This window comes from Bos indicus, chromosome 20 (genome assembly GCF_029378745.1).
Source record: "Bos indicus isolate NIAB-ARS_2022 breed Sahiwal x Tharparkar chromosome 20, NIAB-ARS_B.indTharparkar_mat_pri_1.0, whole genome shotgun sequence".
Taxonomy (NCBI): domain Eukaryota; kingdom Metazoa; phylum Chordata; class Mammalia; order Artiodactyla; family Bovidae; genus Bos; species Bos indicus.
The window spans coordinates 51,516,331-51,588,419 of NC_091779.1; the positions used below are offsets into that span (position 1 = coordinate 51,516,331).

General features: G+C 37.1%; 1 non-coding gene across 1 annotated transcript; it reads left to right on the forward strand.

The window, feature by feature from the left end:
- The first annotated feature begins 19,749 nt into the window (after positions 1-19,749).
- On the forward strand, positions 19,750-19,821 carry TRNAC-GCA (transfer RNA cysteine (anticodon GCA)). Its single transcript has one exon. It is a non-coding gene; the product is annotated as a tRNA-Cys (tRNA).
- The last annotated feature ends 52,268 nt before the right edge of the window (positions 19,822-72,089 follow it).

The window sequence follows — 72,089 nt, forward strand, 5'->3', positions numbered from 1 at the left end:
CATCTAGGTTTGTCATAGATTTTCTTCCAAGGAGCAAATGTATTTTAATTTCATGGCTGCAGTCACCATTCACAGTGATCTTGGAGCCCAAGCAAATGAAGTCCATTACTGTTTCCATTGTTTTCCCATCTATTTACCATGAAGTGATGGGGCCAGATGCCTTAGCTTTTTGAATGTTGAGATTTAAGCCAGATTTTCACTCTCCTCCTTCATCTTCATCAAGAGGCTCTTTAGTTCCTCTTTGCTTTCTGCCATAAGGGTGGTGTCATCTGAATACCTGAGATTATTGATATTTCTCTCTGCAACCTTGATTCCAGCTGGCTTCAAATCTTCACTCTGATCTTAATGATGGTTAGATAGTATAACTGACTTAATGGACTTGAGTTTGAGCAAACTTTGGGAGATAGGGAGATAGTGATGGATGCAAGAGCCTAGAGTACTACAGTCCATGTGACTGCAAAGAGTTGAACATGACTGATTGAAAAACAACTGATCATAATTATGGCATTGAGCAGGTTTTTAACTTCGTATATTTCCTTTGCACAATGATGATGATAACACTGCTTACCTTGTGAATCTATTATGACAAATTTAATCAAATTATAAAATCAAGGTGATTAAACAGTCTGACACATATTAATTACTATTAATTATCATAGGCATTTCATGGAGCACCTTAGGTGAGATTTGCTAGTGAAAATGTTGAACTCCTAGGCTAAAGGATTTGATACTTCATCAAAAGTGCCTATAAAATGAAATTTGGGGTTTCAAATAAATGCCTTAAATGGGACAAATTTTTTGCTAACCTAAACAAGGAAGTAAACTGAGTCAAGCACAAATGACCAGAAATTGAGTTTTTTCAGGAATAGCAGCAGAATTTAAATTCTCACAGCACATAGTGTTGCCAGGTACACTCGAATCTGTTGATGTTTTGGGGCAGTCCGGATTTATGGACAAGGAGGGAAAGATACAGAAATTCAACCAGAGCCCAAGCAGTAAGTTGATTGGCTTGAGGATGAGGAAGGACTATCAGCAGATGCTCTTTGTCCAATAGATGAATCTCAGTCTTCTGTAAATTAGACATTATAGAAAATCAGTCTCTCAGCTCTTAAGTTCCAGTCTCATGAAAGTATATGCATGAAATTTTCCATTTCATGTCCCATGGTCCCATTTTAGACTGACATCCTTTTCCAAGTTGAAAAACTCAGACTTTCAAAAGCTAGATTTGTATGCACAAACAATGGTGATATAACATTGACGGGATAACGGGGATGCTGATTCTGTAGTTTTTGTCCAAGACTATTAATGCAGGTTTTTTGGACACTCTTTTGGTGATTCTCACCCACCATGAGAATGGAAACCACTGTGTCCTGTGAAGAGGGAATCCTCTCGACTTAAACTCCCTGTAATTCCACTCTGGGTTGACTGTTTCAGGAAAAATACCATCTTCCTCAAACTATATATTGTGAGAATTACCAACGTATGAGACAGGGACATGAAGTGAGGAGATGCTGTTGGAGAAATGGCACCAATAGACTTAGTACATTCAGGGTTGCCACAAACCTTCAATTTGTAAAAAGCACACTATCTGTAAAGTGCAATAAAGCAAAGCAGGATAAAAAGAAGTATGCTTGTATAGACCTTATATGTTGACTAACTCTAGTTTTAAAAATAATAGTATTGCTGATTGCATTTCATATATAACTCAGTATCTGGCACATGATGGATACTTAAACCACATATGTTGTTACACGGAGAAGTGTAAAAATTATGTGTTATTAGCTGAAAAGTATCTGGCACAAACTTGTAAATCAAACACATATGTAACCAAAGTAAACTTTTAAAAAGCACACTTTCTAATTTATGTTTCATGAAAATGTTTATACATGTAGGCAAAAATAGAATATTAAAAAAATTAGCTAAACTTGTCTAAGTGCTGTGTAATCTACCTTTAATTCTACAATTCAAAGAAATTTAATTATATTCACCCTTATATAATATTAACAAAATGTTATTTAATAAGTAAGTCAAGGCAAAAAATCTTTGTGGAGTTTGTATCATATGAAGGAATAAATAAAGTGTCGTTTCTATGTTCAAGGCCCTTAGGCCATAGATGGTATTCAAAATTTTATAACACATCAAAGATAAATAGAGACACAAATTATACACATATAGATTGTTTATATACTCATATAAATAAATGTATTTATTGGATTATCAAATCATATATACCATCATTCATTTCTTAATCTATCATCATACATGAAAGTGAAAGTCAAAGTTGCTCAGTCCTGTCCGACTCTTTGCGATCCCATGGACTATACAGTCCATGGAATTCTCTAGGTCATGCTACTGGCTTGGGTAGCCTTTCAGTTCTCCATGGGATCTTCCCAACCCAGGGATCAAACCCAGGCCTCCCACATTGCAAGCGGATTCTTTACCAGCTGAGCCAGAGGGGAAACCCATTATCATACATGGCATAATAGAATTTAATATTCCATGTTTGGTATTTTCCTATCAGCTCTTAGATTTGCTACTCTATAGGAAATAACCACTTCTGTTTTGCTTCTAATTGACACACTTCATAACTATTCACAAGGAGAAACATTTGGGTTATAAAATTATATTGAATTCATTATCATCATTATTCTGTAATTTTAAGCAATCTTTGCTTCAACATTGCTAAAACCATTTTTAGAATTATGCTTTATGACAGAAGTCTTCAATGTTTTGAAAATTCCCTACTGGCTGAAAACAACTGAATCAACCTAAAAACATTTATATTACCTCGGGGCCTCTCCTCTCAGCCTCAATTCTAACCACCTAGAGGTTTATGATTTTGAAATGACACTTCATTCAATTCAGATACTCTGATCTGTTTTTGTCTTTTCTTATTGACTGTTTAAAGATGTGTTTGTTTAGTGCCTTGCAACTGCTGTTTTGGTAGGTAATTGTGAGAGAAAACATTCATACAACATAAAGATAATATTCTGACTTTGTACAGATTATATTATTAATATATTTTCAGAAAAACTTCGCATATTTTAATGTCTTTTCTTGTAAAAAGGATGCTTTTGCAGCAAAATTTCAACACCTACATTAAGTGTGCATGCGTGCATGCACTCAGTTGTGTCCAAATCTTTGCGACCCCATGGACTGTAGCCCAGGAGGCTCCTTAATCCATGGGATTCTCCAGGCAAGAATATTGCAGTGGGTTGCTATTTCCTATACCAAGGGATCTTACCAACCCAGGGATTGAACCGATGTCTCCTGCATTACAAGCAGATTTTTTTTACTGCTGAGCCATCGGGGAAGCCCCAGGCAGATTCTTCACTGCCGAGCAACTGGGGAAGCCCCTTTTAATGAATAAACAGAATAAAATTTAAAACTTGTGTCTCTGAAGTATCGGGTTGGCAAAAAAGTTCTTTTGAGTTTTTCGGTAACATTGCATGAGAACCTGAAGGAACATTTTTGCCAATCCAGTGCTTTTTTGGAGAAGGAAATGGCAACCCACTCCAGTCTTCTTGCCTGGAGAATCCCATGGACAGAGGAGCCTGGGGGACTACAATTCATGGGACTCGGACTCGGACAATTCAAAGACTCGGACATGACTGAGCCACTGAACCACCACCACCACCACTACCAATGCTTTCTTGGTCATTCAGTGGACCTGGCTACACACAGATGGAATCTCAGTTTGGACAGTGCCATCATCTTGTGACAGAATAATTTATTTAAGAACCATTTTCCCCAGTATGGCCTGTTTCTCATAGGTTTTGTATATCCTAAGGATGCTCCCAGTTTCCACTCCTCCATGTGTCAACAGTTCTTGAACAAATATTTTACATGATATTTCATTTTACTGAGATTGTGTTGGAATAAAGATGGAGAAGGGCCAGCCAATTATAAGATACTTGTGATTATCCAGGGGCTTTCCGGGTGGTTCAGTGATAAAGAATCTGCCTGCCAATGCAAGAGACACAGAAGATGCAGGTTTGATCCCTGGGTTAGGAAGAGCCCATGGAGAAGGAAAAGGAAACCAACTCCAGTATTCTTGCCTGGAAAATCCCATGGACAGAGGAGACTGGTGGGCACAGTCCATGGCAGTCACAAAGAGTCAGACGTGACTGAGCACAGTACAATGATTATCCAGATAAGATATGGTTTTAAAAAAACAAAACTGTTTTAAAACACTAGATTTGTATTTAGTAGAACTTATTGATGACCTCTGTGCTGAGCACAGTTCTCGGTTTTAGGGATGTTCGTGTTAAATACAAACAGGAAAAAAAAAATGGCATTGCCAGAGTGTTTGGTTTCCAGTAGATATTTATATACAAAACATGAATCAAGTGAGTTGTACAACATATTAGGAGATGATGAGCACTAGAGGGTAGAGAAGTGAGGAGAAGCTTGTAATGTTCACAACTGTGATCAAGGAGAGTGACATTAGGAAGAAGTAAGAGGTGAGAACAAGATAGACTCATTTGGAAAGAAAGCTGGCTGAAATGGCTGATGGACTCAGAGGACAGGTGGTGAGAGATTAGTTCAGGGAATTGGGAGTGGAGAGTCAGATTATTCTGAGCTCTGTGTCCTCTAATTCAAAGGATTTTAAATTAAACCTGAGTGAGAATCACTGAAGTCTTGTCTGAGGACTTGAAAGGCTGGCATTTATATGGTTAATTGTATGTTTAAAAAAATGACAAAAAATACAAAAAAATTGACAAGGTTTTGGAAATCATTGAAGAGTGACCCTGAAAACCTATGTAGGCAAGATATCTTATTAACAGTGTAAAGAAAAAAAAGCTTAGACTTCTTGTTTAATGCTTTATGAAATAGCAAAATGCAAAATATCTTGTTTCATCAAGAAAGTACTTGATCTTCCTCCTATGGTGAAAAGCAAAAATATCTGAAAACTATATGGCAATAAAGCAAAATGCAATTCTTTCTCAGCAAATACCACTTTAAAAGTAATTGAAAATATTGCTGCAACTTTAAAGGGAAGAGCATTAGAACAAAATAGACTGTGTGGGAAGTTTGCTACATAGCAGATAAGAGAACAGATATTTCTAAGATGACTCAGCCTAAGTTAGTTACTGGATTCTCCTTCAATAATAAAACAAAATGAAGGGCCACTTTTTCTATGAGGCACTAAAAGAAAGATATATCATATGTGTATGTATATATATATATATATATATATAAGCTCTACAGTAAATGACTCTTCAATAAAACTGTATTTTAGAAGAAAATTGTATACAGTGAACCACTGATGAAATGCCTACATGGTATGAATGTTTAAAAGGAAAGATACATTAAACACATATTGCATGGGATAAAAAATTATGACTTTCCTACTTAGTGCCAGAGACTGTCTATATATTTTGAGTTGATATAAACACATATAAATGGCTTTTTATTTAACAAGAGTCATGCTTTGGATAATCTCCTTTAAGCAGACACTAAATCCAAGTTTAACAAAGAACTACTTTTATGTTAACTGATGGATTTTACTTATTAGGCCATGCTTTATAACATGTAAAAATAATAGGTCTCTTGCCATGCCCTGAGGGTCAGTAATTATGACTCCATAGGACAAATTGAGGGATAGTATAATACAGCTAAGGCTACCTTATGGAGCATTCTACATTCTCTGCGACACAACTAAAAACAGTAAAGATTTTGTGCTAAAAATGTAAAGGTATGTTTAAGACATGTAGTCAAAGATAATGTGTGACTACTTTTGAATGTTTTTAAAATAAATTTCATATCATGAAGAGGCTAAGAGGATCTAGTTCCTTTGCTAACTTTCAAACATAATAAAGTTAATACCCACACACATGTAAATAAATACACATTGGAAGTGAAGTGAAGTTGCTTAGTCGTGTCCAACTCTTTGCGACCCCACAGACTGTAGGCTACCAGGCTCCTTAGTCCATGGAATTTTCCAGGCAAGAATACTGGAGTGGGCTGCCATTTCCTTTTCCAGAGGATCTTCCCAACCCAGGGATTGAATCCGGGTCTCCCGCATTGTGGACAGACGCTTTACCGTCTGAGCCACCAGGGAAGTCACACACTGGAATGGTCATTCAAAATCCCCCTTTCAAGATAGTATTACATGAGCTATCCCAATATCTTATCTTTAACATTTTATCAGCAAACATGATTTTTTAAACTGTTATAATCTGAGCTTGACTTGCTTCCTTTGTTTCTTCCTCCTCCCTTTTTACTTTCCTTCCCATTCTGTTGCCTTTGTTCATTCCCTATCTGTCTTCTGGGTTTGTTGGTGTATCATCCAGAATTTTAAAAAAAAAAAAAAAATCTAAAAAGATCTAATGGAAGGGACACACAGTTTTCCAGGGCAGGAGCCCACAGTGTCCGCCTTTACCTGGCAAAGCAATAAAGCTATTTTTTTTTTTTTTTCTACTTCACCCATATAAATAAATTAAAAAATTAAAGATTCAATGGAAATTGTAGCAAAGAGTGGTAGGCTGAATTAAACTTACCTTTTCTCTTGCTCCAAAAAAGAAAACATGTGTGCCTGCTCAGTCATCTCCAACTCTTTGCGACCCCATGGGCTAAAGCCCTAGAGGCTCCACTATCCATGGAATTTTCCAGGCAAGAATACTGGAGTGGGTTGCCATTTCCTCCTCGAGGAGATCTTCCCAACCCAAGGATCAAACCTGTGCCTCCTGTACTGGGGGACAGATTCTTTACCACTGAACCACTGGGGAAGCCTGCAAAAGAAAACCACCACCCCTGAAACCACTTAATATGTTTACTTTAGATGCTAAAAGGGACTTGGAAGATGTGATGAAGATAGGGATCATGAGTTAGGTGGTTATCCTGCATGATCACCGTTGTCCCAATGCAGTCACAAGAGTTTGTGGAAGAGGCATGTAAGAGGATCAAATCAGAGAGAAGGAGACCTGATTACAGAAGAGCTTAGTTAGATTAAGGAGGGAAGACACAGGACACAGAAGGCAGATGGTCTCTGGAAGCTGGAAAAGGCAAGGAAACATTCTCTCCTAAACCCTCCATTAGAAGCTCAGTACTCCAAAACCTTAATTTTAGGACATCTGACCTCCAGAAGGATTGCATGACGCACGTGTATTGTTTTAAGCTATAAATTTGTGGTAATATTATAGCAGTAACTAAAAATGAATGCCCCATCACCTCACGGTAAATAGATGGGGAAGCAATGGAAATAGTGACAGACTTTATTTTTGGTTGGCCAAAATCACTGCAGATGGTGACTGCAGCCACAAAATTAAAAGACAGTTGCTCCTTGGAAGAAAAGCTATGACCAACCTAGACAGCATATTAAAACATAGAGACATTAGTTTCCTGACAAAGGTCCGTCTAGTCTAGTCAAAACTGTGGTTTTTCCAGTAGTCATGTATGGATGTGAGAGTTGGACTATAATGAAAGCTGAGCACCAAAGAACTGATGCTTTTGAACTGTGGTGTTAGAGAAGACTCCTGAGAGTCCCTTGGACTGCAAGAAGATCCAACCAGTCCATCCTAAAGGAAATCAATCCTGAATATTCATTGGAAAGACTGATGCTGAAGCTGAAACTTCAATACTTTGGACATCTGACGTGAAGTACTGACTCATTGGAAAAGACCCTGATGCTGGGAAAGATTGAAGGCAGGGGGAGAAGGGGAAGACAGAGGATTAGATAGGCTGGATGGCATCACAGCCTCGATGGACATGAGTTTGAGTAAGCTCTGGGATGGACATGAGTTTGAATAAGCTCTGGGAGTTGGTGATGGACAGGGAAGCCTGGTGTGCTGCAGTTCATAGCATCCCAAAAAGGTGGACAGGACTGAGCCATTGAACTGAACTGAAAAACAAATGCAGAAAGTGACTTTTGCAAATGTATGAAAGTTTGAGAATTTAGTAGTAGCAAGACATGTTGAGAAATTCAGTAGAGCTAGAGCATTTGATACATGCAGAAAAATAACAAGTAATTAGGTGTAATTTGTACCTTTCTTTTTGGATTTGGCTAAGCACCTCTGCTTTGGGCTCACTTACACAATTTTCACAACTTATTTTATTTAACTGTGTACTTTTCTGTCTCTGATTTTCTGTAAACACAGTGTGGATGCAGATCAGTGCTGTTTTGCTCACTGTTTTATCCCCAGCATCTGGCACAAGGCATCAATTAAGATCACTTTAATGACAGAGATGACTTGTAATTAATTTGATGTTGGAGTGCAGTCAAAATATTTACAATTTATGTCAGAGGCACAAAGATGTGTGTTCTTTCCTATAACAGATATCTTTCCTCAGTGATAGTGAATACATTAGATCTTGCAATGAAAAGTTTCTTTGAGATTTATTGTTCTTGTTGTTCAGTCTTTTAGTCGTATCTGATTCTTTGCAGCCCCATAGACTGAAGCATGCTAGACTCCCCTGTCTTTTACTGTCTCCCAGAATTTGCTCAGATTCATGTCCATTGAGTTGGTGAAAGAAAGTGAAAGTGTTAGTCATTCAGTCATGTCTAAATCTTTGCAACCCCATGGACTGCAGCCCACCAGTCTCCTCTGTCTATGGGATTCTTCAGGCAAGAACACTGGAGTAGGTTGCCATTTCCAGGAGATCTTCAGGAGGTCTTCCTGATCCAGAGATCAAACCCAGATCTCCTGTACTGCAGGTAGATTCTTTACCATCTGAGCCTCCAGGGAAGCCCTGGTGAGTAGGTAATGCTATCTAACCATTTCATCCTTTATCATCCCTTTCTCTTCCTGCCCTCAGTCTTTCCTAGCATCAGGGTTTTTCCAATGAGTTGGCTGGCCATCAGGTGGCCAAAGTATTGGAGCTTCAGCTTCAGTATCAGTCCTTCCAATGTCTTCAGTGACTGTGAATACATTCAGTTCATTTCAGTCACTCAGTTGTGTCTGACTCTTTGCGACCTCATGAATTACAGCACACCAGGCCTCCCTGTCCTTGACCAACTCCTGGAATTCACCCAAACTCATGTGAATCGAGTCAGTGATGCCATCCAGCCATCTCATTCTCTGTCATCCCCTTCTCCTCCTGCCCCCAATCCCTCCCAGCATCAGAGTCTTTTCCAATGAGTCAACTCTTCCCATGAGGTGGCCAAAGGATTGGAATTTCAGCCTCAGCATCAGTCCTTCCAATGAATATCCAGGACTGGTCTCCTTTAAGATGGACTTGTTGGATCTCTTTGCACTCCAAGGGACTCACAGGAGTCTTCTCCAGCACTACAGTTCAAAAGCATCAATTTTTCGGCACTCAGCCTTCTTCACAGTCTAACTCTCACATCCACATGTGACCATTGGAAAACCATAGCCTTGACTAGACGGACCTTAGTTGGCAAAGTATTATCTCTGCTTTTTAATATGCAATGAAAATTTCTTCAATATACTTAGTTTTAAAAAGTCAAAGTTACAGTGCTGTACAACAAAGTGAATTAGTTATGTGTATACCTATATCCCCTTCCTCTTGGCCAACTATACACTAATAAAAATAAAATGAAATGAAAAAATAAAATGAATAAACATACTGTTTATGTGAAACATTTTACTAAAGTGAAAAGTCTACAGTATGGTGTCTGCTAAGATTTTCCTTAACACGTCATTATTTTTTCTTCAAAAAAATAAAAAGACAAAATTATAAATTACCCAACATTTTATGGTTTCTTACTTCTCAGGAGTCCTTCTCTTGTGATCCACCTTCCAAAATGGCACTGGAGATTCTGGATTTTCTCATAGCACTAAAATGTCACACTGTTTCACATTGTCCCAAGGCTCCTCTGTGATCACAGCAGAAGAGTTTGGCTCAGACAATAGGGAGTTTGTTTTCTCCTCCCACCTAAGGTCTAATGGTTTCCTTGTGGTGACTCTCCGGCTGCCGTGAGTATGACTCTGCTCCTATGTGCTGTGCTGTGCTAAGTTGCTTCAGTCATGTCTGACTCTTTGTGACCCTAGGGGCTGTAGCCCACTGGCTTCCTTGGTCCATGGGATTTTCCAGGCAAGAGTATTGGAGTAGGTAGCCATTTCCTACTCCACTGCTTCTATACCCACCTTGTTTGTCCACACAGCTATTACTCATTCTTCTCCTTCCATTCAGCAGCCTCCACTGGATCATTTTTGCCTCCTGGGGGAACACTGGAAAGAACTATTGTGTATAGTCTGAGGAGAAGCAGGGGAACTACCTCAGACCCCACTATGTAGGTACTTTCCTCAGCAGCTGCATTCTTACACTCAGGTATCACGTTAGACTTAATATTAGGGCAATGGCAGGATTCTCCGAGACACACAGAGCCTTGCAGCACTGCAGGGACAAAAAAGAAACATAAGACTCCTAGTCTCACAGCCAAGTACCTTTCAATCTAACGCTTGTCTAGATCCAAGACAGGATTCATATTTAAGCACTTGTCATTTCTTTTTTTTCTAATTCGCCTCTCATCTTTTACAAAAAAGCATGATGCCCATTTACCTCTTCTCTCCCAATGTAACATTCTGTAATGCTCTATAATTTTCTAGTTGCCTTATAGACTTTTTTCAGCAATGACAAAACAAAAGAAATATCAACATCAAAATTCATTGATTTAAGACAACCAGGTTTGAATCTTAAGATATAAAAATTCCTTTCTTGCATCTTCTCAATCCTTGTCTCCAGGCTATTTATCTGTGATTCCATTTTAATTTCAAGATTTTGGATCAATTTCACTATCATTATTCGGAATTCTTTATCAGGTAGATTCCCTATCTCTTCCTCTTTTGTTTGGTTTGGTGGGCATTTATCCTGTTCCTTTATCTGCTGGGTATTCCTCTGTCTCTTCATCTTGTTTAAATTGCTGATTTTGGGGTGTCCTTTCTATATGGAATTTAGAAAGATGATAACAATAACCCTGTGTACGAGATAGCAAAAGAGACACTGATGTATGGAACAGTCTTATGGACTCTGTGGGAGAGGGAGAGGGTGGGAAGATTTGGGAGAATGGCATTGAAACATGTAAAATATCATGTATGAAACGAGATGCCAGTCCAGGTTCAATGCATGATACTGGATGCTTGGGGCTAGTGCACTGGGACGACCCAGAGGGATGGTATGGGGAGGGAGTAGGGAGAAGGGTTCAGGATGGGGAGCACATGTATACCTGTGATGGATTCATTTTGATATTTGGCAAAACTAATACAATTATGTAAAGTTTAAAAATAAAATTAAAAAAAAAAGATATAAAAACTCCACATTCAGAATTATGATAAATCTGTTTCCTCTCTCCTCCAAGCAAAATGATCATAAAGAGCATTTATTTTTAGCTTGTTTCTCACCTGGGATTTTATTACAGAAATATCTTGATATTCATAGAAAAGAAAGCCTCATTATCAGTCAGTTCTACCCTCTTTCTAAACCAGGGAGCACCTTTAACTTTATGGCTAAAGAAGCCTTAAATCAGGTAGGATCTAGAAATCATCTGGAACAACAACAACAAAAAGTCTTGATTGAAAATCTTCTACTATATACACTTTATTTTGAGTGTGGTTGAAAGTCATTGAAGGCTATTGAGCCAGGGAGTGATGCAGTCACAACTGCTGGTTTGAAAGTCACTATCAGTGGTTTGCTTTATTGACTATGCCAAAGCCTTTGACTGTGTGGATCACAACTGTGGAAAATTCTTCAAGAGATGGGAATACCAGACCACGTGACCTGCCTCTTGAGAAATCTGTATGCAGGTCAGGAAGTAACAGTTAGAACTGGACATGGAACAACAGCTGCTGCTGCTGCTGCTAAGTCTCTTCAGTTGTATTCGATTCTGTGGGACCCCATGGACAGCAGCCCACCAGGCTCCTCTGTCCATGGAATTCTCCAGGCAAGAGTAGTAGAGTGGGTTGCCATTGTCTTCTCCAAACAGACTGATTCCAAATAGGAAAAGGAGTATGTCAAGGCTGTATATTGCCACTCTGTTTATTTAACTTATATGCAGAGGACATCATGAGAAATGCTGGGCTGGAGGAAGCACAAGCTGGAATCAAGATTGCCGGGAGAAATATCAATAACCTCAGATATGCAGATGGCGTCACCCTTATGGCAGAAAGTGAAGAATTAAAGAGCCTCTTGATGAGAGTGAAAGAGGGGAGTGAAAAAGTTGGCTTAAAGCTCAAATTCAGAAAACTAAGATCATGGCATCTGGTCTCATCACTTCATGGAAATAGATGGGAAAACAGTGGAAACAGTGGCTGACTTTATTTTTCTGGGCTCCCAAATTACTGCAAATGGTGATTGCAGCCATGAAATTAAAAGACGCTTACTCCTTGGAAGGAAAGTTATGATCAACCTCGACAACATATTGAAAAGCAGAGATATTACTTTGCCGACAAAGGTCCATGTAGTCAAAGCTGTGGTTTCTCCATAGTCATGTATGGATTTGAAAGTTGGACTATAAAGAAAACTGAGTGCCAAAGAACTGATGCTTTTGAACTGTGGTATTTGAGAAGACTCTTGAGAGTCCCTTGAACCTCAACGAGATCCAACCAGTCCATCCTAAAGGAGATCAGTCCTGGGTGTTCATTGGAAGGACTGATGTTGAAGCTGAATCTCCAATACTTTGGCCACCTGATGTGAAGAGTTGAGTCATTGGAAAGACCCTGATGCTGGGAAAGATTGAGAGCAGGAGGAGAAGGGGACAACAGAGGATGAGATGGTTGAATGACATCACTGAGACAATGGACATGGGTTTGGGTGAACTCTGGGAGTTGTTGATGGACAGGGAGGCCTGGCGTGCTGCGGTTCATGGGGTCGCAAAGAGTCGAATATGACTGAGCGACTGAACTGAACTGAACTGTGACTTCTTGAATGTGGCAAGAAACAGAAGTGTCCTGGGCTTTATGTCATTTCTTGAAATAGAAAGTGGAGAAGGAAGAGCATATTCTAAGAAAGCTATTATCATCCAGTAGTCTTTCGAGATGCAGATTACCAATGTGGGTATGGAAATCCTGATGTAGATTCAGAAAATGAATTTCAAGTAGGTGATAAGAATCCTTAGAAAAGGTAAACAAATGGAGAAAACAATTTAAATTTCAGGGAAAAATCCATAGGACAAACTGAGCTTTTATCAATTCTCTCTCTCTCTTTTTTTTTAATAGCATAAACACTAGTTCCTAAGTGGAAGAAGTCAGTGACATAGACATGCTAGACACAAATTCTCTGCATATTGTAAAATACATTATCATTTTATATGTGCCCAGGTCATTATGGGAACACTTATTTGTTCTTTGTATATATTTATTTTCCTTTGGATAATTATCATAGCTTTTCTATTCTCCACTGCATGTTTCTCCCTTCACTTTTCTCTTAAAAGTCCTAAGGGTCTATAATACAGGCTAGAGTAATTGTCATGTTAAAAAGTATTACAATTAAAAAGTATTATCCCCTCCCCCACCCCTTACTACCTTTACACTCATATACATTTCAGATTTGCTGACAAGGCTAGAAGTTATAAACTATAAGGAAATTTGTGTGAAGGTTTTTTGTCTTGTTTTCTCACTTTTTGTGTATGTAACCTGGACTTTATGTAATTACACTGGCTATAAATCCAACATAAGAGACAATTTAAGGCCTTTTTGGAGAAGCACGTCTAAAAGTCTTGAAAAATGGACAAGTTTATTATAAGTATTTGTACTTATCAATTACTGAACATTCATTAAGATGAATATATATGAAAGCAAGTGAGTGCAGTCAGTCAGTCATGTCTGATTCTTTGCGACCCCATGGACTGTAGCCTACCAGACTCCTCCATCTATGGGATTTTCCAGGCAAGAATACTAGACTGGGTTGCCATTTCCTTCTCCAGGAGATCTTCCTGATCCAGGGATTGAACCCTGGTCTCCCTCATTGTAGGCAGACGCTTTAGCGTCTGAGCCACCAGGGAAGTCCCACATTTTAGATATAGAGAAATTTGGCACAGGATTACTTCTTAATTTGATTCATACATTGAAAGCCAAAAAGGGGATAGAAGGTAACTTCTTAGTTTTTAATATTTGTGGCATTAACTTTAACGCTGAGCATGTTTGATCATTGTATACTGTAATTAATTTTAGTGTTAGTCAGTCAGTCGTGTCTGATCCTTTGTGACCCCATGAACTGTAGCCCATCAGGCTCCTCTGTCCATGGAATTCTCCAGGCAAGATTACTGGAGTGGTTTGCCATTTTCTTCTCTAGGGCTCTTCCTGACCCTGAGATTGAACCCAGATCTCCTGCTTTATAGGCAGATTCTTTACTGTTTGAGCCACCAGGAAGCTATATTGTAATTGGAAAAAGGAATATTATTACTCATTTCTCTGTAATACAATCGGTACAATTTCTGATAATACTTTAAATGAATAATTTATAATAAGAATCAATGGGGGAAAAAAAAAACCAAAACAAGAAGCAGATCACATACACCTTACTAATGAAAAAAATGGAAGGACATTTTATAGTTTAGCTTTAGAGGAAGCATAATTTGATGACATTTGTATGCTCCTTCTATTTAGGACTTTGTCATGAAAATTGACCTAATTTCCTTTGCACATTAAATGTTCTTTCAGAAAAAGAAACAAACAAACAAAAAAAAACGTAAAATATTCCTGGAAAAGGAAAATAAATCCTTTCTGCCTTGTAATTTGTACATCTTTCTCTCACATGGTGTTATTTATATTATTGATGCATCCATTCATTTTCAGTTGTAGGTTTCCTGTCTTTGTAAATTCTTTAGATGATCCTCTTTGTAATTATCCTTATGCTGAGCACTTTCATTGTTACTTGAAGAAAGTTGTATAAATTACATTATGCATACACAACAGCCTCGTGTTGTGTGTCTGCTCTGTGTCTGAGGCCTCATCTGAATGTTGAAAAGATCAATAAATGACCAGCAGCCAATTTATCTCCATATCTGTTCTCTCTGAAGGTGATATCAGAGAATCTTTTCTATCATGTTTAATAACCTCCCTGGAACAACTTCATTGCTTAGGGGCACATTCATCCCTGTCTAATTTGCCTTAAATATTGTGAATTAATCACCCAAAATAGTACGCGGATATCATTGACATTTGCAGATCCACCATATCTGGAATAATGAGCTTCATGTGTGTATTATCCTCTCCGTTTAGCAGAGATTTTGTTGTTCTATAACTTTTATAATCCGTTGAAATGCTCCCAGTTTAAAAAATCACAGGACTTGCAATTTATTGACCAATCTCACATATTTATTTAATGTCTATTACATTTCAATTTTTATCCTATTTGAAGTTAAAAAAAAATACTTAGTTTGTGGTTCTGTGAGGCCCAGAATTCATCTCTTGGTATCATTACAGTTCAGGTTACTATAGCTTTAACATCTTTTATCCAGGATACCCCAGAAGGAAGCTCATTGTTGACTCACTCTCCTGGATGCTCAGGATATAAGCATGTAGAGACTTTAAAATGTGTTCCTTACCTTCTTTGAATATCTAATGAAAAACTAAAATAAAGAATAATTAAAACAAAGGAGGCTGTTCTGACTAACCTAATTCCATTATTTCAGCCATAATATTTTAGATTGGAAGTGATATTGACAAAATTGTGCTTAATATTATCTTAGGTATTTCAGCAGAAGATTGATTCTGCTAGGTATCATTAACAGAAGATAAAGGGATATATAGATATATAGAATAAAGATATATTCTTAGTGGAATATATCTCAAAGACTGTGGTACATACTTTAAAAAAATATTTATTTTTTTAAAATACTTTAAGAGTTTTAGTTTCTTTAAAATGCTTAAATATATTAGGCTTCCTTGGTGATTCAAATGGTAAAGAATCTGCTTGCCAATGCAAGAGACCCAAATTCAACCCCTGAATTGAGAAAATCCCCCGGAGAAGGGACTCTCCAGTATTTTTGCCTGGAGCATTCCATGGACACAGGAGCCTGGTGGGCTATAGACATGGGGTAACAAAGAGTTGGACATAACTGAGCAACTAACTCATTCATTCATATTGTGATTAAATATTTATCCAAATTAGTTGATATTATAATATTTCAAACTATTTTTTGAGAAGATACTGTTTCAACGACTCATCTGGAAAAAAAAAAAAAAAAACAATGTATAACAATCTCCAGCTTTGTAGAAGAAAAGAACCGAGTTCAGAGATGTTGCCAGACCTTGGAGATACTGAGACTTTAAAAAAGAAAAATAAAAGAGAGAGAGAGGAAGAGATTGCATTGTTCCACTTTTCACAGAGCTTATAGAGTATGGTGAAGGATGTGGAAAATTAGAAGGCATAGTTTTTTCTTGTTGCTGATATAAAAAGTTACCACAAAATTAATGACTTAAAATAACCCAAATTTATTCTCTTAAAAAGTCAGAAGTTCAAAATCAGCTTCATTAGGTTAAAGTTCTTCCATTTCTGAATTTCAACATTCAGTCTCTGCTTAATGCAACCATCTCCACTGACTCTGATTCCTTCTCTGTCCCTCTTATCAAGCTCAGTGTAATCATATTGGACTTCCCAGGTGGCATCAGTGGTAAAGAACGTACCTCCCAATGCAGGAGACACAAGAGACATGGGTTTGAACCCTGGGTCAGGAAGATTTCCTGGAGGAAGGTATGCAAACCATTCCAGAATTCTTGCCTGGAGAATCTCAAGGACAAAGGAGCCTGGTGGGCTACAGTCCATAGAGTCACAAAGAGCAGGAAACAACCGGAGTGACTTAGCACACACACATGTGATCATATTAGGGCCACTAGGATAATCCAGGATTTTCTCTTGATTCCATGAAATTGAATCACCCCAAGGTGTTTTAATCATAGCAAGATGTTAATTTGTTTTCCCATATAATATTCAGAATTTACAGAAATTAGGATTTGTACATATTTGGGGCAGATAGAGATATGGATCTATCTATTAAGACATGTATGTGTGTATATATACACACATTACATATACATTAATGTATATATATATAATACATTATCAAGAGACAATTATCAAGAGATGTATGTGTATATGTGTGTGTGTATATACATATATATATCCAGTTTGTTACAAATGGTAGGATTTCCTTCTTTCTCATGGATGTAAAACTCTATATTGGATACATATATACCACATCTTCTTCACCCATTCATTCATTGACAGACACTTAGAAATTTAATATATTGGATATGACAAATAATGCTGCAATAAACACAGAAGAGCAGATATCTCTTCAAGATTACTATTTTATTTCCTTTGGATATATGCTCATAAGTATATATGCATTTTTTAAACCATAATTCAGGATTTATTCATCTTAGTGTTTCTCAGAAGACCTAGAATAGTATTTAGAAATATGAGATGGCCAATAAAGGTTGATAGAATTAATTAATGATATATAGGTTAGTCTCAATTTATGCTAAGATTTCTTCAAAAAAGAATTTTAAGCAAGTAAAAGTAATTAACAAGGGGCAAAGTAAAATGAATAAGAAATTGTTAATGAAAGCAAGAAAAAAAAAGAATGTGGATACCAAATTAGATCAAAAATTAAATGATCAAAGTGAATTCCAGAGGTTATTATAGTTATTAGTGATAATTAAGTACTAAAAAAAAAATATATATATATATATATCTCATTATGATATAGTTTGTCTATCAGGCAAGGATTCAGGACAGGGTGGCATGGATAGGGATGGGGGAAGATTGGAGGTTTGACTGATGCAGAGTATTCAAGATAGTTCCAAGCAGAATTAGGCTGGTAATTGAAGATTCAAGATGATTGAATCAAAACCAGAAGCTTTTGAAAATGTTTTCTGTTGGTTGTAGTTTTTGCAGCTTTTTTTTGTATACACATAAAACAGACACACTAACTTATTGACACATACATGTATACACATCTTAGTAAGCATTCATTATAAGTGGTCTCATAAGTAGTATATCTCTTGATACCCAGAGTAAGCCTCTTAGATATATGCAAATTAGAAATGGCAAAGAAAAGCTGAAATCTCTCAATATATTTTTGCATCTATCAACTTAATAGACAAAGAAACATGCAATAAAATAGCATACTTTAAGATGCAACAAAATAGTAGATATTTTGTATCATTATATGAATTGTAATTTGCTATTTTATGAGCATAAAGTGGTAAATTCTGCTTTTCCCAGGTGGTGCAGTGGTAAAGAATCTGCCTCCCAATGCAGGAGACCCAAGAGATGAGGATTCAGTCTCTGGGTTGGAAAGATCCCCTGGAGTAGGAAATGGCAACCTGCTCCAGTGTTCCTGCCTGAAAAATTCCATGGACAGAGACCCTTGTGGACTATAGTCCGTGGGTCACAAAGAGTTGGACATAATTGAGTGACTGAGCCCACATACTTTATGAGCATAAAATAATCTACACTTTATAAAATATATTTTTACACATTCAATTGCCACCTGAATAACATGTGCAAGTAAAAGAAACAAGAAAATTATTCACTTTGGGTAATCTGGTGTTAAAAGGAAACTTTAAAACCCTTTTAGGGGAACAAATGACTTAAGACACCAGAAAAGGTAAACAGACAGATAATAGCTACAAATAAATCAAGTGATCTAATATTCACTGGTCTCCAGGAGTCACACCAGGGTATATAATTAGTAATTTGGAAAAAAAGAAAAAAATTTTCACTCGCTGAGGAAATTCTGATTATATTCAAACACATTCAGATGTGATGAAGTATAATCATTTGGATCATAAGGGACAAAACAAATATCTATAATTCTTTTCTCATAAGGAAACAAGCTTAACTATAGTTATTAAATCCGTGGGCTATTGTACCAGAGAGGGTATTGTCAGATGATTAGTTCTAGAAGTTCTAGTACATTTGTCACCAAGAGTCCACTTAATAGTTAGGGACTTGGTGTCTTATCCACATGATAAACTGACATATCACAATTGACCTTGGAATATGCTTGATAAATCTAATCAGGCTTAATATATGAGAAGTTTGTAGATTCAAAAAAGACAGAATACTAGCACTCAAAACATATCAGAAACCTTTAAAATACTATTATGAGAAAAAAGAATACATTTTTAAAAACTATTGGCAATAATTGATCTATGATTTTTAAAAATTATTTAGATAAACCTCTAAGGTAATAAAACATAATAAACTGAAGCCACAGGTCTGATCCTTCGAAGCAGACAGAATCAAAGAGAAGTTAAAATATTATGCATAATCAATTTATCAGAATTTGAGAATAAGGAGGAAAAAGATAAATGGAAGAAGTATAACATGCAACACAGCTGACCTTCAAAGAATAATCAAAAATAGAACTGTTTGTAGGCAGATAACCAAAGGAAGATCAAATATATTATTTAAAAAATTTCATGCTGCTTTGCGGCAAAACTCTTCTACTGCTCTAAACTTTCATTTTGTATTTGGCTTATATATTAATGCTTTGTGTCATGATAATGTTATAGTGGTAGTAATAATAAAAGAATGAAGAAAAAATTTGTCTTATCTAGGTCAGCTTGGGGCAGATAAAGAAGGATAGAAAGTGAGTATAACCACCTAGCTCTACTAGGATATATACAATTGTTTAAAAATATATATTATAAATACATGGCTGCATTTTCCCATGATAAAAAGTATCACTTTTCTGCAATGCTCTGTGTCAACGAATGGCACAGCTCTCATCCTATGTCAAAAGTTATGTTAGACTTTTCCCTTTTCCTTATGTGCATATCCAAAAGTCATACTTCTACATTTATATTTCCTCACATTTTGTTATATTTATGCTTCACTTCCCTGGTGGCTCAGATGGTAAAGTGTTTGCCTGCAATGCAGGAGACCCAGGTTCGATCCCTGGGTTGGGAAGATCCTCTGGAGAAGGAAATGGCAACCCACTCCCGTACCCTTGCCTGGAAAATTCCATGGATGAAGGAGCCTGGTAGGCTACAGTCCATGGGGTCGCAAAGAGTCAGACACGACTGAGTGACTTCACTTCACTTTACTTCACTCCTCTTAAATATTCCAGTTCTAATGAAATATTTTGTCATATATGCATGGAATAATGAGATGAACTGTCAAGACTGTTTTCACGTAGTCTTTTCAGATTCTTCCTTCACACTATGGCCAAATGATTGCTCCCAAATGGAACAACATCCAACATCCTCTTTGGCTTAGAACCTTCTAGGAATCAACCACTTACAACTGTATCCTTTATACTTCACTAGGGTATACTACTAGTAAAATGGGCAATGTTTATCCAGACAAAAGTTTTCATTTCTCTTTGGATTTTAGAATTAATTTAAATGATAAGTTTTCAGGTTTTGATTGCATGTCACATTTTACATCATGTGAATGATCAGTCAGTAAAAATGTAGAAATGGAGCAAATTCTTATGCATGGAACCCCTTATTTTCTCACTTGCTGCTGTCACAATTAATATCATATGGATTTGTGCTTATAGGGACATTGTGGAAATATGCCCTGGACTAGAGTATAAATTTAGTTACTTAGAATGACACAAAACACCCTAATCTTGCCTTTGGCTAAAAATCCAATTATATCTCCCTTTACTCATAACCTTATAATTTATGCTTTATTAATGAAAAATGTTTTTAGTTCTCTGCAAAAAAAAAATGCTATCTCATAAACTCTTGACTTCTTCTTCTGTCCCTTTTCTCTTACTAGACTAGCTCAATACTAATTAAACTTTCTGCAAGGAAATGTTTGATATCTGCCCAGTCATGGTGACCATGAGCTACATATGGCTATTGATTGAGCACATGGAGAGTGGATGATTATCTCCTGGACTGAGATTTGAATTGTTTTTAAATGATTACTTAATATAAATTAAAATAGTCCCATATGGCTGGTGTTCTTAGTAGGCAGTGCACTTCAAGTTGTTTCATTTTGCTGCTTTTGGTGATAAACTTTTCCTGACCACCTCCACCAGCTTCCACGTTGGAGATGACCTTTCTTTCTTCTATTTTCTCTTTCTTCAGTGTGTCTGAGCACTTCCTTCAGCGTTTGTTTTAAACCTTCAGCCTCTGTCATTACTATTTTTTTTCAACTGAAATTCTTCCCACGTTTGAAAAAGGTTTTACTTCTCAGCCTTCTTAAGCCTTAGGTGCTTCAGATTTTGGCTCAATGAAAATGGAGCTCCTATTTTGCCCAGAATCTGCTCACTTTGACTTTGGAGGGAGTAGTTAGGGGTGGGGTGCAAATATGGCCAGTTCTGTATGCCTGTTCAGTGGTCACAAGGGCTAATTTCCTTACTTGTGAATGTGAGAGAAGTATTTTAACTTCTACTCTCAAAGCCACCGCAATAACAACAAACTATTTTTCCTATACAATGTGCCCAAGTTTCATTTTGACATTCTTATTTTTAAAAACACCCTGGAATTATTATGATTTGTAGTACTTGATGCTTCAGTAGCTTAACACACTCTACATGAGTCAGTTCATTAATTCTAGAAGCTCTGTCTTGGCATAGAGGAGAGCTGGCACATTTTGGTGCTTCAATTCCTTGTTGAAAGAAGGATGTGTGAACAATAGACCCAGTGCTTAAGAGGGAGGGTCTCTAAGTTCCTTCCATTAGAAATAAATGCAATTCTACTCTATAAAGAAATGCAATTTGATGCAAAATAGTGATTGGAATTAAAGTCAAATGGCAACCAAGTTTCTGGAGGCAAAATAAAAGGATATTTAATTCCTAAACCCATGGTGAAAATAAGAAAATGTATGTGACCATGATAATAATTTATGAACTGAAAGCAAAGAGAGAAAAATAGTTTCTAAATGGTTATTTAACATCTTACACAAATGACACTTCTCAATATTTGAAATATCAGTTTTTGTTTTCTTGTTTATTGTTTTCTTTGAAAAATTATTAGTATAAGCACCATGAAGAAGGCATTTTTTTCTTTTTAGTGTCTGTATAACCTAGGCTTATAATACTGCTTTAACCTATAAATGAAGAGTAAGTTTTCATCTTCTGTTAAGAAAAGTATTAATATTTTTAATGAGTGAGTACCTCCTAGAACTAAGTGATTAAAAGAAAAACACTCAAACTTGACTAACTTATAACAATTAGCAGAACTGACAGAAGTATAGGCTTCAGGGTATATTTTAATCTAAAGGTAGATTTCTTGATGTTAAAAATAAATCATACAAATACAACAAATTTAAAGATATTGTATTTCGGTTCATACAGGGGAAAAAACTATGCTTGAATATGATGAAACTGAAGAAAATGGAATAAAATTACATAGAAGAAAACCATTGTACAATGGCTCAGTAACTGCACTTTAGCTCCAATGGCAAAAATGGAAATATTCTTAATGGGGAAAGAAAATTGAAGGCAGGATCTATGTTCAAATACCTGTGAACTGAAGATTTATAAAAGGACTGAAGCAAAATAAACGCTTTTTCAATGACTTTTGGGCTTTCCAGGTGGCACTAGTGGTAAAGAACCTGCTTGCTAATGTAGGAGACATAAGATGCACGTTTGATCCTGGGTCGGGAATATCTCCTGGAGGAGAGCATGGCAACCCACTCCGGTGTTCTTGCCTGGAGAATCCCAGGGACAGAGAAGCCTGGTGGGCTACAGTCCATGGGTCGCAAAGAGCCAACTGCAACTGAAGTGAGTTAGTATGCACGCAAAATGACTTTTAAGCCAGCGAAAGAAATAATGATTGAGAACTAGATTTAGAGCCAGAAAACAGGAGTTCTTTCCCAAATGTGCTGTCAAACGGTGGCATGGTCTGGGTTAATCACTCTATTATACTCCTTTATAATAAAACAACTTATGTGCCTCTTTTAAAAATATCAGTAATTCACTGTATTGGTGTGCTGTTTTGTTTCAGTTCACTCTCCTGAGGAGTGACAAAGTGGGAAGTCACTTTACTGTTGTGAAAACTTGCTCAGCTTCTGACCAGAAGCTCTGAATTTCAACTCACTTCTGCTACTATATGACCTTAAAAGTTTTTTAATCATTTCCAAAGTTTCCTTTCATTTAGAATTTTAATTGCTATCTTTCTCACACTTAACATCAGTAATGTATAGGCAACAATCTGAAACAGAAGCACAGAGTTTGTGTAACGTCTTCTTTTAAAACTTTACTCTTGGTAGTAGAACATTCAAAGAAATAAGTAACGCAGAACACTGATACACACACTATTCAATGATCCATAAAATCATTTTGCTGCTTCATCATCTTATGAAGGAAACACATCACAAGGCATTTAGTAAAAGGAATCTGATATTGAGCAGTTTCAGCTCTTCCAAAGGGTATATATTTTCCAAGAATATCCTTACGATGGTGCTCATTTCCTTCATCAAACTCTGCTGGACCTTAGTCAGGAATTTATAGCAGCTGAAAACAGCAATGTTCTGATATTGCTTGTTATCTGAAAGCTTCATGTCTATTCACTAGAGTTTCAGAAGATTAAGTCTTAATGATATGAATTTTATTAAGTTCTTAAAAGGATATGGAATTTTGAAGAATAATTTCAGTGTCAACTTAATTACTCTTTCAAATCTCATGCATTTCCAGGCAATTAAATTTAATTTTTAAAGATCTGTTTCCTTGGTCAATTTATATGTAGTATAAGTTTTTATTCTAAATGAAATTTAAAGTTGAGTTTTATTTTTAAACAGAACTGTTAAGAAATAGTTTATTCTGAGAGTAAACAAACTAGAAAATGAAATATATATTTTTAGCATTTCTACCTGACATATTTACTCTAAAATGAAGAAACTGTATGCATATTTATTGATGATAGAAAAACTGTTTTTGTTTTATCTTTTACTCCATAAAATATTATGATGGTCATATTTCTTTGCCTAGTCTTAAAATAAGAGTATAACCACAGAATATCATTCCTATAATTATCTGGGCATCTTTATAACCTCATTTTTAAATTCTATCTGCTCAAATGGTCAATGCAATTGAAAAATATAGCAATTACTAGTGTGTCATTAATTATTACTTGCTGTCTTAAGAATGGAAACTATGAACCTGAAGTTTCTTGGCCTAGGTTAAAAACTTTAGGGACTGATTTAGTCTGCTGTCTTACAAAAGAAACTGCTATACTGGTAAAAGATACTAGAAAAAAGTTAGTAGTGAAAGAGTACACTAAGCCAGTTTCATGACTATTAAATACACATTGACCAATATAAAAGGTAGACAAAATCTTTGAATTGTATGTATATGCATATGGATATGTGTGTATACACACACACACACAGATCAGATTTTTCAATATTTATAATTGCATTCTTGTATTGATTTTCATTTGCCTAATTAATGATGCTAAACATCTTTTCATATAATTGTTGACTATTTCTTTACCTTTTTAAAAGAAATATCTACTCAAATCTTTCACTCAATCTTTAATAGAGTTGATTGTTTTGTTAGTTATTGAATTGCAAGCATTATTTTATGTTCTTAATACCAGACCCCTTTTAAGTATATGAATGGCAAAACTTTTCTCCATTTTTGTGTGTTGTCTTTTTATTTTCTTGAACATGTCCTGTTATTAGATTGTTCCTCCTAAATATATCTCTCTCCACTTACAATGGGTCTTGATGCAATAAACCCATCAACCGTTGAAAGCATTATTAGTTGAAGATGCACTTAATTCATCTAATCCATCAAACATCACAGCCTAGCTTAACCTACCTTAAAAAGGCCCAGAACACTTACATTAGACTACAGCTGGGCAAAATTATCTAACAGAAAGGCCTGTATTATAGTAAAGTTTTGAATATCACATATAATTTTTGAATACTGTACTGAAAGTGAAAAACAGAATGGTTGTCTGGGTACAAAATGATTGTTAAGTGTAACAGTTGCTTACCCTCATGATCACCTGGCTCGCTGCCACTGCCGAGCATCAGTAGAGGGTCAATTCAGTTCAGTTGCTCAGTTGTGTCTGACTCTTTGCGACCCCATGAATCGCAGCACACCAGGCTTCTCTGTCCATCACCAACTCCCGGAGTTCACTCAAACTCACGTCCATCGAGTCGGTGATGCCATCCAGCCATCTCATCCTCTGTCGTCCCCTTCTCCTCCTGCCCCCAATCCCTCCCAGCATCAGAGTCTTTTCCAATGAATCAACTCTTCGCATGAGGTGGCCAAAGTACTGGAGTTTCAGCTTTAGCATCATTCCTTCCAAAGAACTCCCAGAACTGATCTCCTTTAGAATGGACTGGTTGGATCTCCTTGCAGTCCACAGGACTCTCAAGAGTCTTCTCCAACACCACAGTTCAAAAGCATCAATTCTTCGGTGCTCAGCTTTCTTCACAGTCCAACTCTCACATCCATGCATGACCACAGGAAAAACCATAGCCTTGACTAGATGGACCTTTGTTGGCAAAGTAATGTCTCTGCTGTATTATTCCATATATATTGGCAGCTCAGGAAAAAAATCAAAATTCAAAATTTGAAATACAGTTTCTCCTGAATGTGGATCACTTTTGCATATAATGTTGAAAATGCATGAAGACGAATCATTTTAAGTCAGGGACAATCTGTTTGTTGAAGCTCTACCCCCTAGTGTGATTATATTTGGAGCTAGACATTTGAAGACATGATTATAGTTAAAAGAGTTCATAAGGTGGAGAATTATTAGGATGGATGTCCTTTTGAGAAGAGGGAAGGATATCAGGGGTACCCACACACAGGAATAACTAAGTAAATATACAGCTGGGAGGTCGCCATCTACAAGTCAAGGAGAGAGGACTCAAGAGAAATCAAGCCTTCCAACCTCTTGGTCTTAGACTCCGTGCCTCCAGAATTATGGGGAAATAATTTTCAGCTATTCAAACCTCCAACCTGTGATATTTTGTTGCAGTAGCTCTAGCTATTATGGCATGCAGTAGCTCTAACATAATAGCTCATTTGATGGTAACAAAGTTTTAAAATTTTGATGAATAAAGACTTGTGATAAACACCTACAATGTAACATTGGTGAACCACAAAAAGATGAAGTTGGATATTTTAACCTTGCAAATGTTCGAATCTCATGATTGCAGATTACAGGCAGAGGAAGCTTCTTTTAGCAAAGCTCTGTTTCTTTCTAATTTGTATCCATCTATCCTAGGCACCGGAGAAGGCAATGGCACCCCACTCCAGTACTCTTACCTGGAAACTCCCATAGGCAGAGGAGCCTGGTAGGCTGCAGTCCATGGGGTCGCGAAGAGTCGGACACAACTGAGCGATTTCACTTTCACTTTTCACTTTCCTGCATTGGAGAAGGCAATGGCAACCCACTCCAGTGTTCTTGCCTGGAGAATCCCAGGGACGGAGAAGCCTGGTGGGCTGCCGTCTATGGGGTCGCACAGAGTCGGACACGACTGAAGCGACTTAGCAGCAGCAGTATCCTAGGCACAGTGGTAAAGAATCTGCCTGCCAATTCAGAGGACATAAGAGATGAAGAGATGAAAGTTTGATCCCTGAGTTGGGAAGATTCCCTGGAGAAAGAAATGACAACCCACTCCAGTAATCTTGCCTGAAAAATTCCATGGACAGAGGAGCCTGGTAGGCTACAGTCCATGGGGTCACAAAAAATTGGACATAACTGAGCAACTGAGTATACATCCCAGAGAAAAATTAATCTGTCATTTGTAGAACTCTTTGTAAAGTAAAACAAAACAAAACAAGCAAAACAAAAACAAAAACAAAACAAAACAATGTTAACTATGTAAATTTAAAAAAATATTCTCATCATTTTCTCCAATTTTGAATCCTAAATCATTATGTGATTTGTCTCTAGATAATGTAGATGACTTATTCATTGAAACCTGACAAAGGTCACCAAGTTTCCAGCCTGTGGTTTCTGTTCCTACCTCTCATGGCCCTGCAGTTACATAAACAGGGCCCATAGTTTAGGTTTTGTTTTTTGCAAAATAGCACTCCTGATGCTATATTCTATGGGCTTCCCTTATAGCTCAATTAGTAAAGAATCCGCCTGCAATGCAGGAGACCCTGGTTCAATTCCTGGGTCATAAAGATCCACTGGAGAAAGGATAGAAGACCCCCTCCAGTATTCTTGGGCTTCCTTTGTGGCTCAGCTGATAAAGAATCTGTCTGCAGTGCAGGAGACCTAGGTTCAATCCCTGGGATGGGAAGATCCCCTGAAGAAGGGAAAGGCTAACCGTTCCAGTATTCTGGCCTGGAGAATTCCATGGACTGTACAGCATTCCTGATGCTATAGTCTATATCTGTGTGGGTTATATTTGAGTGTGAATAACAGATACCTAAAAATAATGGATTAAAATTCAGAAGTATATTCTACTTTGACAATAAGTAATATTCACATGTAGGAAATCAAGTTGGCCATGACCCAGACTGCTATCCACTTTCTTCTCTTCTAAACCCATTACAGATATCGTGGTCCAACATGAAACTGGAGCCATCATGTCGGCAACTTCCAAGCAATAGTGTAGAAGACACAAAAATGCATCTCAGCAGTGCTGTTAGAAATTTTCAGGGTTAACTGTTATGTAATAGTTCAGTTTTTGACCCTTTGATCACATGCCACTCCTCAACTCAGAATGGGAAATGTATGTTTTATTATAATTGGCCTTTATGTCAATTAAAAATCAGGATTGCCATATGGAGGAAAAGGCCATGGAAAAGACAGCTAGCAGACCCTGCATGGAATCTTATATTGTTCTTTAAATTTGCCATTTTTTTACAGTCATTTCAACAATTTGTGAGATAACCTTTACATGATATTAGGAGGCTGTAAAAGGGCTTGCCTCTCTTGGCTTTGTACTTTTTAAAATTTATTTTTCTTTTTTAACTTTTACTCATCATGTTGCCTGCTTTCTTGTGATAGTTCATGTGTCTGACCTCAAAGATAAGAGGAATATTAAATAAGTGCTCTTGATTATTCAGGTGGAAGATAAATATTAAATGAAGATGTGTTAGAAGAAATTAATTCTCTGAATGGAGATGAAAATTTTTGACCAGTTCTTTGCTGATGTGATGTGTTTATTCTGCATATTTTAATTTTAAGTTGTAAAGAAACCAGAGGTAAATAAAAGAGGATTACATTGCAAAAGGAGAATATGCATGGCTTCCTTTCAGTGATTGCTTTATCTGTCTTTAGAGTGGGACATTTGGAATTAAAAAGAGATGGACAATGGATCTCAGAGATCCTTCAGATACTTTTATTGCTCATTTTCTCAATTTACATACCATGACAGGCAGATCCAGAGGTTCTATTTCCCTTTAGCAGACTCAATGTCTTAATTTTGCGAAAACTCACATTATGGATCATTTTTTAGTCTTAAATATTAAAATTTTCTCTTTGGTAAGAAAATCATTATTTTCATGTGTCCTTTTCATAAATGTTTCCTTGTCTTAAAAAAATAGATTAGTAATTTCAAAGAAGAAAGTAATTCCATTAAATTATGGAATACCATTAAAAGGGAGTATTACCTTGTCAGTTTCAGCATTGTATATGCATTTCTAGGAGCTTTAGAATTTTTTTCTGTTTCAGTTACATTTCCTTTATTGCACTTTTTTATACTAGAGCACATTGCAGGGTTAACAGTTTTTAAAGTGACTCATAATTTTGTGCCCATCCCTGCCATATTATTACAGTCTGCATTCTGTTTAAGGTTTAATTTTAAAAATAATTGCCTCTTATTAAAATACCCCACATTACATTATTGCTGGTCATGCAGAAAATTACTTTGCTGCAGGAAACAAAACCATCCAATATGATCTTTTCTCCTTATAACAGAGGAGATAATTGGATTAATCACAAGTCAAAATCTTGGAAGTAGAATACTTTGTTGGCTAAACTGAGCCATGCTTGTCATTTAGAGATGATAGATGAGCACTTCTGTGATGCTACATAATCAATGGCAACTAGTCACCATAATAATGAATATTTTAGAAATATTAAAATACATTAATTAGCCATTGAATATGAGGAGAAGCTGGTTTAGCCCCATGAGGAACTAGTGCCTTGTTAAAGACATCATCATATAACCATGCCCAGTAAGGTAAATTTCTCCTCAGCTCACTTGATACTATTTTGTAAATTTTAAGACACTTGATACAGTAGAAAAAGGTCTCATATGGTGAATCTTTTAATGGTTAAATCTACTGCATGGCTTTGGGTATAACATTAGATCCTCATACTGCCCAGGGGCTTGATTCCTCAGTAGTTCTGTTCCTACTCAGTAGGATTCATTATTTTAAAATTTGTATTTCCAGAGCAAGTTTCTTTATTCCTTTTTAGGAATGCAATTTAAAAAATGAGAATATAACAAGGAGTTTGGGAATCTTTAGGCATGTGTTTTTATCATGAAATTTTGGATATAAGAGTAACTTCCTTTCATAGATTGTGAAATGACAGTCTAAAACGGTGGAGCGGAAGGATGTGCACTCTTCTTCTCTTGAAAGAACTCCAAAAGTGCAGCTCACTGCTGAACAACCATCAACAGGACAATGTTGGATCCCACCAAAAAAAGATAACCCATGTCCAGGGGCAAAGGAAAAGCCCCAACAAATGATAGGAAGGGTGGAAATTGCATTTAGAATCAAACCCCATATCCACGCCAGAGATGCTTGGAGGGCTCAAACAAAACCTTTTGTACACCAGGACCCAGAGACACCACAGAGACTGTACCAGACCATACTTTCAGTGTTTGAGTGTCTCCTGCAGAGGGACAGGTCAGCAACGTCCTGCTGCAGTGACAGGAGTTCTGGCTGCAGCACACTTGGAAGGCACGGCCTGTGTCATAAGTCCTTTTGGAGGAGTTCACTATTAGTCCCATCATAAAGTCACCAAATGAGCAGACTACCCACAAACTTGAGAATAATTATATCAACGAAGTTCTTGCACCGTGACAAAAATTCTAGCACCCTCAGTACATTTCCCATCATGGGGATCCAGGAAAGGGACTGAGAACCCCCAGAGAATTTGACTTTGGAGGCCAGTGGGATTTGATTACAGATCCTCTACAGGACTGGGGAAACATACTCTTTGAGGGCACAGACAATACATTGTGTGCACCACGGCCCAGGAGAAATGAGAAGTCACCCCACAAGAGACTTGCCCGAGTGGCCAGGAGTCTCTGGAGGAGGCGTGGGTCGACAGTGGCCTATCATGGAATCAGCAGTGCTGGCATAAGTCCTTTTGAAGGAGGTTGCCATTACTGCCATTACCCCTACCAGAGATTGGCCTCAGGCCAAAAAACTGAAGAAACACAGCCCCACCCATCAACAGAAAATTGAATTAAAAATTTACTGAGCATAGCCCCACCCATCAAAACCAACTCAGATTCTGCCACAGCCAATTTCTCTCATCAAGAAGCTTCTATAATCCTCTTTTTTATCCATAAGAAAGCAGACAGAATAACTAACCAAAGTGATCACAAGGATCACAGCTTTGTCTAACTCAATGAAACTATGAACCATGCTATGTAGGGTCACCAAGAGGGACTGTTCATGGTAGAGAGTTTGATCAAAAAGTGGTCCACTAGAGAAGGAAATGGCAAACCATTTCAGCATCTTGCCTTGAGAATCCCATGAGCAGAATGAAAAGGCAAAAAGATAAGATACTGAAAGATGAATTCCCCAGGTCAGTAGGTGCCATATATGCTACTAGAGAAGAGAGGAGAAATTACTCCAGAAAGAATGAAGAGACCAAATCAAAGAGAAAAAAATGCCCAGTTGTGGATGTGACTGGTGATGGAAGTAAAGTCTGATGCTGTCAAGAACAATATTGCATAGGAACCTGGAATGTTAGGTCCATGAATCAAGGTAAACTGGAAGTGGTCAAACAGGGGATAGCAAGAGTGAACATCAACATTTCAAGAATTAATGAAATAAAATGGACCAGAAAGGGTGAATTTAATTCTGATGACCATCATCTACTACTGTGGGCAGGAATCCCTTAGAAGAAATGGAGTAGCCCACATAGTAAATAAGAGTCCAAAATGGAGTACTTGGGTGTGATCTCAAAAAGAACTGAATGATCTCTGTTCTTTCATAAGGCAAACAATTTAATATGAGAGTAATCTAAGTCTATGCCCCAACCACTAATGCTGAAGAAGCTTAAGTTGAATGGCTCTATTATGACCTACAGGACCTTTTAGAACTTACATCAAAAAAAGATGTCCTTTTCATCATAGGGGACTGGAATGCAAAAGTAGGAAGTCAAGAGATTTGGCCTTGGAGTACAAAATAAAGGAGGGGAAAGGTTAGCATAGATTTGCCAAGAGAACACACTGGACATAGCAAACACCCTCTTCCAAAAACACAAAAGATGACTACACATGGCCATCACCAGATGGTCAACACCGAAATCAGATTGATTATGTTCTTTGCAGTCAAAGATGGAGAAGCTCTATACAGTCAGCAAAAACAAGACCAGGAGCTGACTGTGGCTCAGACCATGAACTCCTTTTTGCAAAATGGAGACTTAAACTGAAGTAGGGAAAAGCATGAGACCATTCAGGTATGACCTAAATCATGCCCATTATGACTATGCAGCAGAAGTGACATATAGATTCAAGGGATTAGATCTGATATACAGAATGCCTGAAGAACTATGGACAGAGGTTCATGACATCGTACAGGAGGCATTTATCAAGACCATCCCAAGGAAAAGAATACAAAAATGCAAAATGGTTGTCTGAGGAGGCCTTAAAAATAGCTTAGAAAAGAAGAGAACCAAAAGGCAAAGGAGAAAATGAAAGAAATATCCATTTGAATGCAGAGTTACAAAGAATAGCAAGGAGAGATAAGAAAGCCTTCCTCAGTGATCAGTGCAAAGAAATAGAGGAAAACAATAGAATGGGAAGGAGTAGAGATCTTTTTCGGAGAAGGCAATGGCACCCCACTCCAGTACTCTTGCCTGGAAAATCCTATGGACGGAGCAGCCTGATAGGGTGCAGTCCATGGGGTCGCTAAGAGTTGGACACGACTGAGCGACTTCACTTTCACTTTTCACTTTCATGCATTGGAGAAGGAAATGGCAACCCACTCCAGTGTTCTTGCCTGGAGAATTCCAGGGATGGGGGAGCCTGGTGGGCTGCCGTCTATGGGGTCACAAAGAATCAGACACTACTGAAGCGACTTAGCAGCAGCAGCAGCAGAGACCTTTTTAAGAAAATTAGAGATACCAAGGGAAAATTTCATGCAAAGATGGGCACAATAAAGGACAGAAACAGTATGGATCTAACAGAAGCAGAAGAAATTAAGAAGAGATGGCAAAAATGCACAGAAGAACTATTTAAAAAATCTTAATGACACAGATTACCACGATGGGAATGGTGATCACTCTCCTACAGCCAGACATCCTGGAATGCAAAGTCAAGTGGGCCTTAGGAAGCATCACTATGAACAAAACTAGTGGAAGTGATGGAATTCTAGTTGAGCTATTTCAAATTCTAAATGATGATGCTGTGAAAGTGCTACACTCAATATGCCAGCAGATTTGGAAAACTCAGCAGTGGCCACAGGACTGGAAAAGTCAGTTTTCATTCCAATCCCCAAGAAAGACCATGACAAAGAATGTTCAAACTACCACACATTTGCAATCATTTAACATGCTAGGAGAGTGATTCTCAAAATTCTCGAAGCCTGGCTTTAACAGCACATGAACTGAGAACTTCCAGATGTTCAAGCAGAATTTTAAAAAGGCAGAGGAATTCCAGAAAAAGAAAATCTACTTCTGCTTTATTGGCTATACCAAATCCTTTGACTGTGTGATCACAGCAAACTGTTGAAAATTCTTCAAGAGATAAGAATGCCACACCAGCTTATCTGCCTCCTGAGAAATCTGTATGCAGGTCAAGAAGCAACAGTTAGAACTGGAGATGGAACAACAGATTGTTTTCAAATTGTGAAAGGAGTACATCAAGGCTGTATATTATCATTCTGCTTATTCAGAGAACATCATGGGAAATGCCAGACTGGATGAAGCACAAGCTCGAATCAAGGTTGCTTGGAGAAATATCAATAACATGATATGCAGATGATACTGTCCTTATGGCAGAAAGTGAAGAGGAATTAAAGAGCCTCTTGATGAAAGTGAAAGAGGAGAGTGAAAAAGCTGGCTTAAGACTCAGCATTCAAAAACTAAGACCATGGCATCTAGTCCCATCACGTCATGGCAAATAGATGGGAACACAATGGAAACAGTAATAGACTTTATTTTCTTGGGCTCCAAAATCACTGCAGATGGTGACTGCAGCCATGACATTAAAATACACTTGCTCCTTGGAAGAAAAGCTATGACCAACCTAGACAGCATATTAAAAAGCAGAGACATTACTTTACCAACAATGGTCCATATATTCAAATCTATGGTTTTTTCGGTAGTCATGTTTGGATGTGAGAATTGGACCATAAAGAAAGCTGAGCATGGAAGAATTGATGCTTTTGAACTGTGGTGTTGTAGAAAACTCTTGAGAATTCCTTTGACAGCAAGGAGATCAAATCAGTCAATCCTAATGGTTATCAGTCCTGAATATTCACTGGAAGGATTGATGCTGAAGCTCCAATATTTTGGCCTCCTGATGCGAAAAACTGACTCCTTAGAAAAGAGCCTGATGCTGGGAAAGATTGAAGACAGGAGTAATTGCTGTAAAGATTGAAGGCAAGAGGAAAAGGGAGCAACAGAGGATGAGATGGTTGGATGGCATCACCCACTCAATGGACCTGAATTTGAATTTGAGCAAGCCATGGGAGTAGGTGATGGACAGGAAAGCCTGGTGAGCTGCAATCCATGGGGTCACAAGGAGTCAGACACGACTCAGAAACTGAATTGAACTGGATTCATTTCATATTATAGATGAAAAATCAGATGTGGAAATGTTACACTGCTTATAAAGGCATTTAGCATCATTGCAAGTGTTATAATGAGAATTCATATCAATCATGCTTGATGAAACACTCATAGCAGTACTTAATGCCGTCTAGGAAAATCCTGAAATGAGTCACTTAGTACATTTAAACAATTATAGGAGGGTTTTTTTTTAAAAGTCTAACTTTAGTACAGGTTTTAAAAATCACAAATCTAAAGTGTACAATACAAAATGACCACAAAATTTTAATACCAACCTATATAAAAGTTCTGAATCTCACCAGTCCTTCAAAAACCTTTCTTGTCTCCTTCTGTTCAGTAACCCTTCTCTCCAAAGGAAATGACTGTCTTAACTTCCAAATTCAGAATATAATTAAATATATGTGATACATATTATACGCATGATATATATTATATGGATGACATGTATTCTTTATGCCTTGTATAATTTATTCAAAATTATGTTTGTTGGTTCCTTAATGTTCAAATATGTAGTTATAGTTCATCCAATTTCAGAATAACAAATTATCATTTAATTTTGCTACAAAATATCCACTCTACTAGTGATAGGTTGGGGCCTCCCTGGTGACTCAGTGGTAAAGAATCTGCCTGCCAATGCAGGAGACAGTGGTTCAATTCCTGGTTCTGTAAGATCACATGGAGAAGGAAATGACCCCCCACTGCAGTATTCTTGCCTGAGAAATCCTGTGGATAGAGAAGCCTTCTGGGTTACAGTCCATGAGGTCACCAAAGAGTTGGGCACAACTTAGTGACTTCTTCAGTTACTCAGTCGTGTCTGACTCTTTGTGACCCCATAGATTGCCCCAACACTTTCATTGCTCTACTGGCTAAAACCTTCAATCCAATGCTTAAATTAATTAAAAGGAAAAGTAGGAAATATCTGAAAATAATTAAATTTAAAGCTTTGATATGTGTGGAGTGCAGGCAAAGGAGTGGATCATAGAAAACCCACAACCATAAATGCTAACAGTAGAAAAGAAGAAAAGGAACTGAAGATCAATCATTACAGTGTGTACTACAAAAAGTTAGGAAGAGTGTACATACTAAACAAAAGATGAAAGAAAAAAGATTAGAACAAGCATCCCTAGGAGAAAAAATAAATAAATAATATAGGAAATTGATAAACCTGAAAGCCAAAATTATTAAATTTATTTTAAAAATAGCTAAGCTGAGAGATAAGAGATAAGCCTCTTGATGACAGTGAAAGTGGAGAGTGAAAAAGTTGGCTTAAAGCTCAACATTCAGAAGATGAAGATCATGGCATCTGGTCCCATCAGATCAGATCAGATCAGTCGCTCAGTCGTGTCCGACTCTGGTCCCATCACTGGTCCCATCACCATAAGCTGGTGCCATCACTTCATGGGAAATAGGTGGGGAAACAGTGGAAACAGTGTCAGACTTTATTTTTTTGGGCTCCAAAATCACTGCAGATGGTGATTGCAGCCATGAAATTAAAAGACCCTTTAAAATAAATACATTAAAAAAAAAAAAGACGCTTACTCCTTGGAAGAAAAGTTATGACCAACCTAGATAGCATATTGAAAATCAGAGACATTACTTTGCCAACAAAGGTCCTTCTAGTCAAGGCTATGGTTTTTCCAGTGGTCATGTATGGATGTGAGAGTTGGACTATGAGGAAAGCTGAGCACCGAAGAATTGATGCTTTTGAACTGTGGTGTTGGAGAAGACTCTTGAGAGTCCCTTGGACTGTAAGGACATTCAACCAGTCCATTCTGAAGGAGATCAGCCCTGGGATTTCTTTGGAAGGAATGATGCTAAAGCTGAAACTCCAGTACTTTGGCCACCTCATGTGAAGAGTTGACTCATTGGAAGTGACTCTGTTGCTGGGAGGGATTGGGGGCAGGAGGAGAAGGGGACAACAGAGGATGAGATGGCTGGATGGCATCACCAACTCAATGGACATGAGTTTGAGTGAACTCCGGGAGTTGGTGATGGACAGGGAGGCCTGGCATGTTGTGATTCATGGGGTTGCAAAGAGTTGGACAAGACTGAGCAACTGAACTGACTGACTGAAGCTGAGAGGAGAAGCTTTTTCTATATATTTAATAAGAAGTGAATATTATTGAACAATCTTATTCTACCAAGAATAAACACTACAATGAAATGGGTAATTTCTTGAAAAGTATGGATGATCAAAACTGATTTAAAAAATATAAAACTTGAATCATCCTATTTCTAGTAAAGGGACACATATTTTTATTAAAAATATTCCATAAAGAAATCTTCAAATCTATGTGGATGCCCTGGTAAATTCAATTATAAATACACGAAATGAATAATACAAGAAAATAAAAGAACAAACTATTCTTGCATCCCTGAACTAAATCCCACTTGACTATGGTGTATGATCTTTTTGATGTATTTTTGAATTCAATTTGCTACTATTTTGCTAAAGATTTTTGCACCTATGTTCATCAGCATTCATACTCAGTTGTTCAGTCATGTTCAACTCTTTGTGACCCTATGGACTATAGGCCACCAGGCTCCTCTGCCCATGGGATTTTCCAGGTAAGAATATTGGTGTGGGTTGTCGTTTCCTCATCCAGGGATCTTCACCTAATTCGAGACTGAATCTGAGTTTCCTTTATCTCTTGCATTGGTGTTTGAATTCTTTACCATTGAGCCACCTGTTTAAGTGCCGTAAGAGATATTTACCTATAATTTTCATTTTTGTGCTTTTTTTTTGGTATCATCCTTTTGGTGATGTTGGTCTTACTAAATGAGTGAGTAAGTGTTTTATTTTCTTCAGTGTTTTGCAATAGTTTGAGAAAAACAAGTATTAAATCCTCTTTGAATTTTTGTTAGAATCATCTGTGACACAGGCTTCCCTGGTAGCTCAGCTGGTAAAGAATCTGCCTGCAATGCAGGAGACCCTGATTTCATTCCTGGATTGGGAAGATCCCCTGGAGAAGTCATAGGCTACCTTCTCCAGTAGTCTTGGGCTTCCCTGGTGGCTCAGATGGTAAATAATCCACCAGAATGCAAGAGACCTGGGTTTAGTCTTCGGGTTGGGAAGATCCCCTGGAGGAGGACATGGCAACCCACTCCAGTATTCTGCCCAGAGAATCCCCACGGACAGAGGAGCCTGGTGGGCTACAGTCCATAGGGTAGCAAAGAGTTGGACACGACTAAGTGACCAAACACGGCACAGCATCTGTGAAACTGCCTAGCCCTGGACTTCTGTTTTTTGAAAGGTTTTTGATTATCATTTCAATCTTTGTTCTATTGATTGGCCTATTCAGATATTCTATTTCCTCCTTATTCAGTCTTGGAAAGTTTGAGTGTTCCTCAGAATTTATATATTTTGTTTCAGTTTGTCTTATTAATTGGTACATAGCTGTTTATGAGCATGGCGACCCACTCTAGTGTTCCTGCGTAAAGAATCCTGTGGTCAGAGGAGCCTGGCAGGCTACATCTGTAGTGTTGTGAAGAGTGGGACACAACTGGAGCAACTTAGCATGCACACACACAGTATTCTGCAATAAACGTTTACCTTTATTTCTTTGGATTTTAATGATTATCTGGTGATACTACAGGGGCAGTGTTTCTCCAAATCAAGTCAAAATCCGTCTAGGAACTGTAGTTTTCTTTATGTCACTTTGGACTTGAATATCCCAGTCCACAGTGAAGGAATCAATAGTAATTGGGACTATTTCACACAATTACTTATAATGGTGATAGCTGGTGTGATTATCTGAAAATGAATCTAAATTAGGTAATGTTAATATTTTTATTTCCAATTATGACAATCTTGAAGATTAAAATATGTTTATCATCCTTATATTCTTTTCAAAGACTAATAAGAAGTAGCAGCACACTGGCATTTCAAAGGATTCATTATTTGCTAGCATGTATTTGCATAGCGAGAGTTTTTGCGGGTGAATATTTACTGCTAAATGTGTTAAAGAAATCTCTATAGAGTCCCTCTCTCCCTACCTCCACTTATTTTCATTAATGACAATCTGTACCTAATTTGTGGGCAATGCACCATTCATAAAGTCAGTTTCATGTTCATCAGTCGATGAATACATATAGGCTGATTTTCCTTCTACTTCAGTGTAAATCAGAGGCGATGCATGTGAGGGATAACATTTCCCTGTTTAGCTAGAATAGCACATTCATAACTGTATTTCCAAATATTGAGATAAGTAAATTGCAGTTGGAGTCTCATGGTTTATGCATCTTCTTGTCCCATAAATCCATCAATTTTTCTTTAAGATTTACGTTGTTATGTGTAAAAAATATTTTTTTTCCATTCTGATGTTTATCAATTATCTTTAAACAGTGAAGAGAGATAGTAACGTAGATGTCACAGAATCAACAAAACATAAATCTCTCTGTGTAACATAATGTGGAAAAGATACCAAGTACTATTTCAAAATCCACTTTGCTGGATTGAAATTCAACATCAACAGGTTGGAGAAAGTCCTGTCTCATTTTCTAAATTTAATTCATGTTGAATTTTTGTGGTTACTTTGTACAAGAATATAAATCTCAGTTGTATTTATAGTGACTTGTTTAAAGTTAAGAAGCTTTTTAAATTTTTTATTTTCCTAAGAGAACTTTCATGTAAATGTCAGGAACTCATATGCACATTTTTAATTGCTTGCTGAGGTTTAATTAAACTTATATTTTGCAATAAGATACTGATAAGGAAAATCTATATGATTGAAAAAAGCTATTTGGACAAATATTTTACATCTTAAAAAGGAGTTACTTTTCCACTTATTAGCATTTGATACATTTTGTTATGTGAATAAAAGCATATGCATGAATTCATAGGAAAAAAACAGAAAAAATGTGGTAAAATGTTGATGATAACTTTTTAAGTAAACTTACCTTAAGAATTTAGGATAATATTTTCCAAAAAACTAAGTTTCACATTTCATTTCGGTGTACTATTTTATTTATATATTTCCTTGTTCTACAAATATGTTGTAAGGTGCTTTCTATCATAAAATAATGTTAATAACAGCCAAATAACACAATAATAATCAATTCTTACTGCAAAGTATTAAAACATATCTTCCAATAACACATCTTTTTTATTTACTATTTCAGCCCCACAATAAACAAATGATGTATTTAGTATAATTATTCATCCTCTCTGAAGGACCCATAGCTGGATAGTGAACCAAGTATTAGGCAGCTGAACTTCAAAGCCTCACTTTAAATGGAATATCCACAACTTTATCATCATGGAAGGCAGAAGTGACATTAGTATATATTAATTTTATAGCACCTAATCTGCCTTCAATGTGGTGACCTGCATTTGATCCCTGGGTTAGAAAAAGCCCCTGGGGGAGGGTATGGAAACCTACTCCAGGAATCCTGTCTAGAGAATACCCATGGACAGAGGAGCCTGGTGGGCTACAGTCTGTGGGATGGCAAAGAGATGGACACAACTCTGCCACTAAGCACAATATCTAGGTTAGACTCAAAAGACATTTTAGCAGAGACTTTCCAAGGGGCACTAGTGGTAAAGAACCCACCTATCAATGCAGGAGATAGAAAGGACAAAGGTTCAGTCCCTGGGTCATGAAGATCCCCTGGAGAAGGGAATGGCAACCCACTCAAGTATTCTTGCCTTGAGAATCTCATAGACAGAGGAGTCTGGCAGGCTACAGTCCATAAGTTGACAAAGAGCCAGAAATGACTGAAGTGACTTCACAGGCATGTATGTAAGATGTACTCTTTTAGAATCTATACTGGAAAATGGAAGATAAAGAGATAAAAAGGTTAGTTAGCTCACAGGCTAAGTTATATCTTCCAATTTAGCATTGCTATATTATGTGTTAATTGCTCAGTTGTGAATGACTCTTTGTGACCCTATGGACTGTAGCCTGCCAGGCTCCTCTGTCCGTGGAATTCTCCAGGCAAATATACAGAAGTAGGTTGCCATTTCCCATCCAGGGATCAAACCTGGGTCTCCTGCATTGCAGGGAGATTCTTTACTGTCTTATCCACCAGTGAATCCAATTTAGCATTAGAGAAGAACTTTTTCTCATAGACTTCTTCACAGAATTAGGGGATGGAACAATTTTGAATAGTTTATCCTGGTTCCTAGTTAGGTCTGTAGGAAATTGTTCTAGGCAGATAACATCTAGATTGCTCCAGATCCCTTTCCTCTTTTGTGTTCTGAACTGCCTTCAAGAGCTTACTCTTCCACATTCTGTTAATCATTGTGTTTATCATTTTCCGGATAAAGTGAGTTTGTTCTTTACAGCGCTCAGTGAGAGAAGGTGAGAGTGGGATAATTTGAGAGAATAGCATTAAAACATGTACATTACCATATACAAAATAGATGACCAGTGCAAGTCTGATGTATGAAGCAGGGCACGCAAGGCTGGTCCTCTGGGACAACCCAGAGGGATATGATGGGAAGGGAGGTGGGAGGGGTGTTCAGGATGGGGGAGACACATATATGTCTGTGGCCAATTCATGTTGATGTATGGCAAAAAAAATCACAATATTGTAAAATGATTATCCTCTATTTAAAATAAATTAATTAAGTAAAAAAAAAAAAAGCGAGTTTGCTATTTTGCTGTAATAGCATTTTTGAGCTACTTATCAGGAAACACTTTCCCTCCCGCCGCTCTACACACCTTTTGCTTTGGGTTTTGCTGTAATTCTGTCCTGATACTGGTATGGCCTTTCTGTTTTTAGGGCTAGCCACATGATATGATGAATTTATTCTTTCCCTTTTTTTTTTTTTTTCTTTTTGGCCAAGAGAAACTTGAGAATTTTCTTTCCTGCTTTGAAAATGAACTTATACATAAACATACCCTGCATTATCTTTCCTATGTAAAAATGTTAGTTATACTTGGCCAGCACTGTTCAGGGGATTTCAACTTTAGATGTTTTCTTCCCAAGATGTTATATTTATAATTTCCTTTCCATACCTTGGCAGAAATTTACATTTCATGATAAACTAATACTGAGCATATTCAGAGTCTGATTCCCAGCTCATTTCCTGTCTCCAGAATTTGTCTAACTAAGTACAATAAAGTGCTCCAGAGAGGTCTTGTTCCCTAGCAGCAACACAGACTCAGGAGGAATGAAGCATGCATGCCATCAGATATTATTTATGTTCTAAGAAGTTTTAGTTCCATCAAGTCAGTGATGCCATCCAACCATTTCATCCTGTCATTCCCTTCTCCTCCTGCCTTCAATCTTTCCCAGCATCAGAGTCTTTTCAAATGAGTCAGTTCTTCACATCAGGTGGCCACAGTATTGGAGTTTCAGCTTCGGCATCAGTCCTTCCAATGAATATTCAGAACTGACTTCCTTTAGGATTAACTGGTTGGATCCTCTCAAGAGTCTTCCCCAACACCACAGTTCAAAAGCATCAATTCTTCCGTGCTCAGCTTTCTTTCTATAGTCCAACTCTCACATCTATACATGACTAGGAAAAAACATAGCTTTGACTAGATGGGCCTTTGTTGGCAAAGTAATGTCTCTGCTTTTTAATATGCTGTCTAGATTGGTCATAGCTTTTCTTCCAAGGAGCAAGCATCTTTTAATTTAATGGCTGCAGTCACCATCTACAATGATTTTGGAGCCCCAAAATAAAGTCTGTCACTTTTTCTATTGTTTCTCCATCTATTTGCCATGAAGTGATGGGACTAGATGCCATGATCTTAGTTATTGAATGTGGAGTTTTAAGCCAACTTTTTCACTCTCCTCTTTCACTTTCATCAAGAGGCTCTTTAGTTCTTCTTCACTTTCTGCCATAAGGGTGGTGTCATCTGTGTATCTGAGGTATGCTGCGTAACTCAGCATCACACCCCCTCACCCTGCTTAACTTTGCTACTTACCAAACAGAATGGCTGATTTTTATGCAAGGATTCCATCTCTGTTACTTTGGCATCTCAAACTCATACAAAATGCATAATGTTTAGATTGAAGGTTCTGCCTGCATCACAAGATAGTTCAGCTTTAACCAAAGAATACACTCACATGCTCTTTTTTTTTTCCACCTGCTTTTTGTCTACTGATTTTTTTTTGTTTTTAATGGAGTATAATTGCTTTACAATTTTGTGTTAATTTGTTGCTATACAACAACATGAATTAGCTGTGTGTATAAATATATTCCCTCCCTCTTGGATCTCCCTCCTACCCTCCCCCACTCCACCCCACCCGTCTAGGTCATCACAGAGCACTGAGTTAAGTTTCTGGTGTGTTGTTTTTTTTTTTTTAATCAAATTCTCACTAGCTATCTATTTTACACATGGTAAAATTCATGGGGATTCTCCAGGCAAGAATACCGGAGTGGGTTGCCATACCCTCCTGCAGAGGATCTTCACAACCGAGGGATTGAACCCAGGTCTCCGGTCTTGCAGGTGAGTTCTTTACTGTCTGAGCCACCAGGGAAGCCCGAGAATACTGGAGTGGATAGCCCATCACTTCTCTAGTGGATCTTCAGACCCAGAAGTCAACCCGGGGTCTCCTGCTTTGCAGGTGGATTTTTTACCACCTGAGCTACTGGGGAAGCCCGTGGTGATTATAATACTATCATAATTAGGTTATTTCATTTGGGGAATAAGAAATTTCTTTGACATGAGCATTGCACTAGTTTGTTTTGTTCCAGTGTAATTCTGAGGTTGTCAGATCTGCGACAAATGTAATTTATGGGCTGTTCTGTGTAATTTATACAAGCCACTGGAGGTCGTTCTCTAACTGTAACCTCAATAGTTTATGTTCTTTTCAAGAGAAAATTCAGAATTTGAGTCCCATTGCTGCAGAAATTGATTTGCACAAGCAATATGAGACTGTACAAAAATGACAACAAAAAAAACAAAGGCAATACAAAAATACAACTCCCACTCTGTGTTTCTATATTTCTTTTTTATTCCCCTCAGAATTGCATTTGCCTAATTTCCTGGCTGGATGCCAGTCCTATCCTAAGGCACTTTAAAATGCTCTTGACAATGCTGTTCATTCATTATATGAATATAAAAACAGTGAGCAAAAGAAGTTTGAAACTTAGCTCAGTGATAATTGCTCTTTTATTTTCCTGAATGTTTCTTTGCAAGTACAACCAAATTTAGCATCCCAGATTCTCTTTGGCTGGTTAGAGACAAAGCCTTCCCTGAACAGTCTCTTTCTATCTTGGACATAGAACATGTCGACTCTACCACTTAAATCTCATCTTTTTATCATCACTGGACATTTTAGTCTTGATGTTTTTGTTGTGATTTTGATTCTCAGCTTATGAAATCAAATCTTTCCATCATTTTCCATAGAACTGATGAATCTTTGTAGAAAACATTTTCCTAGAGCAAACTTTGTTATGCCAGTTTAATTCTTTTATCAATTTTTGGTGCATTGTATTTAAAAAATATTTATTTTTCATGTTCAAATTTTATATATACCTATTTTTATCAGGATATTGGAAAATTTACAATTGTTGTTTGACTCCTTTGTTTTACTCCACATGAAATTTGACAATTATACATAAAGTAGAGTGGGTTTCCTATTCTAACATTATCTCTACTGTTGAAAAACAATAATTAGTACCAAGACAACAAAGAATAAAGAGCTCTATTTAGAGTCTTAGGAATAGCAATTCAGGAAACACAGATTCAGGTAAAATGTAAAAAGAGTTCTGAGAAAGGGAATGAGTCAAGAGCTTATACAGGACACAACATTGTTAAAATTTTCTTACAAGAATTATGGTTGGCTCTGATGCAAAAAGGAAATATTTATTCATAAGGGATAGGCTGTAGCCAGTTATTTAGAGTAAGTGTCTGGTAATATCTCGAATTTCTGGATATTATGTGGAATTTCTGCATGACTACATTAAGACTGTAAGTGGCCAAAAGTTTAGATTCCATCAGGCTGAGACCTACGTAAGTCCCACTTTCTCAATGGATTCTGGCAACCTATTAAAAAGCTCTTTCAGCAATACTGACACCATTTTGACTGAAGCTAATTGCTGCAGACAAAACCACTGACAAATGTATAGCTTGCCAAAGTTATTTCTTTCTATCATTAGTTTTAGATAATATGATTTTTTTTCAAATGAAATTTTAAAAAAATTAAATAATATTCGCTTTTATTCTCCTGGTGAATCACATATATTTTCCCAGATATCCATCCAGGTTTTATTATGTTGCTGCTGCAGCTGATGCTGCTAGGTTGCTTGTCGTGTCCGACTCTGTGAGACCCCATAGACGGCAGCCCACCAGGCTCTGCTGTCCCTGGGATTCTACAAATAATTGAATTTTTTAAATATTATTTTCTGTACTTATCTGTAGCATTTGTATAATTTATTTTTATATTTTCAAGCTAAGTGGGCTTCCTCAATTAGTTTATTGCGGTCATGGTTAGTAACTGTTAATGTGTGTGTATTTTAGAAATTGATAACATTGCTTGTGGTAATGTGGTCCAGAGGAACTTTGTGCTATGAAATAGATAAATGAAGATAAGCTATTATTTTGTAACTATTACCTCAGAAATAGTTTAGTTTTTTTTTTCCATAAGATGGTCTATACTTTGTATTTATTATTATTATTATTTACTAATTTCAGTGCCCATCTAAGTCCTCGATATAATTGTGATTGAGCTTCCCTGGTGCTCAGTGGTAAAGAACTCACTTGCCAAGGCAGATGACTATGTTCAGTCCCTGAGTTGGGAAGATTCCCTGCAAAGGGAAATGGCAACTGACTCCAGTAGTCTTCCCTGGGAAATCCTTTGGACAGAGGAGGGTAGTGGGCTAGAGGCCATGAGGTCACAAAGACTTGGAGATGACTTAGTGACTGTGCATGCACATAATTGTGATTATTTTGCATAGTTTAGTTTAATGCTCCATATAATTAGCAGAAGAAAGATAAAATTGTTAGTATCAAATAATACTGTCTAAATGTCTTTTGGGCCATAATATGGAAGTTAAGATATTATTTGGAAACTAAAGTTATGAAAGCTGCAGGATTTTTTTTTTTTTTTACTGACAATGGAAGTTGTTATGAATTTTAGTAAGGATATTTAAATTAAATGTGTGTCTTAAAAAACATTTTATATATTTTTAAAATTTGACAGAAATGCTATGTTTAAATCTCTTATATCTATCTGAAAAAAAACTACTCATGGATTTTTATTCAACAAATTTTTAATGCAACTATGAATTAACAGGGCCTAGAGACTTTTAGGACATGCTTAGAAAATAATATTATTTTTAGTCCAAGAGTCTCAGAGAATTGGCCGTATGATAACTCTCCCTTTTTCTAGGAAAAATGGCATGAAACTTGGCATTTTTCCTAACACAACATATCTTGAAATGTCTGTAGATGCTTAAACCATGAAAATATTTTGCACATTTTTCAATAATTTATTCTAATCAGAAATAATCATACTTGCTGTTTTTTAATTTGTTCCCCCTAGTTTTATTGACATGTAATTGGTATATACATTATGTAATTTTAAAGTGTACAATGTATTGATTTGACACACTTACATGTTGCAAAATCAGCCCCATTATAGTGTTAGCTAACTCCTCGATCAGGTCACATAATTGCCATTTTTTGTGTGTGGTGAGAACATTTAACATCTACTCTTTTAGCAATGCCAAGTATATAATACAGTATGATAAACTATAATCACCATGCTGTATGTTAGATCCCCAAAACTTATTCATCTTATTTGTTATTTTCACATTTCTAGGTTTTAATAGGAAAAACATTTCTCAGTGACTTCAACAAAGAAAATATGTTGTAATTATATACCATCACTGTTCATAATTTGTGCCTGAGTGGAAGTGATTAAAAATAGAATATCTCTTTCCTTTGAAGCTGTCATCACATCCAGTTTCCCTGGCTGGAGGGTTTCTTTTACTTGGATATCTCTATTCAGTTCTAATGGTATATGGTGTTCTTGTATCTACCAATTCTATATTCCTAAATTTTTAGTCTTCTTTTTAAAACTTACTCCTCATTATTCCAATTCCTTGTTTTAGTTCAACTTTTTTATATAAAACTCTTCCTGTGTAAATTATCGTGTGGTTTTTCTCTCCTCATTGGACTTCTATTGATAGAGTAGAACATTATGACTTATTAAAAGAAATAACTAGAATTAATAACAATAGTGGCAAGTAGTATTTGATCCTAAGTGGTGCTCTTTTGAAGGAATGATGCTAAAACTTAAACTCCAGTACTTTGGCCACCTCATGCGAAAGTTGACTCATTGGAAAAGACTCTGATGCTGGGAGGGATTGGGGGCAGGAGGAAAAGGGGACAACAGAGGATGAGATGGCTGGATGGCATCACTGACTCGATGGACACGAGTTTGAGTGAACGCCGGGAGATGGTGATGGACAGGGAGGCCTGGCATGCTGTGATTCATGGGGTCGCAAAGAGTCAGACACGACTGAGCGACTGAACTGAACTGAATCCTCACTTATGGCTCCCATAGTTACCTCCCAATGTGTTTGGGCATGCCAATCCTCATATAAAAGATGAATCTATTCATACAGTTCTTGACTTTGTACCAGACTGTGTTCTTACTTTGACAGATGAAATGGGGCAGAAGAGACATGCTGTTGTGGAATCGAGTAGCTGTGCTGAACTGAAGCCAGGCTAGACTGCTGAATGATTAAAGACTATGTGGAGGGTACATTGAGAATGACATAATATATCTCAAATCATGTTTCAGCTTAACACAGCCTTGTAAGAGACTCCAAATGAGACCAGAAGAACTGCAGAGCAGAGCATGAGAAAACTCACAGAATCATGAGAAATGAATAGGTTATTATTTTTTGGAACTAAAGTCATGTCATGCAGACATAGTTGGCTATTAACAAATTAACATGCTATTACACTGTTGTATTGTGGGCCCCTAGTTCTATAAGACTGATGTACTTATGAAGACAGAAATATAGGAAGAATGCTGCTATGTGAGGACCAAGGATTAGAGTGTTGGCTCTACCAACCAGGTAACACCAAAGGTTGCTGACAAACCACCATAAGCCTGGAAAGATTTCCTTTTTTAGGTTTCAGATGGATCATGTCCCTGTAGACAGCATGACTTTGGACTTCTAAAACCCAAAACTGTGACAACAAATTTTTGCAATTTAAAGACAATGAGTTTGTGGTATTTTGTTAAGGTAGCCCTAGGAAATAATACAAAGGTCATCTTCTGCCTGTCAACAAGTCTACACACACATACACACACACACACAACACATGCACACACACACTTACACACATATACCCTACCTAACAAGCACCACAGCAACAACAAAAACAATAAAGCTGGCATTGCCTCAAAACTCCTCATTAAATTTATCCCTATGTCTGTTCTTTCAGATCAATCACTTGTAAAAATCTCTTGGTGGCAACTATAAATGCGATGCTGAAATCCAAATGTTTCTGACAATGTGCTGTGTGTGCATGCATGCTCAGTCACTTCAGTCATGTCTGACTCTTTGCAACTCCATGGACTGTAACCTGCCAGGCTCCTCCATTCATGGGATTCTCCATGCAAGAATACTGGAGTGGGTTGCCGTGCCCTCTTCCAGGGGATCTTTCCAACTCAGGGACTGAACTCACATCTTCTGCATCACAGAATGATTCTTTACCTCTGAACCAGGGAAGTTCCTTCTGACAAACACTGGCATTCAAAAATTAGGGAGCTTTGACTATTTCTCCAGACATTCATACCAGTTTATAAAATTGCTTATATGATAAGAAGAACCTTTACAAGGTGATGGATATGTTTAAGACATAGATTGTGATGGTGGTTTTAGGGGTAGGTGTCTATTTATGTTAAGACCCTGATGCTGAGAAAGATTGAAGGCAGGAGGAAAAGGGGATGACAGAGGACAAGATGGTTGGATGGCATCACTGACTCAATGGACATGAGTTTGAGCAAGCTGCAAGAGATGATGAAGGACAAGGAAGCCTGGAGTGCTACAGTTCGTGGGGTTGCAAAGAATCGGACACGACTGAGTGACTGAACAAGAACAACTTATCTCCAAACTCATCAGTTGTATACATTAAATATATTTGGCTTTTTTGTATGTAAACCATACCTCAATACTGTGTTTTTTAAAGCAAATAATATTAATAAAATACACATGAAAAATTTAGATAATTAAAATTAAAAATAGTTTTAAAAAACTAGGAAGCTTTGGAAACAGAGATTATTTCCATGATTGGGGATATTGAAGAGATAATTTTCAGTGGCAGAGTTTTACTAAGTTTCTAAGTTGGAACATAGAGAACCAAAGTGATTTTCTGTACAGATTCTGAAAGTGAAAGTCACTCAGTGTTGTCCAACTCTTTAAGATCCCATAGACTATACAGTCCTTGGAATTTTCCAGGCCAGCATCCTGGAGTGGGTAGCCTTTCCCTAATCCAGGATATCTTCCCAACCGAGGGATTGGATCCAGGTCTCCTGCATTGCAGGTGGATTCTTACCAGCTGAGCCACAAGGGAAGCCCAAGAATACTGGAGTGGGTAGCCTAACCCTTCTCCAGTGGGTCTTTGTGACCCAGGAATCAAACCAGGGTCTCCTGCATTGCAGGTGGATTCTTTACCATCTGAGCTATCAGGGAAGCCCTGGTCATTCTTTAAACTGATAGTAGGACTGATTTATTGTGATTTTAGGGAAAAATAAAAGTATTTTCACTTGAAAGGATGAAGAAAAACAGTGTAACAACGTCTTCCTTGAAAATGCAAATGACTGTTCCATAGACCTCCTCCCACAATAAAGTCGTAAATATAAAATCATAGTTGCCATATTTTCAAGGGGATAAATAGAGCTTTATTTTTAAAGCAGAAATTAGAGGAGTAGGTTGTACCCAATAGCAACACTCTTCTAATTATGATCTCAATTTAGCTGGTACAGAAATTAAATACATTTTGGATATTATTTATAGAATACAATTGGAATTATGTATAGATTAATACAAGGTAGCCACAATTAGATGAGAACTGTGACTCTCCATATTTTCACACTGTAAGGTGATTCTTAGTCACTCTTGATTCATATGCAGTCATTGATTTGGCTTATGTGATCTTTGGAGTCACTGTTAGTGCTGGATAGCAAGAGCAATTTGCTTTTTTCTTGCAGTGCTAGTAATTTGATTTACTGTTTGTCTACCACCTGGGGATTTAAATTGTCTGGCATGATACCATAATTCAGGAAGGTAGGCTTTAAATAAGTGGCCTAAATCTAATTCAAATGCTAAAGTTACTCATTATACTGATGCCATATTAGCTAAAAGTAATTGTGAAATAATTGTGTTTGAGGCTCTATCTTTCTTTATTGATTTTATTGCAGAAATGGATCAGATATTAGATAGAAAGTTAGCGGTCATTCCAGACAATATAGCCCCAGTAATGTGGGGCAAATATGCCCAAGACTAGATAAAAACTTTCATGCTTAAGTCATTTTAAACAAAAAATAGTACCTAGGAAAAAATGTGCTTATTCTGCTTCTGGAAATGTTATATCTCATTTTTAATCCAATTGTTCCTTGACATCATATCATCATATTAATGTATCAAAAGAAATACAAATTCTGAGCAACATTGTGTCTTGAAACCCAAGCATGTCTCCCATCTTCTGGTTTCATGTATTCACTCATTCGACAAGTATAAAGCCCTTCGGTTCAGTCAGTTCAGTTCAGTCGCTCAGTCAAGCCTGACTCTTTGGGACACCATGGACTGCAGCATGCTAAGCCTCCCTGTCCATCAACAACTCCCAGAGGTGCTCAAAATCATGCCCATCCAGTCAGTGATGCCATCCAACCATCTCATTCTCTGCCATTCCCCTTCTCCTCCCATCTTCAATCTTTCCCAGCATCAGGGTCTTTTCCAAGGAGTCAGTTCTTTGCATCAGGTGGCCAAAGTACTGGAGTTTCAGCTTCAGCATCAGTCCTTCCCATGAATATTCAGGATTGATTTCCTTTAGGATTGACTGGTTTGACCTCCTTGTTGTCAAAAGTACTCTCAAGAGGCTTCTCCGACACCATAGTTCAAAAGCAACAATTCTTTGATGCTCAGCCTTCTTTATGGTCCAACTCTCACATCTGCCCATGACTAATAGAAAAACCATAGCTTTGACTGTACAGACCTTTGTTGACAAAGTAATGTCTCTGATTTTTAATATGCTGTCTAGGTTGGTCATAACTTTCCTACCAAGGAGCAAACGTCTTTTAATTTCATGGCTGCAGTCACCATCTGCAGTGATTTTGGAGCCCAAGAAAATAAAATTTGTCACTTTTCCATTGTATCCCCATCTATTTGCCATCTACAGCCTTGAAATGCTCCTTTCCCAATTTTGAACTAGTCTGTTGTTCCATGTCCAGTTCTAAATGTTGCTTCTTGACTTGCATACCGATTTCTCTTGTGCGAAGTCACTTCAGTTGTCTGACTCTTTGTGACCTTATAGACTGCAGTCCTCCAGGATCCTCTTTTCATGGGATTCTCCAGGCAAGAATTCTGGAGTGGGTTGCAATACTCTCCTCCAGGGGATTTTCCTGACCCAGGATTCAAACTCACATCTTTATGTCTCCTGCATTTGTTCTTTACCACTAGAGTCACTTGGGAAGCCCATTTTGTCTATAGTTTACCTTAATCTAGGTCAAACTAAGTCCAGAGAATGTTAATCTTGTTCATCAATGTACAGATTCAGTTCAGTTCAGTTCAGTTCAGTCACTCAGTCGTGTCCAACTCTTTGCAACCCCATGAATCACAGAACGCCAGGCATCCCTGTCCATCACCAACTCCCAGAGTTCACTCAGAGTTATGTCCATTGAGTCAGTGATGCCATCCAGCCATCTCATCCTCTGTCATCCCCTTCTCCTCCTGCCCCCAATCCCTCCCAGCATCAGAGTCTTTTCCAATGAGTCAACTCTTCACATGAGGTGGCCAAAGTACTGGAGTTTCAGCTTCAGCATCATTCCCTCCAAAAAACACCCAGGGCTGATCTCCTTCAGAATGGACTGGTTGGATCTTGCACTCCAAGGGACTCTCAAAGGTCTTCTCCAATGCCACAGTTCAAAAGCATCAATTCTTCGGCACTCAGCCTTCTTCACAGTCCACCTCTCACATCCATACATGACCACAGGAAAAACCATAGCCTTGACTAGATGGACCTTTGTCGGCAAAGTAATGTCTATGCTTTTGAATATGCTATCTAGGTTGGTCATAACTTTCCTTCCAAGGAGTAAGCGTCTTTTAATTTCATGGCTGCAGTCACCATCTGCAGTGATTTTGGAGCCCAGAAAAATAGTCTGACACTGTTTCCAATGTTTCCCCATCTATTTCCGATGAAGTGATGGGACCAGATGCCATGATCTTCATCTGGGTAATCATTAACTCAGCAAAAACTTAGTGCATCTCTTACTATTTCACTAAAAATATGAAAAATAGACTCCATCTGTTTTTACAATACAGAAATAATTGGGGGAAAGATGTTCTAGGAAACTTTGACACTGACTTTAGCTTAAAGAGATTTGAATTTTCAAATGCATTTTAAAAATGTATTCATCACTTGGAGAGCAAGGAGATCAAACCAATTAGTCCTAAAGGAAATCAATCCTTAATATTCATTGGAAGGATTGAAGCTGAAGCTGAAGCTCTAATACTTTGGCCACCTGATGTGAAGAATCAGCTCATTGGAAAAGGCCCTGATGCTGGGAAAGACTGAAGGCAGGAGGGAAAGGGGATGACAGAGGATTAGATGGTTGGATGGCATCATCGACTCAATGGAGATGAGTTTGAGCAAGCTCCGGGAGATGGTGAAGGACAGGGAAGCCTGGAATGCTGCAGTCCCTGGGATTGCAGATTCGGATATGACTGAGTGACTGAGCAACAACTTTTGTATTATTTATTACTGGTGTAGAGCTGGTTTACAATGTTGTGTTAGTTTCTGCTGCACAGTAAAGCAAATCAGTTACACATATACATATATCCACTCTTTTTATTTTTTTTTCAATTTGCTTTCCATTTGGGTCATCACAGGGCACTGAGTGGACTTCCTGGGCTATGCAGTAGGTTCTCATTATCAGACATGGATTATCATCTGACAAGTGGCTTGAGTTTTTTTGTGCTTGTGCAGAGTGTGTATCTGTGTGTGTGTGTGTGTGTGTGAGACCTTATATATGTGAAGACTATGTACAATATAAAATACAGATATGGATTTCAAAGGCCTTAACTGACATTTTAGCAGCTATGATTATTGGGGAAAAATGGCTAAGTAGTATCCAAAGGGTTTATACTTCAAACCTGGAGAAAAAAATAATATTTACACAGCTCTTTCATTGGATTTTCGAAAGTTTGCTAAGTTTTACCAATTTAAAGGATAGGCAAATAAAAAGCATTCAGTTCAAAAATGCATCCCTCATAAACTCTTACCTTCTAAAGTGCATTGCTTGGTTTAATTTTTCCATGACTTCATTATAATTTCTTGGCAGAAAAGCTTTAAATTTTCTAATCTGATCATTGCCCTGAAATCTAATAGTATATTTCTTATTTAAATTATATGCAGAGTACATCATGCAAAATGCCAGGCTGGATGAAGCACAAGCTGGAATCAAGTTTGCAGGGAGGAATATCAATAACCTCAGTTATGAAGATGACACCACACTTATCACAGAAAGTGAAGAGGAACTAAAGAGCCTCTTGATGAAAGTGAACGAGAGTGAAAAACCTGGCTTAAAACTCAACATTCAAAAACTAAGATCATGGCATCCATTCCCATCATTTCATGGCAAGTAGATAGGGAAACAATGAAAACATTGTTTCCAAGACTCTATTTTCTTGGGCTCCAAAATCACTGCAGATGGTGACTGCAGCCATGAAATTAAGACACTTAATCCTTGGAAGAAAAGCTATGACCAAGCTAGATGGCATAATAAAAAACAGGGACATTACACTGCCAACAAAAGTCCATCTAGTCAAAGGCATGGTTTTTCCAGTAGTCATCTATGGATGTGAGAGTTGGACCATAAAGAAGGCTGAGCATCAAAGAATTGATGCTTTTGAACTGTGGTGTTGAAGAAGACTCTTGAGAGTCCCTGGGGATGCAAAGAGATCAAACCAGTCAGTTCTAGTGGAAATCAGTCCTGAATTTTCATTGGAAGGACTGATGCTGAAGCCCCAATACTTTAACCACCTGATACGAAGAACTGACTCATTAGAAAAGACCTGAATCTGGAGAAGATTGAAGGCAGGAGGAGAAGGGGATGACAGAGGACAAGATGGTTGGATGGCATCACTGAATCAATGGAGATGAGTTCAACCAAGCTCTGGGAGATGGTGAAGGACAGAGTAGTCTGGTGTGCTGCAGTCCATGGAGTCACAAAGAGTCAGAGATGACTGAGCAACTGAACAACAACAAATTCATCTTTTAAAACAGAGTGAATTTTTCTGCCTTGAACCCCAAATCAGTATACCTAAAAATGATAAATTAAGTTTCCAAATTTGCCTCAAATTGTTTCACTAGATTCAATATTTGCATTCTCTTTGTAGAAAAATTAATTTTGTAGTGAATTTTTTTCTTTAGTGTTTAAAAGATATTTGTAAGAGGACAATAATGACATTATAAAGCATTTAGCTTTCATTTATTAAGATAACTAACATGTCATAATAATTATTTTCAGATGCTGTTTGTAGAAAACATATTTTCAAGGAACAAGTTTTTAATTGGTCTCTATTTTGATATTTTAATAAAGAAAATGATTTTTAAATCACAGCTGTAATTTTCAACTTCAGTTCTGAAAAGCAGTCTTTTGGAATCTGTTTTTCCAAGCTATATATGTGAGACATAATCTCAATTTCAATTTTAATTTGGTCTACTTACTCAGTATAAGAAGCTTGCTTTATGAACTTTCCTAGAGGTTCACTGGTTAAGATTCTGAGCTTCCATTGCAAGAGGCACATGTTTGATGAGCTTTGCACCTACATTTTAGCTGTGGTCTAGTATATAATAGTTCATAAGAAATGACGGGATTTCAAATTTTCAAGATATTCATTCTGAATTGCTTCAGTGGATGAAGGGGGACAGGAAGCTTATTTCGTTAAGTAAGATTTGTTTCCTTCCAGTGCCAAGAACATGGAGAGATAAGAAAATAATTGTATGTTGATTTTGTGCTTTAAATTTTTCAGGGTTGTAAACAGAGCCAAAAATAGAAACTACTGTAATTATAGTTCAAAGGGAGGTGATATCTTGCTTTGTTGGGAGGGAATTAGAAAGATTATTTTGAAGGAAATAAATGTATATCTATAGAGAAGTTTCAATAGTTACAAATAAGTGAAAGAGCAGATCTAAAAAACAATGTTAGCAAAGAAAATAAGATATTCAAAAAGAAGCAACCAGTATGTGACATAAGGTAGGAGCCAAATTCATATCAAGGTTGTGTTCATCCTAAGTCAACTTCAGTTGTGTGAGACTCTTTGAGACCCTATGGACCATAGCTCACCAGGCTCCTCTGTCCATGGGATTCTCCAGGCAGGAATATTGGAGTGGATGGCCATTCCCTCCTTCAGGGAATCTTCCCCGCCTGGGGATCAAATCCACATCTCTTACCACTCCTGTATTGGCAGTCGGGTTTTTATTGCTAGCACCACCTGGAAAGCCCCATATGAAGGTTACAGACTGACAAATCCTTATCAAGTCCCTTTTTATGAGCCTTGTAGTTAACTCAGCCTTTGGCATATGTGTCCTTCTTCGGCTTTCTTTTCATTCTCATAACAAATGCTTCTTCACAATTCATGAAAAAACAACAACAACAACCAAAAAAATGACCATCAGGAAATACTTCCTTCAGCTTCTTAGTTCCCTATATAGTTATCAGTAATCCTACTTCATTTTAAATACTATGACAAATATTATTTTCTAATTGACAAATCCAATATATATGAATCTTCTTTCACTTACCAAATGTCTCTAATTTTCAGAACTTGACTTTTCCTTTCTGGAAGTGTTCTGCTCTCTTGAATTCTCTGTCCTCGCACTCTATTTTTTTCTTCTAAGTTTTTAACAACTTCTTTTCAATGTTTTTCCAGACATTTGCTTGTACAAGAAGTAATTCACCAGAATTCTAGTTTTGAGGCTCATCTCTTCTTGCACGAAATATTCTTTGCTAAATTGCTACATGTAACTGATGACACCAACTGACCCTAAAATTCAACATATCAAAATTCAAATCTCACCACACCTTTTGCAGTTCTTTGGAGTTCTAGATCTAGGTATAGAATATCCAACTTGAATCCCTCCCCCAAGGTTCTAGTGACAACCTAACTCATAATTTGGGAACCATTTTTTATATTAAGTCTTGTTAATATGACCACAGTCTAAAAATATTGCTACTTTATTTCTTTGTAGTACAATAAAAAACAAGCAAACTTGCTATTGGGTATTAACATTTGATATTATTATGATGCTAATTCCTAGAGTAGGGGACAATTTTTGGCCCATTACATTATGAAAAGTAGTATAATATATCACCTCATATTGAACACACTAGTCCCTGAATGTGGTATAGTGAGAGAAAAAGAATTTGAAAAGCTTCTTGTCAATTTCACAATCAATTCCTCTAAAGAATGTAAAAAAAAATATGTTTTGTTTTCACATGACCCAACTTCAGTGGCCTCTAGTTGAAATGGTAGTTGGAAGCTTATCAGTTTCAAGGAGAGAAGAGAGAACACAACACACACACAAAGAATTTCCCTTGTATGCCTCTGACATTATATATCTTATGAGCTATTAAACTTTAAAACTATTTAATCATGTAAAAGTTCAGTTCAGTTCAGTCGCTCAGTCGTGTCCGACTCTTTGCGACCCATGAATCGCAGCACGACAGGGCTCCATGTCCATCTCCAACTCCCAAAGTTCACTCAAACTCATGTCCATCGAGTCGGTGATGCCATCCAGCCATCTCATCCTCAGTCGTCCCCTTCTCCTCCTGCCCCCCAATCCTTCCCAGCATCAGAGTCTTTTCCAATGAGCCAACTCTTCGCATGAGGTGGCCAAAGTATTGGAGTTTCAGCTTTAGCATCAGTCCTTCCAATGAATACCTAGGACTGATCTCCTTTAGGATGGACTGTCCTAGGACTGTCTCCTTTAGGAGAGTCCAAGAGACTCTCAAGAGAGTCTTCTCCAACACTACAGTTCAAAAGCATCAATTCTTCAGTGCTCAGCTTTCTTTACAGTCTAATTCTCACATCCATACATGATGACTGGAAAAACCATAGCCTGGACTAGACGGACCTTTTTCAGCAAAGTAATGTCTCTGCTTTTGAATATGTTATCTAGGTTGGTCATAACTTTCCTTCCAAAGAATAAGTGTCTTTTAATTTCATGGCTGCAGTCACCATTTGCAGTGATTTTGGAGCCCCCAAAAATAAAGTCTGACACTGTTTCCACTGTTTCTCCATCTATTTCCCATGAAGTGATGGGACCAGATGCCATGGTATTAGTTTTCTGAATAATGAGCTTTAAGCCAACTTTTTCAGTCTCCTCTTTCACTTTCATCAAGAGGCTGTTTAGTTCCTCTTCACTTTCTGCCATAAGGGTGGTGTCATCTGCATATCTGAGGTTATTGATATTTCTCCCAGCAATCTTGATTCCAGCCTATGCTTCTTCCAGCCCAGCATTTCTCATGATGTACTCTGCATATAAGTTAAATAAGCAGGGTGACACTATACAGCCTTGATGTACTTCTTTTCCTATTTGGAACCAGTCTGTTGTTCCATGTCCAGTTCTAATTGTTGCTTCCTGACCTGCATACAGACTTCTCAAGAGGCAGGTCAGGTGATCTGGTATTCCCATCTCTTTCAGAATTTTCCACAGTTTCTTGTGATCCACACAGTCAAAGGCTTTGGCATAGACAATAAAGCAGAAATAGATGTTTTTCTGAAACTCTCTTGCTTTTTCCATGATCCAGCAAATGTTGGCAATATGATCTTTAGTTCCTCTGTCTTTTTCTTCTAAAACCAGCTTTAATATCTGGAAGTTCATGGTTCACGTATTGCTGAAGCCTGGCTTGGAGAATTTTGAGCATTACTAGCATGTGAGATGAGTGCAATTGTGTAGTAGTGTGAGCATTCTTTGGCATTGCCTTTCTTTGGGATTGGAATGAAAACTGACTTTTCCAGTCCTGTGGCCACTGCTGAGTTTTCCAAATTTGCTGACATATTGAGTGCAGAAATAGCTCAACTGGAATTCCATCACCTCCACTAGCTTTGTTCATAGTGATGTTTTCTAAGGCCCACATGACTTTATATTCCAGGATGTCTGGCTCTAGGTCAGTGATCACACCATTGTGATTATCTGAGTCATGAAGATCTTTTTTGTACAGTTCTTCTATGTATTCTTGCCACCTCTTCTTAATATCTTCTGCTTCTGTTAGGTCCATACCATTTCTGTCCTTTATCGAGCCCATCTTTGCATGAAATGTTCCCTTGGTATCTCTAAGTTTCTTGAAGAGATCTCTAGTCTTTCCCATTCTGTTATTTTCCTCTATTTGCATTGATCACTGAGGAAGGCTTTCTTATCTGTCCTTGCTATTCTTTGGAACTCTGCATTCAGATGCTTATATCTTTTCTTTTCTCCTTTGCTTTTTACTTCTCTTCTTTCACAGCTATTTGTAAGGCTTCCCTAGACAGCCATTTTGCTTTTTTGCATTTCTTTTCCATGGAGATGGTCTTGATCCCTGTTGCCTGTACAATGTTATGAACCTCTGTCCATAGTTTATCAGGCACTCTTTATCAGATCTAGTCCCTTAAATCTAGTTCTCACTTTCACTGTATAATCATAAGGGATTTGATTTAGGTCATGCCTGAATGATCTAGTGGCTTTCCCTACTTTCTTCAATTTAAGTCTGAATTTGGCAATAAGGAGTTCATGATCTGAGCCACAATCAGCTCCTGGTCTTGTTTCTGCTGACTGTATAGAGCTTCTCCATCTTTGGCTGCAAAGAATATAATAAATCTGATATCAGTGTTGACTGTCTGGTGATGTCCGTGTGTAGAGTCTTCTCTTGTGTTGTTGGAAGAGGGTGTTTGCTATGACCAGTGAAAACTCTATTAGCCTTTGCCCTGCTTCATTGTGTACTGCAAGGCCAAATTGGCCTATTATCCCAGGTGTTTCTTGACTTCCTACTTTTGCATTCCAGTCCCCTATAAAGAAAAGGAGATCTTTTTTGGGTCTTAGTTCTAAAAAGTCTTGTAGATCTTCATCGAACCGTTCAACTTCAGCTTCTTCAGCATTACTGGTTGGGGCATAGGCTTGGATTACAGTGATATTGAATGGTTTGCCTTGGAAATGAAGAGAGATCATCCTGTCATTTTTAAGATTGCATCCAAGTACTGCATTTTGGACTCTTTTGTTGACCATGATGGCTACTCCATTTCTTCTAAGGGTTTCCTGCCCACAGTAGTAGATATAATGGTCATCTGAGTTAAATTCACCCATTCCAGTCCATTTTATTTCACTGATTCCTGGAATGTTGATGTTCACTCTTGCCATCTCCTGTTTGACCACTTCCAATTTGCCTTGATTTATGGACCTGACATTCCAGGTTCCTATGTAAAATATAGAGAAACATAAATATATAAGTATGTAGTTAATGCATATAATTAAAGATTATTGATAGGTACATAAAAATAAATACTTCATTTGGTCATCTTTCTCTTAAAAATGTTAATATATTAATAGTATACATTGGGTATTTAATTAATATATGTTGACCAAATACATTCTGAAGTCCAACATCACTTTATATATATTATATATATATATAAGGTACTTATATATATGTACCTTATATATATAAGCATATATATATATATATATATATACACACACACACACACACACACACACACACACATATGCTCCGTAGGCATTCTGTTACACAGTTTCACCTTACCATTCTTAAAAGTTCTCATATGACAGTCATCAACCTGAATCTGTGCAGTTCGAAGTTAAAAAAAAGAAGTTTGTTGCTGACCGGGTGGTATATATTCTCTCACTTTGTGTGTCTATTACAGTTTGAAACCTTGCTGGGTTTGATGGCACTATTTGATATCACCACTGGGAAAAGCAGAGTTGGGCAATTGGGTGGTTTATACAGATAGAACTAAAAATAAAGTGAAATATTTCCCTCCCTTGAGTTCAGAGATTGCATGGGTGAAGATTACCAATTTTATTGACTCAAGTTTCTCATCCAAAGACTGCCCTCCCTTTCTAATTTGATGTAGTAGAACCCGTTAGAAAGGAAAAAAGAGAAGTTTCAAAAGTAGAGACAGTGATATTATAAATTGACTTACTGGAATCTAGCTGGCACACAAACTGGTTTCCTCACCTATAGTAAATTGGATTAACTTTTTGTAGGCCCTTGGTGGCTTGACTTCTATTTCAGTTATAACAATAAATCTGCTAAATGTTCTGAGATTCTTCACTTTAAAAATACCTTGTTTTGTATGATATTTAAAAAACTGAAGGGCACCTAAATTTAGAAACACTTCAAACAATGCTATATTCAACATGTGTTTGATTGAAATAGGAATTCACCTGCTTTGATAGTCTCTAAATTCAAAGAAATAATTTATTTTAAAAAATGTGATGGACTTAATGACTAAGTATAAATCCATGGGCAAATCTCAGTTTTATTTCTTTATATGTTCAAGAAGGATTGTACTAAAATCTATTCTTTTGCTAAAATATTATATAAGTCTGTGAAATCTTGAGTTATTTTGATCTTTTGTTCTCTTTAAGGGCTTGAAATAAATTTATGATTTAGCATTTCCCCCCCTAAGGTAAATTCTCAAAGCATGCATTATCTTTGCACTTATGTGAAATAAAAATATTTATTGCAAAATATACTAGTAGAATTTTATTACTAAATATATTCATTATTATTTAAGTTCCCAAATCTCTGAAACTTATCAGACTTCCTTAAATTAGATTGTAATGAAGCTCTCAAAGTCACATGGAATCTCTCCTTTTATTGTCCTGACTTTTATTCGAAATAAAGCAACAAAACATAAAATAAAATAAAATAAAAACAGTTTGCTTTATCTTTACAGTGTAGAAAAATATTTTCTTGCCTATTGTTTTCATAAAATCTATATGAAATATATTACATTAGTGATTGAGGGATATACAAATTATTCTAGGGTTTCCCAGGTGACACAATGGTAAAGAATCCACCTGCAATGCAGGAGACATAAGAGATGTGTGTTCAATCCCTGGATTAGAAAGATTCTCTGGAGGAGGTCACGGCAACCCACTTCAGTATTCTTACCTGAAAATTCCATCGACAGAGGAGTCCATAGCGTTTCAAAGAGTTGGACACTACTGAAGTGACTTAGCACATGTGCATACATGAAGGACTCTTTTGAGGAAGAACAGTAGATGATGCTTCGAAGGCTCTGGGAGTGGTTTCAAACTTTCAGTCCAGCCCTCAATATGGTAGTGAGGAAGAATGTTCTAGTGCCACTTCAAGATCAATGGGAGCCAATAGTACCACTAGAAGCATAGCTATAGGAACATCCAGCTCCAAAACAAACACCCTGGACATGCATAGCCCAGGATATGATGCACTATTACATGAGATCTGGGAAACTCAGGCCAGACTAGAAGAATCCTTTGAGAACCATAAGGAGCATTATCAGAGGGACTATTCATTAATAATGCATGCCTTACAGGAGGAGTGATATAGATGTGAAACATCAGAAAAAAACCTAAATGACCTAACAGACCCCCCCAGGATGAAATCTGGAAGCAGGAATTGATCAGCGTGGAAGAGACAATTGCTTATCAGTCCTTTGAAAGGGCTCAGGACATCCACATATAAGCACTCTGAAATCATGTCACAAAAGTAAGGATGAGAATAGACAGTAAGGAGTATTGGAGCAATGTAATTCAATTGTTTTAACCCCCTTTGTCTTTTAATGCCAAAAGTCAATAGGAATCCATCAGCAAGAATTATTTCTTGTTGCAATTTGGTGATAAATGACTTTTATTTATTTTTATATGTTTCCATTTCTCATAAAAAAAGTTAAAGACATTAAAAATAAAATAAATAAATAAATAAATGACCTTCTGTACTTTTTCAAGCTACAGTAAAGAAGAGAATGCTTTGCTATTCAAGATTCTCTATTCGGTGAGGAGAGCGGGAGTAGCTAAGAGTGCATGTATGTGTGTGATAAGGTGCTTCAGTTGTGTCTGACTCTGTGTGACCCTATGGACTGTAGCCTGCTAGGCTTCTCTTTCCATGGGGATTCTCCAGGGAAGAATATTGGAGTGTATCCCAGCCCAAGGATAGAACCCACCATGGCACCTGCATTGGTGACCCTGTTTAAAATACTTCCACCCAGAAATGTAGTAGGTTTTAAAGTTACAGCTTTACAGGTGAGGAAACAAAGATTCTAAAATATTAAATAATCTTACCCATGATGACACTTGGTGAAGGGCAACTGTCAGTTAGAATACCGGGACTGATTCCTATGAAGTTACAATTTTTCCATACTAGCTAGTGTCTTCATTATTTTTGAATATCTCTTCTTCTTTCTACTTATTACTTTTCAATTCAATCCATGTCAAGAAAATATTTTCAATCAGACTTAAAAAAAAAGTAAAACCAATTGCAAAATGGTACAGGTATTTTGAAAGACAGCTGGCAATTTCTTACAAAGCTAAATATATTCTGAACATACTGTTCAACAATTGTGCTCCTTAGTATAAAGTCATTGATCAGATGACTTTAAAACCTATGTTTGGACAAAAATCAGCACATAAATATTTAGAGCAGATTTCATCATAATTTCCAAAACCTGGAAGCAGTCAAAATTTCTTTCAGGGAATGAATGGATAATCACATTATGGGTAATTCATACAATGGAATATTATTCAATCAAAAAAAGACAAAAGAAAAACATATGAGCACTCAACCAAAAAAATATATATTTCAAAGTGAAAAAAAATCTATCTGTAAAGACTACAAAATGAAATCCTGTATGATTTCAGTATACTACTTTCTGGAAGAAACAGCAAAAGATGTGGTTGCTAGGAATTTTTGGATAAAGGCAGGGAGAATGAATAGGTTGAGCACTGGGGAATTTTAGAGTGATGAAACTTTTTTATGAATCTGGAATGGTAAATATACATTACTCTACATTTGTCAAAATCTGTAGACTAGACGTATAGATAGATAGAGCTATGTGGATACAGATATAAATATAGATACATAGAATTAACTACATATGCTGCTGCTGCTAAGTGGCTTCAGTCATGTCCAACTCTGTGCGACCCCATAGACCGCAGCCTACCAGGCTTCCCCATCCCTGGGATTCTCCAGGCAAGAACACTGGAGTGGGCTGCCATTTCCTTCTCCAATGCAGGAAAGTGAAAAGTGAAAGTGAAGTCGCTCAGTTGTGTCCCACCCTTAGCGACCTCATGGACTGCAGCCCACCAGGCTCCTCTGTCCATGGGATTTTCCAGGCAAGAGTACTGGAGTGGGGTGCCATTGCCTTCTCTGAACTACATATAGACATATCCTTAAATAGAGTATACCTCCTATCAGTTTAGAGATAAAGGAAAATAGTATAAAAGTTGAAAGTTTCAAATTAATCAACATCATTTCTTGGATCAAGTTTGCTAGATAAAATACAGGCTGCCACTTAAATTAAAATTTCAGATAAAAAACAAATTAGTTTTTTAAATATAAGTATGGACAAAGTATCACATAAGGCATACTTATACAAAGATGATCATCCTATTACATGCTAAGTCATTCAGTTATGTCTGACTCTGCGACCTCATGGACTGTAACCTGCCAGGCTCCCCTGTCCATGGGATTTCCCAAGCAAGAATACTGGAGTGGGATACTATTTCCTACTCCAGTACAAAATGATTATTTGCTGCTTAATATGGGGCAACCAGAATTTTGCTGTCTTGCAACTCTAACTTGAATAACAGTTTATATAACTGTCTTGGAGATGCTGCTACTGCTAAGTCACTTCAGTCGTGTCCGACTCTGTGTGACCCCATAGATGGCAGCCCACCAGGCTCCCCTGTCCCTGGGATTCTCCAGGCAAGAACCCTGGAGTGGGTTGCCATGCTAACAGTCCATTAAAACATTCTAGTATCTAAACAAATATTAATATTCTGTTAATGACTTTGGTTCTGATAGAACTGCAAATCTAGCAAAACTGAATCCTTTCAATTGCTGAATTGATTGTTGCATTTATGCAGACTCATATTCTCTATTGCTTGTGTAATACATCATTTGGACAGACTTTAAAAGAAAAATATATCACTCCTATCAAAGTTGGATCAGCATAGCATATTCTGAAATGCCTACATTTTATTTTTTAAGGGCTCAAAGTATTTTGAAAAATAGACTTCAAAGACATGTTATGTTTATAAATTTAAGCAAAACAATCATTGCCAATGTTAAAGGAATTAAAGATACTTCAGAAGGTAAATGTATTAATCACATGCAACTTTAGGAACCACTTGTTTAAAAAGTACAGCCATGGAATAAGCATGCAATTAACTACAGGCTTTAAAGCTGATTTAGCATAATAAATACCAACAGAAGTCAGCATTCTGCCCAACATTTCTGGGAAATCAAATATTTTCCCAGTTATTTATAATAAGAGGAAACCAGAGAAGAATATATATTTACAGGTTGGTTGGAAAGTTTAAATTAAATCTTAATCAAAATCGTTAACTATAGATTAGTAAAATAAATGAGATATTTGATACAATTCATGCCAATGGTTAATTTTAACACTTCTTTAGCTTTTCACTAGTACAGTTAAGATATTGCACAGCAATTGCACACTAATAAACACACACACCACATACTTTATATACTTTATTAAATATTAAATACAATGAAAATTGCATAGTAGACTATCTGATCTTGAAACTTAACCACTTATATATCAAAACTCAAAAATGATATTCTGTTGCCCTTTAAAGACCTAACAATAATCCTCCAATAATATTCTATCACCTAAAACACTAATATCAATGAATATATACTTATATATAATATATAATAAATACATTAAGGGCAAATATTTTAAATGTGTCATTTGAAATCATAAATGCCTATGAAATCAGCTGGAAAAGTGGGCTAGTAGCTTAAGAAGTGAAACTTAGAGAACATCAGTATTTAATAAAAATGAGCATTTTTTAAATTGAATCTCAGGCATAAGCTGTCTTTAATATGCATTTTGCTGGCAGCATTAGTTATTGCCAATAAAATGTAAAATATTAATCTTAAATGCTGACATCTTTTTTAGAGAAAACCAAAACCTAACATCCCTGATTTAATAGAAACACTCCTTCTTGAGAAATAGAAGTACTTATTATTATTATATTGCATCAAAATTTAATTAAACACATGAATAAGAAATTAAATTCTTCCAGTATGTTTGTTATATGATACTCTCAACTAAAGATTATTTTTCCAAATATTAGATTTTAATAGGTGTATAGGTATATATTAAGCAAAAACTTTGTTTACAGCTCCATCAAACTGTAGTCAGAAGATAAAGGTCTTTAAGGATTAATTTAACGGCAATGGCAGAGTGATCTGTTTTTCCATCAAAGTTTATTGGGCAGCCAAAAAATAATAAGATATACTCTAAGTGCATCCAATAAACATGCCAAGCCTTCAATGCTTCATACTTCAAACACGGAGATAGAGAAGAGTTTATTTTTAGCAACTGCCAATCTCATGTATATAATCTCTCTAATCTTAATAATTAGTTTGAATGAAAACTGAAGTTATACATGACAGGTTTAAGTATCTCTGCTGAGTTAAATTCATCACAAATTAAAAATATCTTAACATATTTGAAAGTGAAAGAAAAGTGAAAGTGTTAGTCACTCAGTCATGTACAACTCTTTGTGACCCCATAGACTGGGGCTCACCAGGCTCCTGTGTCTATGGAATTCTCCATGCAGGAATAATGGAGTTGGTTGTCATTTCCTTCTCCTTTAACATGTTTTGGACATAATATCTCTTATTTTGATCTAGAGAACCATTCTTTTAACTCAAAAATATGTTGGAATTGTAAAAAATCGTTTTTCTATAGTTTCTGAATCAAAATATTGCCATATTAACCCTTTTTAATGTAACCATTTATCTTAGAAATTCATAACGTTTCAATTATCCCTTATTAATTTGGTTTGTGCTCAAGTGATGCTATTTACCAACTTTATTTATATGATTTAATAAGCTTTATTAAATTCTGATACGAACTATTAGTGGCACAATCTCAAGTTTCATCCCTGATCGTACTATGAATCTGCTTCACTGGAACTGTAATTAAGCCATCATAATCTGCTGAAATCACTCCTCAAACTCCGAACTTTGAGTTAGCTCAGTACTTGCCTTTATTGTCAAAGAAATGGAAGTTTAAATTACCAATTTCTGGTATATGAATGGAAAGAGTAACCTCATGAAATGATCTTGTTAGGGACTAAACACCCATGACACTATCTTATAGTCATGACTCCAGTACTATTTCATAAAACACACACCCTCCTAGGTTTTAAGGCCTAGATTTTCTTGCTTTAATATTAGAGATTATTACAACTTAGATTCGCTACAAAGCAAATCTTGAGTCAGAGGCCTTTTCTGTTAACACTTTATTAGGGAGAACAAAATCTGTTAGCATGAGTGAAAATAAGAGGAGTGGTTAAGGGAACAATATCTACTATAAAAGTGCTCAGCATCATTAATCATTAGGGAAATGCAAATCCACAGCACAATGAGATATTACCTTACATCTTTCAGGACAGCTATTAGGAAAAAAGATGGGAGACAAAAAGTGTCAATGAGCTTCTGGAGAAAAGAGAATCCTTCTACACTTTGTGGAAATGTAAATTGGTACAAATATGGAAAATGTTACAGAGTTGCCTCAATAATTTAAAACTAGCTGTAAAAATAGAACTATGTGTTCCATTAATCTCCCTTCTAAGCATCTACCCAATGGTAATGAAATCAAGACCTTGAAGAGTTATCTGCACTCCCATGTTAACTGCAACATTAGTCACAATAGCCACAACAGCCAATATGAAAATTTGGAAAAATTGCCTGCCTACAGGTGAATGAATAAGATGTGATATATATTTATCTTAAAGGTTTTTATTGCAAAAAAGAAAAAGTAATTATATGAGGTGACAATAGTAGGAGCTAAACTACTGTGGTAATTATTTCATAATATATAAATAATGTATCAAATCATGATGTTATGTAACTTATAAATTAAATTAAATCTTGATAAAGCTGGAAAAATTATTTTTGATTTTTCCATTAAATAACTATCTTATGTAAACATGGTATAAAACACAGGCTTTAAGTTGAAATACATATGTGATCTATAAAAAATATATGTATAGTGTTAGGGAAAAATTAATTTAGAAGATTCAACATACACAGTCAAACTTAGAAAAAAGCTATTGTAAAATAATTGTAGAAATTAATTACAATAAGGAAAATGAATAGCAAATTTAATAAATCATTGTTTAAAAAATTTCAAGATTTTATCCAATAAAAAAGAAAAATCTGAAAAAGAAAAATAATAAAGTATCAATAGATATACCGATGATCATATAGAATTTTAAAGGACAATAAAGAATAATATGCTTTACATTGGCTAAATGTTTTAAAAATGGACATAAAATTAAAAAATATTTAGAAAAATGTAAACTTTCTAAGAAATTGTATGGGCCTAATGGAAATGGTATTGACATAACAGAAATGGTATAGACCTAACAGAAGCAGAAGATATTTTTTTTTAAATTAATTTTATTTTATTTTTAAACTTTACATAATTGTATTAGTTTTGCCAAATATCAAAATGAATCCACCACAGGTATACATGTGTTCCCCATCCTGAACCCTCCTCCCTCCTCCCTCCCCATACCATCCCTCTGGGTCGTCCCAGTGCACCAGCCCCAAGCATCCAGTATCGTGCAGTGAACCTGGACTGGCATCTCGTTTCATACATGATATTTTACATGTTTCAATGCCATTCTCCCAAATCTTCCCACCCTCTCCCTCTCCCACAGAGTCCATAAGACTGTTCTATACATCAGTGTCTCTTTTGCTGTCTCGTATACAGGGTTATCGTTACCATCTTTCTAAATTCCATATATATGCGTTAGTATACTGTATTGGTGTTTTTCCTTCTGGCTTACTTCACTCTGTATAATAGGCTCCAGTTTCATCCACCTCATTAGAACTGATTCAAATGTATTCTTTTTAATGGCTGAGTAATACTCCATTGTGTATATGTACCACAGCTTTCTTATCCATTCATCTGCTGATGGACATCTACGGTGCTTCCATGTCCTGGCTATTATAAACAGTGCTGCGATGAACATTGGGGTACACGTGTCTCTTTCCCTTCCGGTTTCCTCAGTGTGTATGCCCAGCAGTGGGATTGCTGGATCATAAGGCAGTTCTATTTCCAGTTTTTTAGGGAATCTCCAGAAGATATTAAGAAGAGGTGGCAAGAATACACAGAAGAACTATATAAAAAAGATCTTCATGACCCAGATAACTATGATCACTCACTTAGAGTCAGACATCCTGGAATGCGAGGTCAAGGGGGCCTTAGGAAGCATCACTATGAACAAAGCTAGTGGAAGTGATAGAAGCCCAGGTGATCTATTTCAAATCCTAAAAGATGATGCTGTGAAAGTGCTACACTCAGTATGCCAGCAAACTTGGAAAACACAACAGTGGTCACAAGACCACCAAAGGTCAGTTTTTATTCCAATACCAAAGAAGGGCAATGCCAAAGAATGTTCAAACCACTGTACAATTGCACTCATCTCACACACGAGCAAAGTAATGCTCAAAATTCTTCAAGCCAGGTTTCAACAGTACATGAACCATGACCTTCCAGATGTTCAAACTGGATTTAGAAAAGGCAGAGGAACCAGAGATCAAACTGCCAAAATCCTTCGGATCATTGAAAAAGCAAGAGAATTCCAGAAAAACATGTGTTTTATTGATTATGCCAAAATCTTTGACTGTGTACATCACAACAAATTATGGAATATTCTTCAAGAGATGGGATTACCAGACCACCTTACAGGCTTCCTGAGAAATCTGTATGTAGGTCAAGGAGCAACAGTTAGAATGGGACATGGAGCAAAAAACTGTTGGGAAAGGAGTACATCAAGGCTGTATATTGTCACCCTGCTTATTTAACTTTTATGCAGAGTACATCATGTGAAATGCCAGGCTGGATGAAGCACAAGCTGGAATCAAGATTGCCTGGAGAAATATCAATAACCTCAGATATGCAGATGACACCACCATTATGGCAGAAAAATGAAGAGGAACAGAAGAGACTCTTGATGAAAGTGAAAGAGGAGAGTGAAAAACCCGGCTTAAAACTCAACATTCAAAAAATGAAGATCATGGCATCCAGTCCCATCACTTCATGGCAAATAGATGGGGAAACAATGGAAACAGTGAGAGACTTTATTTTCTTGGGCTCCAAAATCACTTCTGATAGTGACTGCAGCCATGCAATTAAAAGATGCTTGCTCCTTGAAAGCAAAGCTATGAACAACCTAGACAGCATATTGAAAAGCAGAGACATTGCCAACAAAAGTGCATCTAGTCAAAACTATGTCTTTTCCATTAGCTGTGTACAGATGTGAAAGCTGGACAGATGTGAAAGATGTGAAAGAAATTGAGTTCTGAAGATTTAATGCTTTTGAACTATGGTGTTGGAGAAGACTCTTGAGAGTCCCTTGGACTACAAGGAGATAAAACCCATCAATCCTAATGAAAATCAGCCCTGAATATTCGTTGGAAAGACTGATGTTGAAGCTGAAACTCCAATACCTTGGCCACCTGATGTGAAAAGCTGACTCATTAGAAAAGACACTGATGCTGGGAAAGATTTAAGGCAGGAGGAGAAGCAAAGACAGAGAACTAGATGGCTGGGTCACATCATCGACTCAGTGGAGATGAATTTCAGCAGGCTCCAGGAGTTGGTGATGCACAGGGAATCCTGGAGTGCTGCAATCCATGGGGTCGCAAAGAGTCACACAACATGGAGTGACTGAACTGAACTGAACTGAACTGAAATTTTCTGACAAAAAAGACATGGAGATATCAATGAGAAAATTTTGAAAGTGAAAAACTAGGTTTAAAAGTGTTAGAGGGCCAAAGAGCTTTAGAGTCCAGAGATACAATTTATATACATTTATATATTATTATATGTACTTATTTAGCATTAGTATTATTAGCTACTGGTACTTTCGCAATAGCTAGGTGGTAAAGGCCTGGCATGCTGTGATTCATGGGGTTGCAAAGAGTCAGACACGACTGAGCAACTGAACTGAAAGAATCTGCCTGCAATGCAGGAGCTGCAAGAGACTCTGTTTCAATCCCTGGGTCTGGAAAATTCACTAGAGAAGGAAACTGTAACCCTCTCAAATAATCTTTCCCAGAAAGTCCCATCGACAAAGGAGCCTGCCTAGCTATGGAAACAGTGTCAGACTATTTTTGGGGGCTCCAAAATCACTGAAGATGGTGAGTGCAGCCATGAAATTAAAAGACACTTACTCCTTGGAAGAAAAGTTATGACCAACCTAGATAGGATATTAAAAAGCAGAGATACTACTTTGCCAACAAAGGTCTGTCTAGTCAAAGCTATGGTTTTTCCAGTGGTCATGTATGGATGTGAGAGTTGGACTGTGAAGAAAGCTGAGCGCCAAGGAATTGATGCTTTTGAACTGTGGTGCTGGAGAAGACTCTTGAGAGTCCCTTGGACTGCAAGGAAATCCAACCAGTCCATCCTAAAGGAGACCAGTCCTGGGTGTTTATTGGAAGGACTGATGCTGAGGCTGAAACACCAATACTTTGGCCACCTCATGCGAAGAGTTGACTGATTGGAAAAAACCCTGATGCTGAGAGGGATTGGGGGCAGGAGGAGAAGGGGATGACAGAGGGTGAGATGGCTGGATGGCATCACCAACTCAATGCACATGAGTTTGGGTGAACTCCAGGAGTTGGTCAAAGACAGGGAGGCCTGGCATGCTGCGATTCATGGGGTCGAAAAAAGAGTTGGACATGACTGAGTGACTGAACTGAACTGAACTGAATTGATGAAATTTATATTATATATATTGATATATTGTGAATACCACATCATTATAAATAATTGCATAGCTGATCAAATACTTTCCATATTATTTAATCTGGAATCACCTAAATTAATGATATGACCAAAATTTAATAAAGCTAATGCAATATAGGGTATCTCAGATTAATCATTTTTGTAGATATAGATGTGAAACTCCTGAACAAAAATTGAAGGATCTTAAATGTACCTTTTTATGAAAAATACTAAAATGTGATCAGTTTTTTGAGGAAATGCAGAGTTTTAAAAATTCTTTTGCAATTCATTACATCATACTCCTCTGTGTTGAAACTTTTGAAAGGACAAATAAAAGGATAATTTTTGTTGAAAAGTGAAAATTACCAAAACCCACAAATCAAGGTTGGATTTACCAAGTCTCAATGCTTTCATCATGTAGGTTTCTTGAGTTAGGCAGAAGGGTAGATACCTTGCAAACATATAGTATCTACTTGCAGACAACAGGATGAAGTAATACAGAGCTAAAGAAGTATGACTTGTATAATAGAAAACATTTTTTTTCCAAATTAGTGTCCATGAGACAAAGGTATTTTAAATATTGTTTATCTCAATTAATTTTACAATGTATTTCAATTCTTTCAACTGCCAGTTTTTATTACGTATTTCTCCTATTCACATAGATTCGAATTATGAGGGGAAAAAAGAACAATCACATATGTTCTGTTATGTTTTATGTTATTCCTCTTCTTACATTTATGAATAAAATCATACTTTTCTAGTATCCAAAGAAAATTGACTTTAAAAATATGTAATCTATTCTAATGTTTATGAAAATAAAAGTTGCTCAGTCGTGTCTGACTCTTTGCTACCCCATGGACAATACAGTACATGGAATTCTCCAGGCCAGAATACTGGGGAGGTAGCCTTTCCCTTCCCCAGGGCATCTTCCCAACCCAGGAATCGAACCCAGTCTCCCACATTGCAGGTGGATTCTTTAACAGCTGAGCCACAAGTGAAGCCATCTCATGTGTATCAGGTCAGGTCAGTTCACTTCAGTCACCCAGTCGTGTCCGACTCTTTGTGACCCATGAATCACAGCACACCAGGCCTCCCTGTCCATCACCAACTCCTGGAGTCTACCCAAACTCATGTGCATCGAGTAGGTGATGCCATCCAACTGTCTCATCCTCTGTCATCCCCTTCTCCTCCTGCCCCCAATCCCTCCCAGCATCAGGGTCTTTTCCAATGAGTCAACTTTTTGCATGAGGTGGCCAAAGTATTGGAGTTTCAGCCTCAGTATCAGTCCTTCCAAAGAACACCCAGGACTGATCTCCTTTAGGATGGACTGGTTAGACCTCCTTGCAATCCAAGGGACTCACAAGAGTCTTCAACATCACAGTTCAAAAGTATCAATTCCTTGGTGCTCAGCTTTCTTCACAGTCCTACTTTCACATTCATACATGACCACTGGAAAAACCATAGCCTGGACTAGAAAGACCTTTGTTGACAAAGTAATCTCTGCTTTTGAATATGCTATCTAGGTCAGTCATAAGTTTCCTTCCAAGGAATAAGTGTCTTTTAATTTCATGGCTGCAATCACCATCTGCATTGATTTTGGAGCCCAAGGAAATAAAGTCTGACACTGTTTCCCCATCTATTTGCCATGAAGTGATGGGACCAGATGCCATGATCTTAGTTTTCTGAAGGTTGAGCTTTAAGCAAACTTTTTCACTCTCTTCTTTCACTTTCCTCAAGAGGCTTTTTAGTTCCTCCACACTTTCTGCCATAAGGGTGGTGTCATCTGCGTATCTGAGGTTATTGATATTTCTCCCGGAAATCTTGATTCCAGCTTGTGTTTCTTCCAGCCCAGCGTTTCTCATGATGTACTCTGCATATAAGTTAAATAAGCAGGGTGACAATATACAGCCTTGATGTACTCCTTTTCCTCTTTGGAACCAGTCTGTTGTTCCATGTCCAGTTCTAACTGTTGCTTCCTGACCTGCATATAGGTTTCTCAAGAGGCAGGTCAGGCGGTCTGGTATTCCCATCTCTTTCAGAATTTTTTTTTTTTACACAATTTATTGTGATCCACACAGTCAAAGGCTTTTGCATAGTCAATAAAGCAGAAATAGATGTTTTTCTGAAACTCTTGCTTTTTC